Source organism: Manis javanica, chromosome 4 (genome assembly GCF_040802235.1).
Source record: "Manis javanica isolate MJ-LG chromosome 4, MJ_LKY, whole genome shotgun sequence".
NCBI lineage: Eukaryota > Metazoa > Chordata > Mammalia > Pholidota > Manidae > Manis > Manis javanica.
This window is the reverse complement of record NC_133159.1, coordinates 22708826-22780914: the sequence shown is the minus strand read 5'-3', so window position 1 is coordinate 22780914 and position 72089 is coordinate 22708826. Positions and strand designations below refer to the sequence as shown.

The 72089-nt window shown below is 48.4% G+C and overlaps 1 long non-coding RNA gene across 1 annotated transcript; it reads right to left on the bottom strand.

Moving 5' to 3' along the window:
• Window positions 1-39524: 39524 nt before the first annotated feature.
• Window positions 39525-70506, bottom strand: LOC140848661 (uncharacterized). The gene is made up of 4 exons (XR_012129755.1): window positions 70345-70506; window positions 65280-65338; window positions 45254-45392; window positions 39525-40210 (listed from the first exon to the last, which is right to left on the bottom strand). It is a non-coding gene; the product is annotated as an uncharacterized lncRNA (long non-coding RNA).
• Between the last annotated feature and the right edge of the window lie 1583 nt (window positions 70507-72089).

Sequence of the window (72089 nt, the reverse complement as noted above, 5' to 3'; positions counted from 1 at the left end):
CCGGCAGTGCTGCTTAGGGTCCCAGGTCGCCCAGAGTCAAGAACTGGGGTGTTCTGCCTGGCACTGCCACAGACCCAGCACTGCCTAGCCTTCTGGGGTCACTGCCTGTCTGAGCAGGGAGAGACCACAGCCCTCAGCAGAGGTGCAGATTCTCAGGGACCCCCCGACGTGGTGGAGGTGGGAAGCCCCATGCAGAGGGCAAAGCGGACAGCAGAGGGCAGATGAGCCCTGAGCATGTGTCCTGCCTACCGTGGATGCTCAGAGGTACCTGGGGAGACCCAAGCAGGAAAGGAGGATCTGTGGTCATCAGGTTGGTGCAGGACTGCTGTTTGATGTTGATGTGGCCCCTTTATTTCTTGCTCTGGGGCATTCTGATTACAAGGAGAATTCTCTACCCTTCCCAGAGCAGCAGGTTTCGACGGACATTGGTGTGCTGCGTGATGCTAACAGGTGCATTTAGGAAAAGGACTCCATTGTGAAATCTGCTTGGGTAACTGTCTTAGTTTTTTTTTTTTGCTTTGTTTTACCTTTTCCCCGGCTCTAACAACCTCACAACCTCAGGGTCTTATTGTGGCACACATTTCTCTCACTCACGGGTCTGTGGGTCGCCTGGTGGGCAGACCTGCTTCAGGCTTTGGATGGGCTTCAGGGCGGCTCCTCCGGCCTCTCCTGGAGCCGGTGGCTTGATGTCCTTCTCATGGCCCATGGCTGACAGGCGAGAAGGGTGAATGCATAAGCAGGAGAGGCCTCTTGAGGCCTCAGCTCAGAACTGGCAGCTGCCACTTCCACCCAGGCACCTGGTCAGGAGTCACAAGGCTGCACCCACAGCAGGGTCAGGGAAACTGCTCTGCCTACTCCAGCAGTCTGCAGGGTGCATGGCAGAAGGAGGGAGGGAGGAATGGGGGACAAATCCCACCTGCTGCCTTACCACTGCAGTCTCAGGCTCCCCCTAGAATCCTGGAGCACCCAGGCCCAGGTGTCTTTGGTGGGGTCCCCAAGTCCTCCTGACTCCTCGTCCTTCGTACTGTGTAAACTGGCTTGAGCCCTATCCACGTGCTCTGGGAGATCCAAGGGCTTCTCTGGGCATCTACGGCTCCGCAGGGCCTAGGGTCCTGTGATCCCTGTCTCCCCACTTCCGGATTCTGCTCAGTGCCATCCTTCACCCTCCTGTGCTGTTTGCCGTCCACCCCACCCTACACTAAGCTTAGGGCCCAGGCTTGATTGTCCTAAACTCTCTGTACTACTTGTCTAAACAAAGGGCTGTTTATTTTGTGTTTTTTTCCTTTAGTATTACAAAATACTGCTGAAGACTGACAATTATTATTGTTACTGTTGTTGTTCTGCCTCAAGATGTGGACTTACCTGTGTAAGCCCAAGGGAGCCCTACAGAGCCGGAAGCCCCACCAGCCCTCCTGCTCCTCCCAGAGAAGGCGCCAGGCCTGGAGCTCCTCCCATTCTGCTGAGCATTTAGTGCATGAAAGATGTGCTTGGCACAGAAAGTTATCTTTCCTGGAAAATCTGTTGCCAGTCACCTGGCAAGGGATGGTGCAGGAAGAGCCCTGTAGGACTTAGGGTGTGCTTGGGAGATGAAATGAAGGAAATTAATGTCAGGGCCCCTGGGCAGTGATAGGGACCTGGTTAGTGTCAGTTCTCCTGTTTTATAGAGAACACCCCACCTTAGGGGTCCGAGCCAGGACATCTGCGGCTACAGGAGGGCAGCTACTAATGACATCCAGACAATCGCATAAATTGGCCCTGTCCCAGGCCCTGTGGGACGTGCGGTTGCTTTGGCCACCCTGGACCTTATCATAGACTCTGGGTCTCCCACTCCCTCCCTCCCACCTGCATGGGGTTGGGGCCACAGCCACCCCCAGAGCACATGGCTGTCCCCTGGCCCTGGGTGGGGCCTTAGGTGGGCAGAGTCTGTGGAAGCCATTCACGACTCAGCCTCTCACAGACGATCACCATCTGGTCTTGCCTTACGCCTCTCTAGGGGAGTCTGCCCTGGGGGCTGCAACATGGGCATGCATCTGCCGGGCTCCAGCTGTCCACCTTTCCACCACAAGCTGAACCTGAAAGCAGTCTAGCTTGGCTGTTTGAAACAGTACGAGAAAGGCACCAGGAGAGGTCTGTGTCCTCAAGGGCTCCATCTACAGACCTCCCATCACCCCCCACCCCCACCACTGCACAGCGGCTGCCTCCTCCAGGCCAATGCAGAGAGGGGACCTGACTTCCCTGGATAAGCTGCGGTGAGGGTGGCTGTATTACCTCAGTCAGATCCTGGACCTGCCACTGTGTGACTTAGGATGATCACCCCACCTCTCTGAGCCTCTGTCCCCACATTTGAAGAATTAGTATAATTTCAGCTTTCTCACAGGATTGTAATGAGAACCTAGTGGGTCCTTTGGCATCATATCTAGTCTTATTTCTGGCCTCACAAAGTCAGTGCCTCTAGTCATTAGGCAAACACACACACATGCATGCATGCACATGTGCACACACCCGTACACCAGGCGTGTAGGCATGTGCCTCTAGAATACATCTAGAATGCATTCCCTCTGTTCCCAAATCCTCTCTGTCCTTCAGGGGCAAAGTTTAGAACCCCCTTCTGCAACGGATCTCCCTAATACTAGCTATAGGACAGGCTCTTCTGGAACATTCCACCCCAGCCCACCCTAGAGTGTGTGACCTCCCATCCCCCTTGCTGTGTGCTCTCAAGGCTTCATTTGGGCTTCCATGACCCATGCATCCCCTTATTCCTCTACTGGTTTGGTACATACAGTTTATCCAATCATGCAAGAAATATGTAAAAGTCCCTATAATGGCCAACACTTCACTAGGCCACAGGGATTCAATGTAAATGAGACTTGATACTTGCCTTCACTAAAGAGCTCTTAGAGAAAAAGGAGAGACTTCTGCACCACCTTGACATTTAATCCTCAATCAGTGAGCAAAGAGCAATGTAGAAGGGCCTGTTGGTGGGGTTCCTGGGCTGTAACAGAAAGGGCCCCATAGCACCTGGAAGTCTCACCTCACCTACACTGGTTCAAGCTTTCAGGCTGGAGTCCTAGGGAGATGGCAGAGACGAGGCCACTTCCTCCTTCAGCTGCGAGCACCAACCGTGACTCACCTGCTGCTCTGGGGAGTGAGTACATGTCAAGGTTCATTTGAGCCCTTGGCCTCCTGGAGGCCCCCCCCACCACCAGACAGTCATGACAGCTGAGGAGCTGCTCCCCTGGGGGTGAGGGGAGAGAAATTACTTCTCTCTCACGTCCTTGTTTGATCCAGCAGGTAGGCACAGTGACATCTCAGTCCTGCCAAACCTGATAACAGAGCTGTCATGGTCAGACTGGCCCTGGGAGGTGAGCACCGAGGAGTCCAGGAAATTGTGGGGATTGTCTGCTCTGTGGGCTGTCACAAATTAGGTTGGCTCAGTGAGCAATTTCAGACTCTGCAAATTGCATCCTGAGCTCTTCTTCCCCTGACCCTCAGCAGGGTCTGTCATTGTGCTTCTCTCAGACTCCAATTCCTAAAGCTGTCTCTCCAAAGCCAGCACTATTAGAGACAGCCAGATCTGGTTTGGATCCCTAGACAGCAACTGACCAGAGGACAACTACCAGTGGGGCACTTCATGGCAGTGTGGGAAAATGGGTCCATTTTTGTTTTAATTGGGTCCATTTTTGTTACAACAAATAGACATTCAAGTTGGCTTAAATCAGAAAAGAGAATTTACAGTTTATGTAAATGAGAAGTTCAAGGGAATTCAGGTATGGCTGGATCCAGGTGCTCAGATGAAGTTGTCAGGCATCCATTATACTCCGTCTCTTGGCTCTGCTTTCCTCTGAGTGGGCATTATTTCCAGGTAACCCTTCTTCTCCTGAAGAACCCCAGTAGATTCAGCAGAAAAAGAGTACTTTGCTAGCTTAATATTCCAACGGACTCCCAGGATGGAGTCTCATTGGTCAGGCCCGAGTCACGTGTCCACCCCTGAACCAAATATTGTGGCCTGGTTCCCATGTCACAGTATACTGGTATTGACTCGGCACGTTTGCATGTGCTGTTCCTGCCATCTGGAATGCCCCTTCCTCCATCATCTTGTGATCTGTGTCTCCTAATCATGAAAACTGAGTTCAGCCCCAGTCCTCACAGACACTCACCCTGACCCATCCCCAGTCTGCTTCAGGTTCCCCTGCTCCAAGTCCCTGTGCTTTCTGTCTCAGAATGAATCACGTTATGATCATGAATTTATGTGCTGATTTTCATCTCACTATCAGTGCAATGAAATTGAAGGTAGCGACTCCGTGGCGCGTACCACTGGCCTCTCAGTACCTCTCAGTACCTCTCAGTACATATAGGGGCTCGGTAAATGTTTGCTGAAGGAAGGAGTAGGGAGGGCTTAACTGGGCAGTGGCCGTGGGGAAAGGAGGCTGACATAACACACATTGAATGGAAACATGGTTATCCCAGCATTCCCTCCCTCAGTGTGCCCCAGGTTCTGCTCCTGGAATCCGAGGACTGTCAAGGTGTCTCCATCTTGCTCAGCCTTGAATTTTCAGTCACCCACCTGCCATCTACCCTTGAGGGGTCAATGAGACATCAGCCTTAAAACTGAGAATTTCCAGAAGGGGAAAACAGATCCATTGCTCACAGGGACGAGAGCACAGGCAAGGTCAGAGTAGGAGGAGCCCACACTCTGGCTGAGCAGCTCTGGAGGGAGGGCAACCTGAGCCCCGATTCCCCAGCCTCTGCTCTACTCACACCTGTGTGATCTTGGGCCAGGTATTGCCCTCTCTGGGGCCAGTTTGTCCTTCTGATAAGTGGGGACACTAGTTATACGAGTGTCTTAGGGCTGCTGTAACCAAGTATCACAAACTGGGTGACTTAAAACAACAGAAATTTATTGTCTCACAGTTCTGGAGGCTGTAAGTCTAAAATCAAGGTGTCAGCTGAGCATGTTCCCTCCGAATCCTCTGGAGGGGGAATGGTCCTTGCCTTTTCCAGCTTCTGCAGCCTGGGCTTTCCTTGACCTGTAGATGCATCACTCCAGCCTCTGCCCCCGTCGTCACATGCATTCTCCCATGTGTCTGTGCCCCAACTTCCCTCTTCTTACAAGGCCACCCGCCCTACTGGATTAGGGCCCACCCTACTGATCTCACCTTAATTTCATTACATCTGCAGAGACTTTATTTCCAAACAAAGTCTCGTTCACAGATCCTGGGGTTAGGGCGTCACTATATCTTTTTGAAAGACACAATTCAACCCCTACCAACCCCCACCTGGGTTTTTGAGATAATCAGGTACTGAGTGAGAGCCCAGGACAGTTGTGGGCCACTGTTCAGATAAGGAGCCTGTGCTGGCCCATGACTCTGTGCCTTTGGTTCCCCAGTCCCTGCATCCCCCTGGGAAGGTGTGCTGGTCACTCAGGAGGTGACACCCCCCAGGTGAGGGGCGGTGATGAATTGGTCGTGTCTCCTGGTTTGCTTGCTGTCACTTGTAATCAGGCCAAGCCTGGCCCCTTGGTCACTGTCATCTCACACCTCACTCAGCGCTCACACCTGGATCCTTCCCACTAATGAGGCCCTTCTCAGAGACTCCAGCCTCACCCCTATCTTGTTTCTCTTTCTCTTCTTGTCACATCCAGGAGGAAGGTGGTGTTGTCTGTCAGCGAGATGAAAAATGAAGCCTTGCTGAGGAGAAATCCTCTAAGGGGCACTCTTTCTGCTTTGACCCTAGATTCTGAGGGAATCTTGACTGGGGTCATTGTGTGGCACCTTCTCCATCTATACAGCTGTGCGTGGCATTACCTCAGTGGCTTCTTGACTCAGAGATTTAAAATATGAATCAAAGAATTCCTTGAGAAAGATGAAGTCAAGTCAGCCTATAAGAAGAAAATGTAGACAATTTGCCATATAAGTAATTTAGTGTAACAAACTTTGAATGATAGAAATTTTGCCCATGACAGGATACACCGAATATCCCCATATTTCCCATCATCCCTTGTAGTTAAGTTGTCACCAGGTGACTGGTTCTGGCCAATGGACTGAGGCAGTTAAGAGTGGGTATGACACCTTCATTCCTCTCTTCCTCTGCAGTGATGACCACAGGTACCACATGTCCAAGTAGGAGAGAGAGGTCTTGTCTACGTTGTCCATTTCTGGTCCCAGCACATAGAAAAATAGGAAACACATAGAAAGTATTCAATAAATACATGATGCAGAAACAAATGAATAAATGAATGAATGAAATAATGGTGCTTCTACATAGATTCCCAATGTTTCCTTATTAAGCAATTGAAAGAAAACCCTTTATCCAGGTATGGCTTGCTGTCTTCATCTGTCTTTCCTGGTTCAAGTTCAATGAACCCCTTCCTCGAGAGCCCTGCTTGACCGTGAGCACTCCTGTGTCTCCCAAGTTTGCTTCCTTGTGACAAAAGCCTTTTTCACACTGTGAGCAAAGCCTCGCCTCATGGACTTTCACAAAAGCCAAGTTTTTAATTCCAAAGAGGTCCAACTTCTCAATTTTTTCTCTTTATGGATAATACTTTTGGTTTCAAGTTTAAGAATTTTTGCCTCACCTTAGAGCATGAAGATTTTCTCCTTTATTTTCTTCTGAGAGTTTTATAGTTTAATGCTTTATAGTATATGATCCATGTTGAGTTCTGTATAAAATGTGTTGAGATTAATTTTTTTTTGCCTATGGACGTACAATTGCTCTAGCATTGTTTGTTGAATGGGCTGTCTTTCCTCCATTGAATTACTTTTGTACCTTTGTCAAAATCAATTGAGCGTATCTGTGTGGATCTATTTCTGAGTTCTCTCTTTTGTTCCATTGATCTTTGTGTCTTTCCCTCTCCCAATACCTCAGTGTCTTGATTAATGTAGCTGTATAGTAAGTCTTATGTCAGGTAGAGTGATTCTTCCCATTTTCTTCTTTGTCAAGATTGTTTTAGCTCTGCTAAGGTCTGTGTTTTTCCATATAAATTTTAGAAGGCTTGTCTACGTTTGCAAAAAACCTTGCCAGGATTTTGATGAGAATTGTGTTAAGCCTGTGTATCACTGTGGTGAGAATTGACATCTTTACTATGTTGAGTATTCAAATCTGTGAACACAGTCTGTTTCTCCATTTATTTAGGTTTTTAAAAGTTCCTTTTATCAGTGATTTATAATTTTCAGCATATGGATTCTGTACATTTTGTGAAGTATATGACTAAGTATTTCAGTTTCCTTGATACAATTGTAAATGGTATTGTGCTTTAAATTTTGGTTTCTGCAAGCTTTGGTTTTGCTAGCCCATAGAAATATGATTAGATTTTGTGCATTGATTTTCTATCTGGAGGCCTTGCTCAACATACTTAGATATTTTTATCTTCGAAAACCCCTTGGAATTTTCTACATAGATAACCATGTCATCTGCAAATAGAGATAGTTTTATTTCTTCTTTTCCAAACCATATGCCTTTTATTTCTTTTCTTGCCTTATTGCAGTGGGTATAAATTCAGTACTATGTTGAATAAGAGAGATCAGAGCAGACAGTTTTGCCTTATTCCTAATTTTGGGCAGAGAGTATTCAGTATTTCACCAGACTAAGTAAGGTATCTGAAGGTTTTGATGAAATGTTCTTTATTTTCTTGAAGAGATTGCATGAACTTGGTGTAAATTATTCTTTAAAGATTTGGTACAACTCGCCAGTGAAACCACATGAACCTGAAGATTGTTTTTTCAGGAATTTTTAAGATTTTGAATTTAATCTGTTTGATGACTATAGAGTTAATTACACCATTTACTTCACTTTGGCTTGGCTCTGGAAGTTTAGGATTTTTGAGGAATTGGTCCAATTCTTCTATTTTATGAAGTTACATATCTGGTGGCCCCATGGTCCTGATTGCTCTCTGCTGGGACCTCCTAAGGGAGCAGAAGACTCCTGCTAGGTGTCTTTCAGTGGGAATGGATGTGGTGGGACCCCCACCCCCCATGGGTGCCACTCACCCGTCCAGTTTGTCTGGGCCAAGGAGAAGAGTCTCAGGCCCCCAGGGACAGAGAAGCTTGACGTGAGATATGGACTAATTGGGATGTTGAGGATCATTAAAAACTCTGATGCAAGAGAAATGCAAATTAAAACCAGAATGAGATATCACCTCACACCAGTAAGGATCACCACCAACAAATGTTGGTGAGGATGTGGAGAAAGGGGAACCCTCCTACACTGCTGGTGGGAATGTAAACTAATTCAACCATTGTGGAAAGCAGTATGGAGGTTTCTCATAAAACTCAAAATAGAAATACCATTTGACCCAGGAATTCCACTCCTAGGAATTTACCCTAAGAATGCAGCAGCCCAGTTTGAAAAAGACAGATGCACCCCTATGTTTATTGCAGCACTATTTACAATAGCCAAGAAATGGAAGCAACCTAAGTGTCCATCAGTAGATGAATGGATAAAGAAGCTGTGGTACATATACACAATGGAATACTATTCAGCCATAAGAAAGAAACAAATCCTACCATTTGCAACAGCATGGATGGAGCTTGAGGGTATTATGCTCAGTGAAATAAGCCAGGTGGAGAAAGACGAGTATCAAATAAACTGAAGGAACAAAACAGCAGCAGAATCACAGAACCCAAGAATGGACTAACAGTTACCAAAGGGAAAGGGACTGGGGAGGATGGGTGGGAAGGGAGGGATAAGGAAGGGGTGGAAAAGAAAGGGGGCACCATGATTAGCATATATAATGTGGGGGTGGGGCACAGGGAGGGTTGTACAACACAGAGAAGACAAGTAGTGATTCTACAGCATCTTACTACGCTGATGGACAGTGACTGTAATGGGGTATGTTGGGGGGACTTGGTGATGGGGGGAGTCTAGTAAACATGATGTTTCTCATGTAATTGTAGATTAATGATACCAAAATTTAAAAAATTTAATTTAATTTAAAAAAAACAATAAAAAACCTCTCGTGTAGGAGGGACTGCCACTCTGAGTTCTACAGTCAGTCTCCCCTGTCCCTCACAATAATGACTTGATTCTGAATGGCTAGATGGGCTCAGCTCTTCTGACTCTCAAATTAGATCCCCAGACCAGCTTTCAGAGGAACTGTGGCTGAAGACAGGGCTCATACCTCTGGGCATGTGGACCCCTATGAAGATCCCAGGTTAAATAGAGTGACCCCACCATCAGAGGCAGCACTGGACCTCCACAGACTCGCCCAAGTTCAGGTTGTTGGGGGCTGTTGCTGTAAACCTCTGGCAATGGGAGAACAGGGCAGGTAGTGAGCTCTCCAGGGGCAGGCAGGCTCCCAAAGAGATAGTGAGAAGGGCAGGGTTGAGTGTGCTGGCCCTTCTCCTCCTCAAAGTCACCCAACTCTATGGGAGAGAGAGGACAGGATGTCTGCTGGACATCCTTCCCTAGGGACACAAGAAGCCTCCCCACAACTCTAAATAATGAAATAACATTGCTCTGTGTTAGGCACGGCTGTCACCATCTTACAGAGGCTTGGCAAAGTTAACTCATTCTTCCAAACTCCTGAGAAGTGTGAGTCGGGACATAGACCCAGGTATGACCCTCAGTCCTTCATCTTCACTGTCGCCCAGAGGGACCACCCCAGCCTCTGGACCCTGCTAGCCTCAACCCCAGCTCTGATGTCAGAGATGTTTCTTCCCTTTGGATACCAACCTGCCTCCTGGAAGATTCTGCCAACTGGTCCTTGCTTTGCCCTCTGGAGCTGCATGGGGAGTTTAATCTCCTCAGTAACTGCAAAATAAATTTAATAAACTCCATTAAAGTGTGTAATCTCATAGAGAGGGAGCAGAATTTCCGTGCTTCAGACTTCTTTCATAATTACTAGCACCATGGAAATTGCAGGGATTAGAGACGGGGGTGGAGATTGTGTCACCAAGGAAGTACAAATGAATCGAAACTCCTGCACAATGAGGTGGGCTGGGATTTGCATTAAATTAGGAGGCAGGTCTGCACCCATTAACTACATGGGCACCAAGAGAGACCTTCTGGGGTTTGTTTAGCAATTTGAGGAGGTGACAGAGTGTGAAGGGTCGAGTGTGGTGATGTGGTGGCAGCCCGTCTTTCACAAATTGATTTTGTTAAATGTCTGAAAGGAACATTGGAGATCTAGGCTAATCCCATTTTCTAGATGGGATAGCATTCTTCTACCACAACCGTCCCTTCCGAGGGAAGGCAGGGACTTGCCCCAGAACACGCAGCTGGTCCACGGGAGACCTGGATCAGGATTTAGGCCTCCAGACACACTAATGAATTCTGGCTCCCCTCAGCTTTGATGATAAAAGTGGCCACTAGATGGTCATCACGTGAGTAAGAACATTCATGTCGGCCAAGAGAGGCATCTCTTCAGTTGAGTCTTGTCGCTGCGTATCTGCTGTGTGCCGTGTGCTACGTCAGCGGTTTTCCCAGGTAATGAGATATTAATCACCCCCATTTATAGATGGGAAAACTGAAACTCAGAGGGACAACAATGTTTGCCTCCGGCCACTCTGCTGGTCATTCATAGAGTTCAAACTCAGGACTCTCTGTGACTCTACCACCAACATCTGTGTAGCTGGAGAGGTTCTAATTTTGGTCAGGCAAATAGGTTCATCTCATAAAACAAAGCCAGTTGATTGATTGATTTTATCCTCTTGATATGCTACCTTAGAAAGGAATTTGGGGCTGAGTTTAAGTTCAGGCAGAAAGAGTGCTGTGATGGATTAGTGGTGCCTGCCACGGGGGTGCAGACAGAGGTAGAACAGGAGTGCCCTGCCTTTGTCGTCTGAGTGCCAAAACCTGCTGGTCACATGTCGGGGCTCGTCCCCGAGGCGGGCCAGGGTGCTCGTGAATGCTGCCTGCTTTCACCTCTGATGGCCACGCAGTCTTGCCCTACTCTCAGGCACTGGGTGCCCCCGTTCTCTGCTCTGCTCTGAGGGGACCCACCTTGCCGCTTGGCATGGGCACTGAACGAGATCATGGATTGAAAGCACTTGATGTCTGGGTGAAAATGGTGGGGGAGTGTCGTTTAATGCAACTCCTCACTCTCAAGACAAGTGGAAGACAGCACATAATGAAAAACAGATGTTTGTTTTCACTATATTTTAGACCAGAATGTGGCTAGAACTCCATCTATAAACTCTGAAGCATTTCTGCCAGTTCTGTGAAGTCTAGGCCAGAACAAATGAGGAAACAAAACCCACACAAACATCCTCAAGCCAGTTTCCTTGAACTTCAATATCCCAACATGAATGGTTTGCCTTGAAACGCTTGGCTTTTAAGTTTCGAGATCCAGAAGGATGCCCAGTGCAGTGGCAGCTGCCCCCAAGGAGACCGTCAGAGCCATCCCACGTGGGGGGTGAGGGTCTGCAGTATGCCTCAGTGGGGCAGAAGGCTGCTCCGGGGTCATTAGCGCCCTGGCACTGCCAGCCAGCCCTCCAGTGGAGAAGCACCTGCGCTTACTGTTGCCCAACTTACTGCTTGCGATGGCAAGTGCCGGAGGAAATGCATGAGGTCCCATGGGCAACTGCACAGAATGTGACTGACGGAGGGAGGGTCGGGGGACCCACCTCTTCCACCACCCTCCTGGCCATACCCATCCCACCGTGAAGAGATGTTCCTGATCAGGCCGAGTGGGTGGGGTCACTGGGACCAGGTCACACCCCCCCATCCACTTCCTGTCATTGCCTGAGATGCATCATGAGTGGAGAAGGGGCAGGAGGAGGGGCCCTCAAGTCAAGACGCAGACCAGAGGGCAACATGTTCTCTTTGGTGGATGTGGCAAAACAGTGTGGTACTGCCAAAGAATTGCCACTGTGATGGCCCTGTCGTGGGGAAGACTTGGTGGTCTTTGAGACTTTAGATACCTTCAAAATGGGCTGCTGAAAACTTCCACAGTGGCACAAACCCCAACACATGGAGAAGCAGCCCTTGGAGAGCCTTGACCTTGGAAGGGTGGGCAGCCACCCCTGTGCTCCCTGGACAGAGGGGGCTGGAGGGTCCTCAAGAGACCCTGCAAGCACCTCGTCCCATGCTGGGTGCCCTCCAGACAGCACATCACCCATTTCCTTCTCCATCCCCAGGTCCGGGCTTTGGCCCCACGGAGATGAGTGGAAACCTGGGGGGATGAGGGGAAGGGAAATTGCTGCTGTGCTTTTCTCTTCCTTCACTTCTGCTGCCTCCGTCATCTTGTCCCACCCACGTGCCGGGCCAGGGCTCTGGGTTCCTAATGTCAAAGTCCTTTTAACTTTTCTAGCTCAGAAGTTTGTTGCTTTTGGCCAAAGGCCACTTCAGCATTTGCAGAGCAAAGAGTAGGTACAGCACGATCTTTAGGATAAATTGTAGGGTTCATAGTGGAGCACGTGGGGCTGACAGAGTGGCTCCGTCTGAAATAACTTTTGCTCGAGTTCTTCCAGCAGCAGGACCTGAGTGGCAGACACGTCTGCGTGGGACATGATCTCTTTCCCAGGTGTGCCAGTGTGGGGCCCTGGCATAATCAAAGTCCAGGAGTTGGCGGTGGCTCCAAAGTCTCTGCAGGGTGGGAGGTGCCAGGGACAGTGCTGAGGGGCGGGAACTCAGAGCCCACTGCATGTGGTTGTGGGTCCAGAGCCAGACCTTTCTGTGCCTCAGTTTCCTCATCCCCAGTGTGGGGCGAGTAACAACACCCGGTGTGACTGTTGGGAGGGCTCATGAGGTGATGCAGATGAAGTCTGTGTCTGGCACAAAGCCAACTTTCAGAGACCTCAAACTAGGGGGTTCCAGAACTTTCCAGCAGACCCTAGTCTCCTGCAATAGAAAGTGGGGAGGCGCCTATCAGCATTAATTGTCTCCCACTGAACCACAGACCTGATCCCCGAGGGGAGGTCTGGGAACTGAAATGGAGGGAAGTGCAGTCACCAGGCCCCGCCCTGACTGACACGCTCTGACGGGTCTGCGGGGGGACTGGATCCTGTGGCCGGAGCAAGGCCTGGTGGGACGGGGCTGTGAACCACTGCCGGGGTCCGCTGAGCCGTAGGATTTCTTCCTACTAGCTGCAGGATGCTGAAACTGAAGGCCTAAGGCTGGGGGCTCCCAGCTTGGCCCCTCAGTCCCTCCTGGCGAGTTGAGGTGAGGGAGTTAGCAGGGCCCTCCCCACTCAGGACCCCCAGAGGCTGTGTCTGTCTGTGTTTTGGGAGCCCTGGGGCTGGGGTCCAGGGAGAGGGGCCATGAGTGTTGGGGCAGGGGCTGAGGGCAGAGACTGGACGAGCCATTCCTGCCCTGAGCCTCACCTGACCCTGCACAGAAGGGAGGTCTGGTCTGCAGAGTTGCCATGAGAATGGCGTGGGGCAGCGTGGGGCAGAGGTCAGCTGGGGCCTGGCACAGACAGGAAGGGTCTGGGGGGAGGTGGGAAAGGAGTGAACAAACATGGACAGTGGTTCCCCGATGTTGGAGAGCAGCAGACTCACCCAGGGCAGTGGGTGAATACAGATTCCCTGCTCCCAACCCTCAGAGGTTCTGGTTCCCGGGTCTGGGTAGGGTCCTGGGAATCGGCACATTAACAGGCCCCTCCCCATTCAGGAGGCTGTGACCACACCTTGGGGACCCTGAGGTGTCATCCCAGTTCTAGGGCTGGAACTGGGGGACACAGAGTGGCCAAGAGCCAAGGCAGGTGACAGATGAAGTTGGCACAGACAGGGGTGACCCAGGGCAAATCACTGTCCCTCTTAACTTTAGTTTCCTGATCGGAGAAGTCAGACCTAATGCTAACCCTCCCTCAGTGGGTGACATGAGGATTAAATGAATGCCCTTAGACCCACTCCTGAATAAACATCAGCAATTCCTGCTCTCCACAAATGAGCAACGCCCTCCCCTCCCCTGTCAGCCAGGTCCCCAGCCCTGATGTCAGCCTCAAGGATGATACAGCTCTGGTGCCCTCCAAGACCCTCCAGGGAGGAGCCTGTAAGGCCACGCCAGCCCACCCAGCCGGTGTCCTCAAAAATAAACTCTGTTTCTTGGTAGGCCAAAGGAAAAACCTATTGCCTGGGAAGTGCTGTTCAAGCAGAATTTCCTGAGCCTTTTATCATTAGAAAAGGCCGCACAGGTAGACATCTGGCAAAGGTGTCAATTATCATAACTAATTAGACCTTCACTGGATTCCCACAGGACAGTCTGTCTGCAGGAGCCACCTGCGTGGTCTGCAAGGATGGGGGACGGGGGAGGGATTGACCGCCAACCTGGGGCACCCCTGCCAGTGGGGGGTTCAGGGGCTGCCATCAGCACCAGCTCCCTGGAGGTGGGGGAACACTGCTCACCCCAGGCAGCCCTGTGGCGGTTTCTGATCAGAACAGGAGGGGAATGGGAAGTGCTTGTGCATTTAGCCACCAACAGCCACAGGCAGCAGAAGGGTGATAATGACATCATGGCTGCCGGTGATGAGCACCTACTGTGTGCCATACTGTGAGCTCGTCTGACCCTATTGGCACAGGCGACCACCTGACTGTCCCCACTGGGATGCTTGGAAGAGCGAAGGGAGCTCTCTGTGAATAATGACCCTGCATCCTGTCCTGTGTCCCAGTTCCGTCTGCAGACTCTGCCCTCCTCCTGTCTGAGTTGTCTTCACACGTGCCCCCTATGGCCACCTGCCTGTCAGGGGGTAGGTCTTCGGTGTGTCTGTCACCTCTCAGTATTACCTCCTGGGACCCCAGGGAGGCCTGGGTCTCTGTCATCGCTGCACCCCTGCACCTGAGCAGTGTGGGGGCCAGAGCAGCTGCTCATCAAATGAGGGGAGGATGGGGGCATGGGGGTGGGGGTGAGAGAAATAATGAAGTTGTGGAATAGAGGATCTGGGGTGTGAGGGCAACGGCTCTCCTGGGGGAACCTCAGTCACTCAGCAGCCCTTGGGAGGAGGAGCTGGGGCCTGCGGGGAGCTGCTCTGCATGGAGCCTCTCACTCGAGTCCCCTGATGTGTCAGACACAGTCTGCAGAGACTTGACTGTCTTCCACAAAATGACACACTGGCCCACGACATGGATGGCATCATGTGACTGGCACCGAGGAGCAGGAAATAGCAAATACTTTAGAAGCCCTAGTAAGACAATCCAAGTGAGAATGTAGACAATAAACCCCACAGTCACTCAGGGGCCTACCACCTCAGTGACAAATCCGCCAGTTTGGAGCAGACGCCAGAGCAGGAGAAGGCTCTGCAACAAGGCCAGACTGCAGTGCCGGCTGCTCTGCCACGTGGGACTTACCACCCAGCACACTAGTGATTCCCAAGTATCTGGGGCCCATAGGGTGCAGTGTGGAGCCTCTGGGCGGCAGGCATGTGGGACCACAGTGCAGACCTCTAGGACTGGGAGCAAGTCTATACCGTCTTCTGCAGATAGCTGCACTCCTTTTGAGAAATGGTTCCTGGCTTGACACTGAGCCTTGGTAGAAACTAAATGCCTAGCAAGGGGGCATCAGATGACCACACAGCCTGAGCACAATCTATCCAATGGAAGAGTATACAGGAGGTGGGCTTGGGCTCGTCTGGAGGGTTGCATGGTCGGGTTGCTCAGACTCTTTCAAACCAGCTCCTGGTGAGTCACTTTTTCTCCTTCAAAACCCATGCATATGGCCTGCTGGGGCATTCCTCATGGTCAGCTGCCTGGAGAAGAAAGGACTGCCCCTGGTTCACAGGTGTATCTGCACAGCATGCAGACCACGGAAAGTGGGCAGCTGCCCCACTGTGGCCCCACACAGGGGTGAACCTGAAGGACAGTGGTGGATGGAAGTCCTCCTAGGAGGCAGGATTTTGAGTTCACATTTGGTAGCCACTGTGCCTAGAGTGAGAGAAAGCCGCAGAGTCACGTGCATTTCCACTGGTTTGGTGATGGTCAGGGACATGGAAGGAACAGGGTTGAAGACAGGTGAGAAAATCTGGGGAAGAGGTTTATGGCTGGGCCTCTCAGATGGTTACAGTTGGTGAAGATATTTGTGTCCCATGTGAATGCTCTCCAAAGAGAACCCACTGTGGATGAGATCCCAAATAATCAACTGGGAAAAATGACACTTTCCACACAGCCACTTTTCCCATGGCCACCCCAGTGTTTGCTCAATGGGCCTATGAACAAAGTGGTCATGGGGCAGAGTTGGAGGCTGTGCATGGGTTCATCAGCCTGGGCCGCCCCTCATCAAAGCCAACCTGGTTGAGGCTACTGATCAGAGTCTAATTCACCAGCAGTGAGACCAACACTGAGACCCCGACTTGGCCCCATTTCCCAGTGGGACCTGCCAGCTACCTGGTGGCAGGTTGGTAATCAACCTGGACCTCTATCATAGAGGGGACAGAGAATCATCTGTTGGAATAGACACATGTCCTGGGTATGGATATGTCTCCTGCCCATAATTCCTCTTGGAGCATTTCATCTGCAAACTCCTGAGTGCTTTACACACCATCATGACACTCCTCACAGCACTGCTTCTGATCAGGGCACCCATGTCACAGCAAGGGAAGTGCAGCCATTTACTCGTGCCTGTGGAATTAACTGGACTTACCACATACCTGAAGTGGCTGGACTCATTGAAAGGTGGAATGGCTACTGAGGACTCAGTTGTGGTGCCAGTTGGGAGATAACACTCTGAAAAGACAGTGTTCCCTCTTAAAGGATGCAGACCATGTTTTGAATTTGAGACCATTATCTGATGCTGTTCCCTGCACAGCTGGGACACCTGGGTTCAGGGGACAAGGGGTGGAAGTGGGAGCAGCTCCTCTCCCTGTGTTCACCTAATGACTCACTCGCAGAGTTTGCTCTCGTTCTGGCAATTTTGGATACTGCTGGCTTGGAGGGCTTAGTTCCCAAGGAAATAAAGCTTCCATCAGGAGGGACAACCATAGTTCCACTGAACTGGATGAGGAGATGGCCACCTGGCCATTGTGCGCTTACGCTGTTGAACCAACAGTCACAGAAAAGGCTAATGTACTATCTGGAATGATCAATCTTGATTGATTATCAAAGGAAAACTGGGTGGCTGCTCCCATGTGAGGGAAAGAGGGGAGGGGAATTCTGTTTGGGTCAGGGGATTCTGTGAGGTGCTCCTCACAGCTTCCATGCCCCTATGTGGGCTTAATGGAAAACTGCAGCAGCCACTTCTCTCAAAATAAAGGCAGGGTGATTGAGGACTCAGACTCTTCAGCAGTGAGGGTTCGGATCAATCCACCAGGTAGAAATTCCCAAACATCGGAGAATTTGCCTGAGCAGGGGATACGGCATGGGTGACGCAAGAGGGAAGCCGTAGATACTGATTTATAGCTTCATGACCATTTGGAAAACTGAGGATCACAGTTGCGTTGCATATTTTCAATTTGCTTACTACATTTCCATGTTTACTTATGTATGCTAGCCACTTTCTTCTTTCTCTTTTTTCTCATTTTAATTTTACATATAAGGGGTTGCAAGTTAATTTGGCAATTTAGTCTTTGGTAACAGCCTCGTCAATGAACTGTGACTGAATTTGAGGAGTAAATTACAGCTAGCAATGGATGCAATGAGTCTTGGGATTGTGAGCCTCCTCATTTTAGAGAACAATCTCATTCACTTGTAGGACACATAGCTGCCTCTGGTTGGGTGCAGACATGGAGTTCTTGGGCCGTCGTATGGGAATTCAGAGATATGTGCAAGTGTAAGTATGGAAGCAGAGTAGCGGAAGGGGTGGATCACGCTGTTACCAAGTTATTGCCTCTCAGCTCTGATTTACCCCTTGTGCCCTGATCTTGGAAATGGAATATGGGCATCCCTCTTATTTTCCCTTTTCCAGCTGGCATGATGTTAAACTTGGTCAGTAGGGGGCAGTGGAGAGACACTGCAGGAGGACGACGGTTTCCTTCCCAGTTCTGGCTACTCCCTCGCCCAGCAGACTGTTGCATCCTAAGGTGCATGTGGATGATGTGGTAGCAGGCAGCTGCTGGGACCCCTGAGGCATCCCCAGCACTCACATGCTGCAGCACCAGCTTCCTTAGCACCCACTCCTGCTGTGCAGGGGCTTCTCCAGGACCCGACCCTGCAGTGCGCAGTGCTCAGCAGCACCCAGCGGCTGGCAGTTTCCCCCGGCAACCCCCTGAAGTGGTTTCATGGCAGAGTGCATCCAGTGAGTCACGTCTCTACAAACAGCTTTCCCTGGCATCCTGAAAATTGGATTTCTGGCAAGTTCTGAAGGGAAAATTCCAGCAAGTTCTGTTTGTGTAACATCACAGTGACTTCCCTGCCACTCAGTGAAGCATGGCTGTGTCCTCTCCATTGGGGGCGGGCTGCATCTCAGCCCTGGGCCTCCTCCTTGGGTTCCCTCTCTGATCCCTAACGGTAGCGGCTGCCCCTTATGTTTGCTTTTCTGGATTCTTAATATTCTCTCCACTTCTTACTAGCTAATCCCCTGTTACTCTGATCCACACTTGCAGCCAAAATTCTCTTTGTCAAACCTTCCCTGTTCACATCCCTGTGTGCTTTCTGTCTCCTGGCGGGAGCCTCATGGCTGCACCTGGGCCGGTGGGCAGGCAGAGAGCCCTGCAGGGTGGCAACTCCGGGACATTGAAACCAGAGCCTGTTCAGCCTCCCGCAGAGCTGGGGAGGAAGGTGAAGGAGGGTCAGGGCTCAGAGGAGGGGACGCAGGGCCTGTTGCATCCCCTCCCAGGCCTGTTCTTCCTGTGGAAACAGCAGCAGCTCCAGGGCCACTTTGAGGATTGAGGGAGGCAGGCATGTGTGGGGATCCGGGAGGGGAAGGGGCTCCTGTTGGCCCTCCCGGGGGGCACGGCTTCCTGAGAGACCACTCAGCCACCATGCTCTCCACCCCCTCCCCTGCACATGGCTTACTACTGGGCTATTCCAACCAGGTGGTTCTGCAGCAGCCCGTGACATGGGCTCTTAACTCCCTCTGGGGCAGCGGGTCTTGGCGCTGCCAGCTGTGGGTGACTGCCCCCCTTCCGCATCTGTTCCAGCCACTGTGCCTTCTACGGTGTCTTCTCAACCCATGGCCCAGGCCCCTTCTAGGCCCTGGCCACACTGGCCACACGGTCTGCCTGGCCTCAGGGAGAATTCTAGATGAAAGGCTCTGGGCTGGCTGGGGATACCCTTGAATCATCCAGGTGAGCCCTCACTTCACAGAGGAGGAAACTGAGGCCAGTGTCTGGATATGCTCGCCACGGTGCCCTCGCCCGTTCTGTGAAGCACAGCACGCAATAGATGCCTAGTAAAGATCTATAGAATGGGTCTGTGAATTAATGAGTGACTGAGGATGGATCTGACTCAGCTGCTACGAGACAGAGCTGGGACTGGAACTGGGTCTCTCAACTCCCACCCGTCAGACGTCCCCGATATCCTGATGTGGGTATAGCGCCCAACAGTTTGCAAATCCTTTGTATCCTTTGCATCATTTTAAACCTTCATTTTATCTCAACCCTGAAAAAGTATCACTGAGCCCATTTTACAGACGAAGACAGGGAGGCTCAGAGAGGAAAGGGACTGACCCACTCAGCAGGGCCAAGGGGCACTGAGCCTATGAGAGGCACCCCCTTGAGCCCAGGGTGACATCCAGGCCAGCGGCCTCCCCTGACCCCACCACCGTTCAGGGAGTGGGGAGGGGCAGTTCCTGCAGCAGCCCCTGCTGTGTAAGAGCAGACTCAAACCTTGTAGGAGGCCCCCCTTAATCTCCTGCTCCAGCGTTTCCTCCCCACTGCACACGTTGCCTGCCCTAGGCTGTGTGTGTGTGTGTGTGTGTGTGTGTGTTTGGAGAGCTGTAGCAGCAGGCATCTGGCCCCACGAGCTGCAGATTGGAGGAACGTGGCTCTGGGAGGTGTGTGCGAGAGGGAACATTTAGCAGGGGCTCCATGGAACTGCTTGCAGCAGCAAAGTGCTGAGTCTCTCAGGAATATTACAGCAGAGAGACTGAGGTGAGGAAATGGGAAGAGCAGGGACTTGGAGAGAAGGAGAGCAAGAGGAGGAGGAACACACACCCAGAGTCATGGGAGTGAGCTACAGGGAGCTCTGTCTGGTTGCCTCCTCCAGCAAGTCCTCCCAGACCTCCCCTTTGGCTGGGCTCCTGGAGCCTTTATTCTACCCTCCCTTCTGACACCTTTGCTCTGTGCTCCGGTGGCTGTCTGGGCCCAGGTGTGTCTTCCCCACAGAGATGGGAGGCACTGTGGCATGTCTCCCTCCTAGTGGATGGGACTTCGAGTGGGCACCAAATGTCAGGGACATCTCTTCAGAGTGGAAGGTGGAGGGTCAGAGAGTCTGAGTGACCTGCTCATGGTCACACAGTGTCAAGAGCAGAATCCAGATTCAACCCAGGTTGGGCTGATCCTGAGGGCTCTGACCTATTCATAGTAACACCCATTGAACTGAATTAATCACTTTCAAAAGGGCAAGGGCTTCCTCTCACGGTGGCTGGGAAGGGGTCCTCCAGAGACAGGTGGGCTTCTTAGGATCCCAGCATATATACCCTGATTCAAAGCCAGGCCAACTCCTACTCATCCATTATAGCCCAGCTAGCTGAGGCCATGCCAGCTTCACCACTGCAGCTCCCAGGCCCAGCCTCGGCCTGGCACAGGGTGGCCTCCTGAGGGGTTTGTTATTCCTTCACCTACCCATTCATTCATTAATCAGAAGTTCTCACTGAGCACCTACTACATGCCAGCCCACATTCTAGGGGCTGCAGCATGGAGCCAGTCAGAGAAAGTCCCTTCCCTGAGGATTCTATTAAACAAACTCACAAATTAGTGTGTAATTATAACTTGTGTTAAGTGCTCTGAAAGAGAGGAAATGGATTTGATAGAGAATCTTAGGAGGAGAAGCCAATTTAGAATGGGGGATTGGTGATCAGAGAAGATTCTCTGAGGAGGGAGCTAAAGCAGAAAAAGCGTGAAGCGCGAGAAGGAGCCAAGCCAGCCAGGTAGGGGCCCAGAGGGCCGGTGGAGGCCAGGCCACCCCAGTCTTCGCAGTCATGAAGGGGAAGCGCTGAAGGCTCTGAGCCAGGAAGCGATGGGGCAACACTGCGTTTGAGGGCGTGACTCTGTGGATGACAGGAGGGGTGGGGTGGGGGGTAGGCATGGAAGTGGGGAGACCAGCAGGGCAGCTGTGGGAGTCACACAGACCTAAGGGGTGCTGGGCTGTGGTGGGAATCTGGGAGATGGAGGGGGTGAGACCGATGTCCAGGGCAGTGCTGGTTTGATTGACACGTGGCCATGGCAGAGGGGGTGATGGTGATGGTAGTGGGCGAGGGCTGCCCCCACCCCATCCCCCAGGACTGCTATCAGCCCAGCTCTGTGATCATCGGGGTCCCCACCCTCACGCCTGCAGGAGCCCAGCCCCATGTGTGGCCTGCATGATCCCCAACCCCGGATACTCCCCACATCACGTCTTCTCTCAGTTGCAGAAGGCCTGCCCTGGGGGTCTGGGGCTGGCCAGGAAGAGCCAGGTGTGGGGGGCAGGAGGCTGGTGTCCCCTGACTCTGCCCTGCTGGGCAAGACTCTCCTCCCTGACTCCCCTCAGGAGAACGGCTGCAAGAGGCAGAGGGTCTGGGTTGGGGACCCCCAGTGAGGCTCTGAGTGGGGGCTTCCAGGGGGGGCCCAGAGCCACCACCCTCCCTGCGGCCTTGATGAGGACAGAGGGTTAATGCCAGGGCTGCTCTGATTCTTCTGTGGGAGCCTGTCTGCCCCTCCTCACCCGTGATTAATTCAGTTTGGTAAGGCAGTATTTATGCTGGAAATTTAATCATCATTTCTGATGATAAAGGAATTGAAAAATAAATTGAAAGTGTCAGACGATGCATCAGGGTGGGTGATGGAGAGGGACTGGGGGCTGCCCACCTGGCCTCCCCATTGCATGATTTATGGACCCAAGAAATTAGCCAGATTGTGATCCCCCCACAACTGCAGGATCAAGAAGCATGGGCGATGGGGTAAGAAGGGGGACAGGGATACGGGGAGAGGAGGGAGATTCCAGCCTGCAGGTGGCCATGGCATTAGGTGTCACCTGGCCCAGCCCCAAGTTACAGATAAGGTCTGGAGGGGCAGGGACCTACCTGTCCATGATGACACAGGCTGTCGGCACACGATGAGGTGAGGGTGCAGACTCTCCCTCCCACCACCAGGCTGGGGGAGGATACTGCCGGGGCCTGTGTTCCTAGGGTGTGTCCCTAGCTCTGCTGGGGTGCCAGCACCTGGGCGGGTTGGCATTCTGCCTGCAATGTGCCCTGTGCCTTAAGCCTGGAGTTCAGGGTAAGAATGCCCACCTATGAGAGGGGCATAGGTGGCATCCTGTCATCCACTGATGGCCTCTGGTGGGACAGTGTGAGCCCATGCCTCTGTGAGTTTGCAGGGTCCCTCAGCAGCTCCTGGTCTCTCCCAGAGGGCTCTTGACCCCAGAGAGGATGAGGACTCCCCGAGACTGGAGGTTTCCAGCGGTAGGACCATCTCCTCCAGCACACTGGCATCTGCTTAGGACAGGCCTCTGACTCCCCATGAGACCGGGGGCTCCTTAGTGTAGGCCTGTGGACAAGTACCCCCTTCGGTCCTCGCCTCCCTTTCTCTGCCCGTGTTGCCTGGAACCCAGGGTGGATACCTTGGGGAAGTCCCAGGTGTTAGGTCAGCTGTATCCAGGCCTGGGAGACCTAGAGGAGGCACAGTGACACATGCATAGGTCTGTGCTGGGAGGACCAGGACCCAGGCGGTTCCTAGAAGACAGGCCCCACAGTGTCCTCCAGCCTGGGAGGGGGTAGGCAAGGTCAGGCCCAGTCCCAACCTGGCTTAAAACTCCTTCTTCCCCATAACTGTGGAAAAGGCAGAGCCCAGCACAGGGTGGGGGTGCAGAGCAGGAAGTCTGGGCTCCTGCCCATTCATTCATTCATCCATCTATTCATTCATTCACACATGTCTCTGTAGCACCTACTATATGCCTCATACCCTGCAGGGTCTGGGGCTCCAGGACGGCACAAACCAGACACAGCCCCTGCCCCGTGGAGCTTGCAACCTTGTTGGGAGACTGATATTAAACGTAGTCATGAACAAATAATCGAGATAATTCCCGGAGGTGCCAAATGCAGTGAAGGAAAAAAAGCAGGATGATAATAGTGGTGAAGGGTGCCTGGGGAGTGGGGGCCTTTCCCCAGGGAGTCTGGGAAGGCTTTGGTTTTAGGCTCATATCTGTGGATGTGATGGGCATCCCAAGCTCTAGGGACAATGAATACAGAAACCTCATCATCATTCAGGAGCGACCTGAAGGCCCGGGCAAACTTGCTGTGTAGCGTGAGGGACTATGAGACATGATGAGGGTGTAGAAGTGGCTGGAGAGAGCTTTCATTTCATGCACAACCTCATGGCTGTGGGGAGAACTCTGAAGGTGATTCTGGGAACAGCAGCAGCCCCTGGAGGGTTTTAAGCAAAAGAGTGGCACAGCTGGTGAAAAATATGTACTCCTAAGAAACTGTTTTGGCCTTTAAGCTTGGTTTAACCCAAACAAAGACCTAATGTATGGTCTGTGGGGCAAACATCGTGCATCTGCTTCATAGCTGGATGACGTCAAGAAATCATCTTATGCCTAGATAACGATCAAAGAAACTAAAATGCATATCCTGTAACATCAGCATAACCCGTGATTCCTGTATGTGCTAAACTGTAATCTAAAGGATGTAGGCCTGGCATAATGATAGATGTTCTTTGTTAGGAAATGTATACCTATCATCATGTAAATATATCATCATGTGAGAAAGCCTGTCTCACCAGAACATTCTTCTTCAGGAGCACCCCCACCCCGTGCTGGGCTCTGCCTTTTCCACAGTTATGGGGAAGGAGGAGTTTTAACGTGTTTTCTTTGCAGCTGTCCTAAACCCCTGCTCAAAGAGAACTCTAATAATTTCTCTCTGAAGTCTCTCCTCTTCTCCAGGCTTTTCTTTTACTCTTCTTTCGGTGTGGTCAGCAGAATATCAGAGTGACCACCTCAATTTGCCCAGGACTTGACTGCACCTGATGCTCGGTGCCAGCACAGGTGTTTTGGGTTGAGTTTGTTCTCCTTGGCTCTTGTCCCACTTGCAACAAAGAATTAAAAGACAGTAGCTAAGCTGAGGGAAAGTTTTATTTGTGTATATTCCAAGGGAGGGTGTTTTTATCATGACCTAGCCAGGAGACACTTCTTTGATGGACAGGGTGAGGTTATTTAATTGACAGTTCTAGTTATACGCCCATTCCTCTTGGTGCGCATGTCTTTTCCCAAAACGAACTCGGAAAAGACCCTGGGTTTTTTTTTTTTGGTGGGGAGAGCAAAACTGCAATTTTCTTTTAGTGAGATTATGATGAGGTGTAGTTTGGGAAGTTCTTAGTTTTGTTCGATTGTGCCTGTGTTGGGACCTGGTTGGGATGGTTTGGCCTGGTCCCAACAGGCAAGAAGTTACCTCCCTGCAAAGCCTTTGTTGTCTTGGCGCGGGACTCCCTGCCTGGGCAGTTTGGGCCATTTTTTCTTAGAGCCTTATCTTTCCCTTCCACAGCTGCTCATCTCTCTCTTTCAGCCTAACTCCTGCCCCTTGTGCCTTTCTGGCTTCTCAATGCCTTTCAGTGCACCAGGGAGTCCTCCTGATATCTGGACCTCCTTAATTTAAGTTGATGGTTCTGACTTGAGCTGGTAACATTTATACTTGTATGTTCTGGGCAGGTTGACCTAGGGAAAATGGAGACTGATGGGATTGGGTAAAATGTATTTGGTTAAATTGGATACTACTATTAAAGCCTGAGCAATATGGATAATCAAGTATATGAGACTGACAATTTCAGCTCTGAAGACAAGGGACACTTGCTCCTTCCTATTGTAAGGCAAGCTGTGTCAAAGGGCATCCCTTTGGTTGTGAAGTGGTCCCATAGGATTATCCTTAAATTATATATGAAATATAACTGACTTGTCTGGGAGTGCACGCGTAAGGGCTGATCATCCAGTGCTCTGAGTCACCCTACTAGGCTTATGTTATTAGGGGAAAAACTGAAATACGTAGAAGAGTGACTCACGGCCATTTGGAAGTGACAGTCCTACGCAGCACACTTCTATCCACTACACTTTTTCACTGGTCAGTTGTTTAGACTTTATTGCAAACTTAACTAAAGAAAACAGGAACCTCTCTTGTAAGACAGAACAAGTTCTGAATGCTCAACAGCCACGCACCAGCACGCTGGCACGATTTATGTATAATACTTAGAGTTTCTAGTTTCAAGTACTTAACAAATTGGGAGAAATTTAACTAAAGAAAACTGAAGTCTCACATGGCCAAAATGGGGATCACTGGTAATACCGAAACTGCTATTGTTGCGTGCACAATTAGAAAAAGCTGGCTATGGAACAAAACAACTTGAAGGGGATGCATATTTCAGTGGGTAAAAAGCCAAGTGAGAAAGGATGGAAGTTTGTTCAGGACTTAAAAGCTATTAACAACATTGTAATACTTGACATCCCATGGTCCCTATGCCTCAGACTTTATTCTCAATTACATCAGAGGACAATTGTTTTTCTGTAACAGATTTATGAGTGCCTTTTTTTAGCATCCTAATGGAAAAGGATAGTTAATATTTATTTGCTTTCACCTGGAGAATCGACAAGGATATACTGAAAGCCCAACTTATTTCGCCCAAATTCTTAAGGTCAGTTGAGCACATATAAAATTTCCTAATAATTCTACCCTAATTTTACATTGATGATCTTTCATGTTACACTTCTGAACTGAACCGTCAAATGTTGCCATCTACTTAGTGTCACAATCAGCCTCTAGGGGTTACAAAGTTTCTAAAGATAAACTACAATTCTAGTCCCCAACAGTCAAACATTTAGGCCACAGAATATCTAAGGATGGATTACATAACAGACCCTGAGAGACTTAAAGGAATCCTAGCTTTTCCATTTCCAAAAACAAAAATTATGTGGATTTCAGGGACTGGATACTATAGGAATTGGGCACCAAACTTTTCACTTATTGCCCAACCTTGTATATGTTGCTTAATTATTAAATGGAGCCAAGAAGCTAAGAAAGCTATTGAAATTTAAAATCTCTGTTAACCCAGGGGCCTGCCTTAGGGCATTCTAGCTATAAACTGCCCTCTTCCCTCCATATGCAAACATAATATAGGTAACGTTTTAGGAGTTTAAATCCCAAAATGTGGTGGTCGACCCTGGCCCACTGGAGATTCTAGTCAACAGCTTGATTCAGTAGCTAAAGGCCTCCCCTTGTGTGAGGGGCAATTTCTGCTTCTGCAATTTTTATGCAAAACCATTGAAGAGATCTCTTTTAGCTGTTTACGTTCCCCATTCTATAGAAAGTCTTCTAAATTCTCACCATACTCAACATTATTCTGCAAGCGGACTGGCATCTCCTGGGATACTTTGTTCTCTGTGTCTAATATAACTTTGGCTGGATGTAACCGTCTTATAACCCTGCTGCTTTACTTCCCACAGAACAAGATGATTCTGAACATGATTGCATTACTTTAACCGATTTTCTTCTTACTCCTAGAAATGATTTACAAGAAACTCCTATTGATAATGCTGATTTAATTTGGTTTACAGATGGCTCATATCTTAAGGATGCCAAAGGACATTACTGAGCTGGATATGCTCATTAACAGATGTCACTGAAAGTTCTTATTTACCTACTGTCAAATTCAGCACAAGCCAAATTGATTGCTTTAATTCAGGCCTGCCGATTAGTTAAAGATCAAGTAGCTTAACGTTTATACTGATAGTCGCTATGCTTTCGTGGTAGCCCATGATTTTAGTTACGGAAACAACAAGGATTTTTCACCTCCTCTGAGCAGCCCATAAAAAATGGCCAACAAGTAGCAGAATTGCTCTTTGCAGGTTAGCAACTGCACAGCTTGCCTTTGTTGAAATCCCTGGACATTCTAACTTCAATACCTTAGAAGCTGATGGGAACCATTCAGCCGCCTGGGGAACTAAATACGCAGTTCTATAGGGTCTTGAGAATGCCCTTTACTTTCCACAACTGACTCCCTAGAAGACCTTCTTTTACAGGCTCAAAGGGTGGCCACTGAAGAGGAGAAACAGATTTAGCAACAAACAGGGAATCTTTGATTCAATTACAAAATTTTGGTGTGGGCTTCAGACCAACCAATTGGGGCTCGAATGCCTATGCTCACTTATACCCACCAAATAAATCCCTGGGGACCAAAAAAAATGGTCCTATGGGGAAAACAATATTTTTGGAAACCTTCTTCTACTGTTACACATAAGGTTTATTCTTGTATTATTTGCCCTCAGATATAATCCTTGAATACCCCTCTATAGTCTTCAGGTGGCTTTCCTTTGCTCACAGGGCCTTTTGAGGTATAGCAACTGGATTTTATCCAGATGCCATCATCTCAAGGCTACAAATATGCTTTAGTGATGATTTACATGTTTGCACTTGGGTTGAAGCCTTTCCCTGTGGAAGAGCAATGGTTCTTACTGTAGGAAAATTGTCACTAGAAAAAATAATTCTCACTGGGGGAGTTCCATTTAAGATACACAGTGACCGAGGTTTTCATTTTACCAGCAAATAGTTAAATCTATTTGCAGGATTTGGCCACTAACGCAACAGTTCTGTTGTGCTTATCATCCCCAGTATTCTGGATTAGTAGAAAGAACTAATGGCATAATAAAAACCCAGTTGGCAGAATTTATAGATGCTTTTAATCTTTCTTGGCTAAAAGCTCTTCCACTAATATTATTAATCTGAGATCTATACTCTTTGGAAGATATCAACTTTCACTTTTTGAAATTGTAACTAGAAGACCTATGCAATTAGATGAAGGATTATATGAACTCCCACTATTAAAGGGGGGGTATAAACCATAGTTGTTCCGGTCTCATTAAGATACTTCAACAGAATGAAAAATTGGCTCCTAATTCCTTTTGTACCAGCCTCAAAGGGGATGAAAATTTCAAAGATCACGATTATAACCCTACTCTGTCTATTGGAAAAGACCCCCTCAAAAAAGCTTCCTTACAGTCTCACTGGAAAGGACCATATCAAGTATTACTAACTAAATTAGAAGGAGTGACCTCATGGATTCACGTTGCTCATACGAAAAGTTCCTGTACCTGAATGGACTTCAACTCCTGTTACTGATACATGACTTTAATTGACTAAGAAATTTCCACCTGACAAGGATGAGAAGCAGATGGTATCAGATTGGACTGCTTTCCCCAAGATTCCAGACCAGGCCTGTATACCTAAGTCCTCCTCTTTGGGTATTCCTGATTTTTCCTTTCCTTCTTTAACTATTGGAAATCAAAATACTGACACATTTTTATAGTGGGCACATTTGTTTGCATTAAGTACTTATCAATTCAATTGCTGGGTTTGCAGACAATTGCCTAAATCTGGTACTTCTGGGTTGCCATGGTGGGTTCTCCACTTCAAGGAAAGGATTGGTTAAATTTAAGATCTTATATATCCAAATATATTTACATACTGGTGTCACATTACAATCTGAAATAACCAACTGGAACCCTAATAAGTGGCCTTTCAATTTGTCATCCCTAGGTCATAGATTTAATTTTTCTTATAATGTCACCACTAAAGAGAGCCCCCCAAAATGGGCACTACTCCTTAAAAGTAAGCCAGTTAGAATAACCAGAGATGGAATCTTTCCACTATAGGATGGATTTGTATGGCTCACCCCTGTTTATGGGAAACTGAATAAACGTGTTCCTCTTTGCTGGGAGCAAAGAAATCACTCCAAGGACAATTTTCCAAATAGTATGAGAGAAATGAGTTGGATAACTTCCCAGACTGCAACTATACCATGAATTTGTTCACCATATCACTGATTGGTTTGCTGCCGATTTGGTAAGGAGGCCCAGTATCTATTGGGTATCGCCTAATGGAACCCAGTGGCTTTGTGGAAATAATCTTTAGCCCTAGCTCCCAATGGATGGCTAGAAAGGGTCACTTTAGGATTCTCCTGGTCTCAAGGAAAAATTAGACTTGCTATTTCTACTGTTACAAATTTGCCACTTTAAAAGCCTGATGGACCCGTGCTGTCTTTCAATGGTTTGATCATCTAGCAGCTATATTCGCTCCTTCTACAGGAACTGAAGATGCCATTATCCATACTGAGGCACTTACCAAATTTACTCAACAAACTGTTAATGAGAGTCAACAAAGTTTCTCTCTCCTTAATACAGAGGTAGTTTTAATGAGGAAAGCAGTTTTACAAAATCAGATGGATTTAGATATTTTAACAGCCTCCTAAAGGGGTACTTGTGCTATAATCCACACCAAATGCTGTGTTTTTATACCAGATAATTCTGAAAATATTATTCACTTTTAAAATCATATGAAAACCCAAATCACTGCATCAGGTAACCCATCCCTACTATTGATCTTTTTCTCAATGGTTTGGACCTTGGGGTTCTTGGATAAAAACCATATTTGTCATCATCTGTATTATAATAATGGTAATAATCGGCTGTCTTTTCCTCTGTAATTGTTATCCACACTATATAGTTCCTCTTGGTCCACAAAAATCTCAATGAAAGGATACATACAATCTTTGCACCACAATGTGATCCTATTGAAAATGCTTATCAATTTTAAATATTATACCAGCAATAGCCTTATTTAAACATTAAAGAGGCAAATAAGAAAAAGAATTTTAACCCCCATTCCCTGCTACTGACAATTTAACTTAAACATAATATGATATTGAGGGGCCGGGTGGACCCAAAGCAGATCAACTATCAACCTAGCATCAAGGGACTAATTTTTGACCACCAGTGTTTTCTACAGGAAGATTATTGATGAAAAGGGGGAAATGATGAAAAATATGTACTCCTAAGAAAATGTTTTGGTCTTTAAGCTTGGTTTAATTTAAACGAAGAGCTAATGTATGGTCTGTGGGGCACACATTGTGCCTCTGCTTCATAGTTGGATAACCTCAAGAAAACATTGTACACCTAGATAATGATCAAAGAAACTAAAATGGACATCCTATAACGTCAGCATAACCCGTGATTCCAGTATGTGCTAAACTGTAATCTAAAGGATGTGTACATACCCATCCTGTATGCGCATGATGTTCTTTGTTAGAAAATGTATATAGTCGTGAAAGAACCTTTTTCACTGGAATACTCTTCTTTGGGAGGACTGTGTTTTCCTCGCACCTGTCCTAAACCCTGGCTCAAATAAAACTCTGATTATTTCTTCTGTAGGTTTTTCATCAACACAGTCGTGTGGTTTTGCAAGGCCACACTGGCTGCTGTGGGTAATGGACTGTGGAGGGACAAGAAGGAGCAGGGGGCCTGGCAGGAGCTGCTGTGGGTGTCTAGGGAGCTGGTGGTCTGGACCAGGGTACAGACAGTGGAGATAGAAGCAGTGGAGGGAAACCAGATACATCCATGGCTCCCAGTTACCTGCATAATAAAGTCCGAAAGCATCAATCTGGAACTACAAGTTTTTATTGCCACTTCCCTCCCCACCACCCCCTCCTCATGTAGCAGGCAACTCATTAGCTTATCTCCTTTAGATAAATCTTCTCATTTCTCTGCTCAGGGTGGAATGAATGAAATGGGGGTGTGGACTCGATCATATAAATGCTGCCTTCTGATGCAATCCCCTCTTCTTAGAGTTGAGCTGCTGCCCCACTGTGAGCCTGGCTGGCTTGTCCCAGTCCACCTCCTCCCATCCTTACTGCTGTCTCTGCCCCTGAGGCACCGGCCCGCGTGGGGAAGCTGCAGCCTCACAGCCTCTGGAGTGATGAGCACAGAGGTCCTGCCCACAGAGGTGAGAACTAATTAGCGCTTAGGCTGGAAGGGAGATCAGACTGACAGTTGTCCCTCATTTCTAGAATTTAGGGTGTGGGGCTAAGGAAGGGGCAGGCAGGGCTCTGAGCCCTGGGTGGGGAAGGACTGTGCTGAGAGGGAGGTGGGGTTGGTGGGCAGTGCACAGGTCTGGGGAGAGCCAGCTCTGGGAGCGGTGGGGACAGTGACATTCCCTGAGCTTGTCCTGAACAAACTCACACGTACTACACTTTATTTCAACTGCTAGAGAAGTGCCATGTCTCATTAGCAGGTTTGCTTTTCATCAGACTCCCTCCTCATAATGAACTAGGACCATTCACTCTTGCACCAGGCCCTGATCTGTGTCTAACAACTGACCCTTGGCACCTCTAGAGATCTGGGACAACTTCATGACCATCTTCTCCATCTGACAGATGAGAACCCCAGAAGGCGAACCAACAGCTCGAGGCCATGCAGCTCGGGCCCACTAAGGGTGGAACTGGAACCCAGGCCCTAGGGCTCAGTGCCCCGTGCTTAACTACTACAGTGCACCTTCTCCGTGTAGCCCCTGTAGCCCCCCAGGGCGGGGATCCTTGTCCTCATCGGAAAGGTGAGTAAACCAAGACTAAGAGGTCACACTGCAAAGTCCCCGGTGGAATCCACACTCTGGATGGGGGGGGGGCCTCCCTTCCTCCTGCTTTCTCCCCACCCCCACCTTTAGAGGGAGCGGGCTCATGGGCTGCCCACAGGACCCAAGCAAATGGTCAAGGGAGGGACCCTGGGAGAGGAGCTGACCCTGTTCTCTAACAGACCCAGGCTCAGTCCCCATCCTGCCAGTGGCATGTGGCCCTGGGCCAGTCACTCAACTGCTCTGAGCATCAGTTTTCTTCTCTGTAAAATGGGGCAGCAGCAGCTTGTTGGGAGGATGGGGGTCTGAGGCAGGCACAGATGTTTAGCACATAGTGGGTGCTCAGGAATGGCCACGCCTTCTCATTCCTCTTGGGGCTGGAGCTCTGACATTGGGTCTGATGGTCCCCTCTATGGGGTGCTAAGCTCCTGCTGCTGGGGGGCACTAGGGGCAGGAAAAGAGGCTGGGCTGGTTTGGGCACAGCCTCCCTGTGGCCTTGGGGGAGCTCCATTACTGCCCACCCATGGCACAAGAGGGCGGCCCCGCAGCTGACTCAGAACTGATTGAGGTGTCTGGGGCCTAGCTGCCTTGGGAACCTTCCGCAGTGAGTTCCCACCCCATATGGGCGGACTCATGGTGGCCCCACTTGGGATGGATGGGGACTGCCTGGCCAGGCTGTAGCCTATAAACCGCTCCCTGGAGGATGGCAGCCAGCCCCCTGCCAAGTCAACTACCAGGGGGATAAAGGCTGTGCCCTGCTGCTGGACTCAGGACCTAAGTCATCATCACTCATGGTCACGCCTGTCCCCTGTGTGGGCATCACACTGTCCCTTGTTTTTCTATGCTTAGTAGATGAATACTGATAACTAACCCTGTCTGAACATTCACTCTGAGTACACAGCCCATTGCACTTAATTCTGACAGCTAATGGTCCTGTAAAGGAGGGACAGCCACCGTGCCCAGTTTGTGGTGAGAAAAAAGAGGCTTGGAGAAGGGAAATTAACAGCAAGAAAGTGGGGAACCTGCCGGCCTCCAGGGCCCCAGCTGCTCCCCCCAGGGACAGAACTGCACCTATACCCTGCCACCCTCCTCTCTCCGAACAGTAAACATTCCCACAAGGACATGTTCATACATGCACACACCTGCCCTCATGCACCAAGTCATGCGCCCTGATGCTCACATGCACACAGGCGTGGCCCTCACCCCCACATGTGTGTCTGCAGTCACACTCACCCCACAGACTCCTTGCTGCAACAATGTTCCCTGCCTAGTAACTCTTGTTTCCAGGTGTGCTATGAAATTCACCATCAGATTTAAAGCCAAGAGGAGAGATAGGCAAGGGGAAGCCAAATCTCATTTTAATTATCTGTGGCAGGAACCAATTTTTCAGGTGATAATTATAATAATTAAAAACTCTGTTATCAGCTCTGGTGCTGGAAGGCAGCGCCTACGCAGCCAGCTTCAGGATCGTGAGCACGCAGAGCTCTGATAACGGGCCCCAGCTCCAACCTCCCGGCTCTAGTCCTGTCCCAGGGTAATTCTGCTGGGTGTTCTGGAACTAGAGGGGGAGAACTGTGAGCTCAAAAAGAGGAAGCAGAGGGCTATTCTTCCAGGGGGCTGCACATGACCAGGCGCCCATCACCTATATGGCCTGAGCACCCTCGGCTGCGCCCGGTGTGACAAGGGAGCTTCCAGTCTCCACCGTGAGATGATGCTTGCCATGGGACCTGGCCTGGACATCCCTGCGCTAGGGGGTCACCTCCCTGGGTTATGCGTCAGGAAATCCACATGGTGTGTCTCATCACAGGGGTGTGTTAGGGGTCTGCTCTGCAACCAGCCTGGCCTGGGCTCTGTCACTGATCTACCCTGTGACTTTGGGTGAGTCACCCACTGCATCGCCTCTGCTCTTGGCCACTTACAAACGCCTTACTGGCCAGCTTCTCACTGCGGCCACCCAACAACCCACCGCGAGGGAATCTCAGAGAGCAGGGCCTCATCTCCACTGCCCGTCTCCGTGACCTCGGTGTCCAGACCCCACCTGGTCCAGGAAGCTCCCAATAAATACTGTTGAAGGACACAAGAATGTGTAAATACACAGGATAAGGCCATGAGGTGGGCGTTCTTATCCCCATTTAACAGTGGAGGAGACTGAGGCTCAGAGAGGTGAAGGGCTTGCTGGTGAGGGGCAGGGATTGGGAGGGGAGGGTCAGGGGTAGGGCTGGGGGAGCAGCACGGGTCCTGGGGAGAGTCAGCCCGAGCTGTCCTGCATTCAGGCAATAAATCAAATGTCTCACCAGGCTGCAGACATTCCCAGGGAAACTCACACGCCAGCATGTGTGAGACCCCAGTGATGGTGGCCTTAGGGGGAGGAGGACATGAGGGAGGGAGGGAGCAGCCTCGTTTGCATAAAGACCCCACCTCCTCCAGTCAGCTGGGGGCTCAGGGGCGGGAACACCAGGGCCTAGCCAATCACCAGGAGGCTGGGAGCAGAGGCAAGAGGAGCAGGGCCAGGCCCCTCCCGCAAGCTCATCTAGCCGGCTTTTTTCCCTCCTTAACCTTCTCCAGTCCTTCCAACAGTCCCGCATCCAGAGCAGGAATGACCATCTTCACTATGCAGATGAGGTAGCCGAGGCCCAGAGAGGCCATGTGACTTGCCCAAGGTCACACAGCCTGTCAGAGGCAGAACCAGAACTGACACAGGCGCTGACCCCCAGCCCAGGGTGCAGAGTCCTGCCCCTCTGGCTTCCTTCCTCCTGGCTGCCGTGGCCCAGGGCCCCAGCTGGGCACCCGCATCCCAGGCCTGTCCTCTGTGACCATCAGCCCCTCTTCCCACCAAACACCCCCACCCAGGGCTTAGCTCAGAGCTGCCGCTGACTCCCGAGCGCCCTCCCAGCCTCCATCCCTGAGCCCAGACCCTTTGCTCCAGCTGCCCCCAGACATGAGGTCAGGGACCCACAGAATATCAGGGCTGGCAGGGGCCCCAGGATCATCTGGTCTGTCTTCGGGGCACAGGTGGGAGCCGTGGTCCCTCAGCACCATGCTGTGCCTCTCCCTCCATCCCAGGAGACCCCCAGGGCTGACTTGGGGGCTGCTCTTCCCCCAGCCTTTCTCCCCCTGCTTCCTGCCTCACTTACCCGCTCCAGCAGATTCTGCAAACCCAGGTGTAGGGTTTGCTTTACAAATGTCCTGGGGAAAGAGGGGGAGCCTGCACCTGCAGGTGCTCAGAGACCCAGGATTTACTCTGCTGGGGAATGTTTGCTTCTCAGGAGGGACGTCTCAGCTGCTCCCCCTTAAAGGCTGGCTTTCCTGAGGCTTCCCTTTCCCAGGGAGCTGCCTGGTGGCTTTGGGGCAATAGAGGTGGAGGAGCCACGGGGACCCCCATGTGGTGAAGAGCAAATCTACACAGTGCAGTTGGGAGGGAGAAGATGGACTTGGGGCCACCAGGCGCCTGGGTTTGAATCCCTGCCCCACATGGCCAAGCTGTGTGGCCTTGGGCAGGCCACTTAATCTCTCTGGGCCCTGATTTCCTCATCTGCAAAATGGGTATAATCACAGTGGGGTTAGTGAACACATCTGCCTCCGAGGTAATGAGGCTCAGATGAGGGGGGGGGGTCTCACAGGTTCCACCTCCCTGCAGCTCAGGAACTAGGAGGATGAGGCCCCATTGACAGGACTGGCCCGGCTGTGTGCCAGGACACCAGATGCAGATAGTTCATCAGCCGAGAGATTGTCAGAGAGTCGCTGCTTCCCTGCTAATGAGTTCACCCATCTTCCCTCTGGAAAAGGCCCCTGGCAGTGAAAGGAACCTTTGGGGCCCAAAGTTCTGCTGTAGTCCAAAAGTTCAGCAGAATTCTTTAATGCATCTAACTTCTAATAAAACAAGGACAGATCAGGGCATGGGGGACACTGACCTAGTTAGCTCAGATGACCTGGGTCTGACTGGCTGGGTCAGGGCTGGGCCTGACCACCAGGGCAGACTGAGTGGGAGGTACTGTGATAGGCCCCAGGGACTCCAGCTGGCTCCAGTCTCTCCTGAAGGCATCTCCCCCAAATCTAATCAGAAATTTAAAAAAAAATCCTACTCTATTCTCAAAGTACAGTGTAAGGAAGGGAAGCTTTGTCGTCAGACCTGACAGACCACAGAAGACACCAGAGACCAGGGCTGGCCCTTGAGAAACGCCAGCAACCCTTGTGTCCCTCTGAGCCTCCATCTTCTCACTCGTAAAGTGGGAATGGTGATCTCTCTCTTACTCGGTTGTTATGAGGGTCAAGTGAACAGGGTTATGCCCTGCAAGGGTCCCAATACCTAGTAGGTACCCCCAAAAGACAGCTATGATTGCATTGAGGTAGACAGAATAATGACCCCCAAAGATGTCCGTGTCCTAATCCCTAGAACCTGTAGAGGTACGTGACTATATAGCAAAAGGGAATTAAGGTTGCAAATGGAATTAAAGTTGCTAATAACTGGCTTTAAATTTGGAGATTCTCCTGGATTATCCAAGTGGGTTCACTGTAGTCACCAGGGTCCTTCAAGTGGAAGGAGGCAGAAGAGGAGGTCAGAGCAACGTGATGTGAGAAGGATTTGACCTGCTGTTGTCAGCTTTGGAGATGGAGGGAGGGACCGCAGCCAAGGAACAGGTGGCCTCTGGATGCCAGAAAAGGCAGGGAAATGAATTTTCCCATGAAACCTTCAGAAAAGAACTCAGCTCTGTGGACATATTAATTTTAGCCCATGGAGATCCATTTTGGACTTTTGATCTTCAGAACTGTAAGATAATACATCTGCATTGTTTAAGTCACTATATTTGTGGTAATTTGTCACAGCGGCAATAGGAAACTAATACATAGGTGGAATCATGTCCTGCCTCCAGGAGGGGTACAGTTGGCACTTGTGCGGACTTGGGAGCCTGACTGCCGGTTCAATCCCTGCTTGGCCCATACCAGTGCTGTGGATTAAGGAAGGCAGCAAGCCTTTCTGTGCCTCAGTTTTCTCCTCTGTAAAATGGAATAGTACTAGTACTTCCCACATAGGGTCTTTGTGAGGATATAAAGTTCTAAAATACAGCTGGACACACAGAGGTCCTTTAATAAAAATCAGAATATTTGGAATGTGAGGACAGATTTTTTAAAACATCAGTACAAGTATTGGGACCCCTGCATGCTGTCCATTTGACTCAGAAGTGGTAGAGAGCAGCTTGAGGTTGAGGAGGTGGACCCAAGAGCAGAGCCTTAGTGCACCACATTCTGCCTTGTGGCTTTGGACATGGTACTAAATTCTCTGAGTCTCAGTCCTCATCTATAAAATGGGGGTAATAATGGTACCTACTCCAGAGAGGATTAAATGAGATAATCCAGGTAAATCACTAAGCCTGGTGCCCAGCACGCAGATGGTAGATTCTCATATCGTGGCCCCAGCCTTGCTTACTAGCTCCCAGCAGCACAGTGGTCAGTGGCTACCAGGAATGCTGAAACACTTCTCAGTCAGTTTCCCCCTTGTGATCACAGAAGCACACACAGAATCAAACAGACCTCTGGGATGTGCCAGGCCGATTCTCCCATGGACAGAGTGCTTGGTGTGCAGGTAAATTCAGGGGCCCCTTGCCAAAGCACTTGCAGGAGTTCTGGAGGCCTAGGCTGGGAACCTGGGCTGCAGCTCTGGCCCAAGCCCCTGGGGATTCCTGCCATTCACAGGCCTGGTGATGGCACAGTAACAGCCAGACTCCCCTCTGCCCTCCTGCACCTGCCAGAGCCACGGCGCAGGGCAGCCTCGGACCTTCCCCAAGTGGGGCCTCCTCCCCCTATGCACCCCTCCAACCCAGGCGCTTGGGTTTGCAGTTGTCTTTCTTCCTGTTGAATACATAATTGCCTCACAGGATGAGCCACAGTGCCAACTGTAATAAACCCAGTTCATTACATCTGTCTGCACAGAGCTGCTTAATGAGCAGGCACCGGTGCTCTGTGGCCCTTCTGCACTAACTGCAAATGAAGTGCATTCCATGGCATCATTTCATTAGCTTCTGAGGGTGGAGAGAGATGGGTGTTGGGGGGTGATGTTATGGGATAGAGGCAGAGAAAGAGAAGAGGATGAGGGAGAGGAAAGAGACAGTGAACAAGGAAGGGGGAAGAAGAGAGACAGGGTTATTTTTTTTGTATTTGACTCTTCAAATTACCCTTGAAGGGAGAGAAGGGCTCTGCAGCCTCATTCTTCCCATTGGAAAAGTATGGACACCAAGTCTACTCTTGATGGGTGCTGGGAATACCATAATGGATGAGACAGACAGGGTCCTGCCTCCAAGGGGTTCACAATCGAGTGTAGAAGGTGGGCATTGGGCAACTATTTACTCAAATGAGTCCTGTGAGTGATTGTGTGGGTACACATATGTGACCTTGCATATATGTAAGTGTGTGAAGACTGGGATATAAGCATGTTTATAAGAATGCATGCATGTGCTGTGTGAATGCATGTGTGAGCATATGTGTTTATGTGACAATATATATGACTGCTATGTGTGCATTTGTCATGCAAGAATGTGTGTACAGGTATAAGTGTCTGTATAAGAATATTATGCATGTGCAAGTATATGTGTGTGAATGCATGAGTTTTTATTTGAGTGCATGTGTGCACAGGTGAATGAAGGAATATGTGTCTGATTGTATTTCCATGAGTGCATACAAATGTGTATTTGTATGTATGTTTTCATGTACCTGCAACAGTGTGTGACAGTGTGCATATGCAAGTGAACGCACATATGTGTACATGTGAATGTGTTGATGTATGTGTGTATATGTGAGTATGTCTGAATGCATTTATGAGCATGTGTTAGTGTGTGTTTATATAAGTGTGCATGTCTAAGTGAGTGTAAAGTCATGACTGTGCATGTAATATGCTTAGAAAGAAAGTGGTTTAGAGAAAAGTGTGGGCTGAAAAGTGAGTGACCACATGAATTAGAATACTACCTCTGCCATCTCCTGGCTGTGCACCCTTGGGAAAGTTGCTTAACCTCTCTAGACCTCCATTTACTTGTCTATATAATTGATATTAAAACATACCTACCTTATAGGGATGTTAGGAGAATTATATTCACTAATAGGTCTAAGACACTTAATAGATACTTAGTACTCATTTAGTGCATATTTAGCACTACATTTTAGCTGTGAGAATAGTAACAGCTGAAAAGCAAAGGAAAAGGATTGGTGGGTCCTGACATGTCAAGAGTCAGGGGAGTCGTTTCTGAAGAAGAGCCACTTATGCTGAGATCAAGAATGAGTCAAGAAGAGTGTGTAGTGGGTTTCTACGCCCTTCCGGCCCCACATCCATCCCTCCTTTTCTGGTAAGACTACCCTCAATTTCCCTTTGAAAACAACTCCCTGACCACTCTCAGTCCATCCAGCTGGGCTGACCCGTCCTGGCTCTTGCCACCCAGGGATGGCCATTCAGTTAACTTCACCCCTTGGCTACAGTAGTTGTTTCAGGAGTGGGCCATGACTCAATCCAGGCCAATGAGAATCATACCAGAGACTGTTAAAACTATCAGAAACGAGGAGTATGTAGCCAGTGTGACAAAGCCTGACACTACCAGTATTCATTATATAAGGGGAAATATACCAGTATTCTTTCACCTGAAGGGGAAAGAGAGTCTGTAAATGATGGCAATAAAGAGATGATATTCTGACCAAAATGGTATCGTTTGCATCTCTGGATCCAGCCATGCCTGTAGCTATCAACTCCTGGATTTGTCGGGTGACTGAACCAACTAATCCCTCTTTTTATTCTTTTTATTTATTGTGTTTCAAAAAACTGGCTTCAGTTGTTTTTTTTTTCACTTCAGTTGTAAGACTGAATGATATGGCATATCCTGGCAAAGGGTGCAGCGTGTGAGAAGGTTCTGTGGAGAGAAGGGCTGTGGTCAAGTCAAGAAGCTGAAACAATGCCAGCACGGCCAAAGCAATGTGAAAGGGTGGGGAGCGCCTGCGTATCAGGGCTCAGAGGGGCCAAAGCGAGAGCCTGAGCATAAGTCGGGCAGGTGTGGGGGCTGCATAATATAAGAGCTACAAGTCTTGAGATGCTCAATGCATTCCTTTTGACCATTCTTTAGAGTTGGGGCTCTCTCCCAGCCCATCCGTGATGCCATCCTCACTTTCTCCACTCATTTAACCTCCACGCCTGACTCTGTCTATCCCTAAGTCCTGAATCCAAGACCCAGAACAGAGATAGGGCTTATAGGAACCATAAATGTCATGTAGCCCAATATCTTTTAAAATCTAACTTATTGTTTTATTGTCTCATTTATTTCACCAAGTGATGTATGAATACATTCTTTTAGTAAAGAGATAAAATCCAATACTGTGGGAAAAGCAAATAGCTTCATTTTACAGAATGGGAATGGAGGCTAGTAAATTATATAGCTTATCTAAAGTCATACAACAAGTTTGTCAAGACATCTGGGGTCATGGAAGCCTTCTGGATCCTTTCCAACTTACGTAAAAATAAAGCCTTTAGGGATAATAATGCTAATGAGACAATTATACTAGCTAACATTTTAGTACTTACCATGTGTCAGTCATTACATTAAACTCTTTATCTTCCTTATTTTGATCCAGTCTTCACTATAATCCTATGAGGTCACTACCATCATTTCCCTCATTTGACAGACAAGGCAGCCATGGCACAGAGGTTAGATGAATTGTGACTTCCCCGAAGTCACACAGCTTGTGGGATGCAGCCAGGACTTGAACTCAGGTAGTCTGGTTCCAGAGCCCATGCCCTTGCTTCTGGCAACAATGTACAGTTTCCAAGAGTGAGTTTCCTTTAATAAGTAGATAATTCCACCTAGAAGACAGAGGAGTATATGAGTGGTCCCAGGATTCTGGAGAGGAGGGCCCTGCAGCTGTCATCAGAACTCTCCGAGGTGCTGAAAATCAGTCACATGCTATACTAGCTGATCCAGAATGTTGCTCTTTCCAGTCCATTTCTCAGCCTGAGTTCCCTAGCCCAGCTCCTCACCACTTGGTCCCATGACAATCTCATCTCCATCCCACCTGAGCGAAACCTGAATGAGGCTGCAAGTTATTCTCCATCTATACACAGACACAGACACAGACACACAGACACAGACATAGACACAGATACAGATACAGATACACACACACATACACACACACACATATCTTGTAACACCCTTATCTTTACAGAATTTTGATTCTATTTAGGAAGAAGTTAGTTGGAATGGAATACAGGGAAGTCTATAAGGAATATTGGGGCCAAAACTACCTTTGGTAATAATCTGCTCCAGCCCTTATATCTTTTTTCGTTTATCATATTAAAATATAACTTGCATTTTGTAAAATGCACAAATCTTAACTGTACATTTGGTAGATTGTAAAAATAACCATAAATTATTTCCCTCTCTGTATCCACACTCTTGTGATGTAGCGTTTCAGATTCTCCCATCAAGAATGGAAGTCTGTTTCTTCATCTCTTCAACCTGCATTGGTCAATGGATTCGTTTTGGCCAATGGGAGCACCAGCAGGCAGTAAACAGAGGCCTAAAAATATTTGCTCATAGGGGCATTCGCTCTCTTCCTGTACTTGGAGACATGGGAATGAATCTGAGTTAGCCTTCTGGAATATAAGAGCCTAGATAGAGGAGAATGGAGGACTCCATCTGATAGCTTGCCCTCCACCAGATGTAGATGTATGAGCGAAGCCATTCTAGATCAGTTAGCTGCTATCCACAATACTAGCCAACCTCAGACCCGTGAGAGTCAGAATCAGAGAAAAGTTGAGCTAGCTTAGACCTGATCAATTGCACAGAGAACCAATAAAACTGTGAGCTAGATACATGGTTGTTAGATACATACCACCTAATTTGTAATTTTCTGCACAGCAAAAGTTGGTAGAGATAATCTCTATGAATTTTTGTAAGTGTATACACCCATGGAACCACCACCCAGACTGAGATGTGGAACTTCAATGGTACCCAGAAAGTTTCTTTGTTCCTTTTTCTAGTTAATGTCCCAACCCCAAGAGATATCTCTTGTTTTGACTTCTATACTATAGATTAATTCATATTAATGATATCATGAGGTTTTTTGTCTGTTTTTCCTGACCATGTCTGTAATACTGTGTATATTAGTAGTTTGTTCATTTTTTAAAAATGCTGCCAAGTTCTATTTTTATTAGTCTACCGCATTTCTCTGTCATGCTCTCACAGATGGACATTTGGGTTATTTTCTTTTTTGATTATTACAAATAGAGTTTCTATGAACACTTACAGATAAGTGATTTGCAGATATATGCACTAAATTCTCTTGGATACATACTGTTATGGGTTGAATTGCATCTTCTTTTGACCCTGCCAATTCATATGTTGAGGTCCTAACCCCCAGTCCTCAGAATATGACTGTATTTGGCGATAGGATCTTTAAAGAGATAACTAGGTTAAAATGAGGTCATAAAGGTGGGCCCTGATCTGATATGACTGGTGTCCTTATGAGAAGAGGAGATTAGGACACACACATGCAGGTGAAAGACTATATGGAGACACCAAGGGAAGGTGACTGCTTATAAGCCAAGCAAGGAAAGAAGCCTCAGAAGAAATAAAATCTGTTGAATTTTGATCTTGGAGTTCTAGCCTCCAGAAAGGTGTGAAAATAAATTTCTATTGTTTAAGCCATCCAGCCATCCGGGCTGTGGTAGTTTGCTATGGCAGCCCTAGCAGAGGAATATGGCCCTTAATGCATATTAAATACCCATCAAGTCCTAGGGTTTAGGCTAAGGGCTTTATATATCTTCCTGGATCCACACAGCACTCCATGAGAAAGAAGCCACGAGGGTCTCCGTGGCACAGGTGAGGAAGCTGAGGCTCCAGGAGGTTCATCAAGTTACCAGGGTGGCCTAGTTAGTGGTATTAGACTTCTGCACGATCACCTTATCACAATTCATCACTTGGGTGATGACTTGTTTAAAGTCGGCCTCTTGCTTGTATGGTGGGCCCCATGGGGGTGAGAACTGCCACCCCCTCCCATCCCTCTGCTTGTCCCTGCACCCCCAGGCATATGTTGACAGCTGACTTGTATTCTGAGGTCCCAACCCCTCCCACATCCTGCCACCTTCTGTAATTTCAGGGTTTTGTGATGGAGGGTGGGGAAGGGGGCTGCTAGGCAGGCTGAATGCCTCTCTACAGACAATTTGGGGAAGATGGTTTCCAGAAAGAGCAGCTGTGATTAACTCAAATGAACTGTAAAATTGTTTCTGGTTTAAAGGCTTTGCTACTGAGGAATGGGGTGGAAGGAGGGGAGGGCGTGAGAAGGAGGAGTCCCCAGCAGCCAGTGGGGCTGTTGCCCTCCACTCCTTGAGCAGCAGGCCCTGGCCAAGCATCTACCACATACTGGTCCCAGGCTGGGTCTGGGGATCAGCTGAGACCCTGGGTGGCCACTGGGAGCTCATAGCCAAGACCCAGTGGGAAATGGGGAAGCAGGCAAGTGCTTGTACAGGGGATCACAAAGTGTGAGGAGGGGCCCCTAGCCTGGGGACAGCGTGGGTGGGACTGGGGGAGTGGACATGGTGCAAATTACCAGGCAATTACTCAATCCCCATTCTACCATTTTCCAGTCTGGTGACATTGACCAGGTGCTGCATGTCTCTGAGCCTCAATTTCCTCTTCTGCAAAATGGGTGTAAGAATTATCCCCACAGGGCTGTTGGGAGATTAAATGAGATTCTCATATAGCACCTATAGTCTGGAACAAATGAATGCTCAGAACCCACCAGCCGTGTGTAGTGACCACTGAGCAAAGCTGTGAAGAAAGCATGTGTCAGCAGCAGGAGAGCTGGAAAGGGCCTTCCGGTAAGATGCACCAACTCCAGAAGGGCCTGCACACAGCTGGGTCTGGGGGTCTGTGTGATCGGGAGAGACGGGCTGTGGGGCTGGGGAGGTCCCTGTGGCCAGTTCTCGGGGGCCCTGTAGTCTATTGAATTTTGGGATTTTAGTCCTCAGAGCCATGGGGAGCCATGGAAGGTCTTTGAGAGGGGGCCTGGGATGTTCATATGAGCTGTGGCCTTTGCACTGGAGGGGGCCTGGGTCTAGGACACCAGGGAGGCTGTACAGTGTTTGAGGAGGGATGGTGCTATGGATCAGGTGGGGACACTGTGGACAGGGGACAGAGGCAGGGGAGTGACAGCAAGGGGGGCAGGGGTGGGAGACCCCCAGGACAGGGGCTGCAGGGAGGCAGCAGCCCAGGGCTGGCCCAGCTTTCCAGCTCAGGCAACAGAAGGGAGTGGGGTCCTGACCTGGGGCCAGGACTCGGGGAAGGAGCAGGGCCCAGGGCCAGAGAATCTCTGCCACAGGCCCCAGAGGGTGCAGTGCCCTGCCTGGGCCCTGGGAGAAGGGGACGGCCAGACCCTGCAGCCACCCTCTGCCCCAACACACTGGCCCTGCCGCCCCAGAATTGCCCAGACCCTGTTCTTCCAGCCAGAGCCTCCCTGAGCCCCGCAGACCACCCTCTGTGGGCGCTCAGGCTGACAACCAGCTACAGGAGCCCCACACCTCAACCCCCAGCTGCCCTGGAGGGCGACCTTGAGCAAATCACATCATGCCTCTCTCCCCCTCTTCCCAGGGAAGGAAGCTCACTTCCCAGTGACGTGGGGGAAGCCCAGCTCATCTGCTGGCAGAGAGAAGGGGGCCCGGGAGGCTGGTCCCCACAGTCAGAACACATCTGGGACCACAGAAGCCCAAACCGGGAGAGAGCTGTGGACAGAAGTGGAGACGGAGACACTGAGAGGGGCTGGGTGACAGAAAGGGCCAGTGACAAGGAGAGGGACACAGAGAGTGGGGGCCAGAGGGAGGCTAGGACGGCCCCTCCTCCCAGGCACGGCCCTGGGAGGGATTGTTGGGGCCAGGGGGCCACTGGGCCCCCACTGGTGCCCCCTCTCTGTAGTTTGTATTCTCAGAGAAAAGAAATCACTCTCCAGTCAATTAATCGAATTAGATGCAATCAAGTAATAGAGATGTGTGCAGCAGGGTGAGTGATTAGGAAAAATTACCTCCCTGCAAACAGTTTAAATTTAATATTTGTTTCATAATCTAGAGACAAAATAGAAGCAATTGATGCCACCAGACAAGAACCAGAAATTCTGTGGGGTGGGTGGGGTGTGGGCATTGGCAGGGGCAAAGGGTCACACTTCAGCCAGGATGGGCTGGGCATACAGTGGACCTGAGACTGGCACCCATGTGATCTGTCCTCACTCTCAGTGAGAGCCACCATTCCCATCAGGCCTTGTCACACATAGGCACACATACTCAGGACAAAGGCACACATATGTCTTTGTGACCTTCACATGTGTGCCCTGAGACTGGTAAACACACAATGTAAGACAGTCACATACACACCTAATAAGGCCTACTGTACACATGGGTGGGCATGTGTGCACAACACACACACACACACACACACACACACACACACACACACACACACAGATATACTGATGGTCAGGAGTCCTAGTTAGTACCAACTCTTGCACTAACTTGCTGTATGAACACCAGACTCCTTCTCAGAGCCTCAGTTTCCCTGCCTATAACAGTAAGAGTTCTAACTGATCTGGGTGGGTGGGTGGGGGCACCTTTGTCTGTTGCAGCTTGGAATTTTCTCTCTCTCAGCCTCTCCCTCCTTTCAAATCTAGGCTGACTGAGAATAGGATGTCTGCGGAGGCAGCCCAGGGGAGGCCATGAGGTGCCGCTCCTCATCATGGAGGCCTCCCTCAGCAAACCGGGAACTCCCCCCAGCTGCCCTGCTCTGCCCCAGGGCGCAGGTCCAGGGCCCGGAGCACTGAGGGCTGTACCACCCCCATGCACTGACGCTCATGCACCCACCTTCCATGCTGGGCACGTCGTCACCAGCTCCACGGGAAGGGATTTACTGCCCAGCGCCAGTCCCAGGGCCGGGCTTCGCCCCCTCACTGCCCAGGACCAGCAGCCACCATCTGTTCCTTGAATATTACTCAGAATTTAGCTGGAGAGGGAAGCAGAGAGAAGAACATCTGGAGCCAGTAGCTAAAGGTGGGTTGATGCATGCCCTGAGGCTTCCCAGCTAGAGCTGGGCCCTGGGGACAGGGCAGGGAAGTGGGTGGCAGAGGGGCCTCTGTCCCTGGGGGGAGGTCAGCCTGGAGGCTGGGTTTAGAGTAAACAGAGGTGGTGAGCAGGTCATTGAGGGGTGACATAAGCATCTTGTGTGTCACTGAGGGGTGAGGGGTGGAGGGCCTCTGTGTCACTGATGGGTACAGAGCCCTCCATGTCCCTGGGGTGACCTAAGGACCCTGCCTGTCACTGAGGGGTGTCATCAGGGCATTGTGTGTCACACGTATAACCTAAGGGCCCTGCATGTTCCTGATGGGTGACACATGGTCCCTGTCTTGCTGTGCTCTGTCCCACCCCTCCCTGCACAGCTATGGTTACCTGAGCCCCTCTTGCATGACCACAAGGCTCCAGGCTAAAGGACCAGTCCCCAGCTGAGGGGCCTTGAGGAGTTCCCAGGCAGGGAGTGGGAAGGCGGGTGGATTTGGAGTCTGGCCCAACTTGAGTCCCAGCCACAGACTCACTGCGGGACCTGACAGCTTCCTCCTGTCTCTGGGCCTCAGGTTCCTTATCCTCCCAACAGGTGAGGAGCCTCTCAGGGACCCTACCTGGGCTCCCAGCAGACACAGGGAGGGGCATGGGCAGGTGCTCAGTGGGCATTTGTTCCCATCCTGTCTGTGGCCTCCACAGCGCCTGGCTCCCAGTCAGTGCCCAGTAAGTATTGATTAACCTGGTGAGATAATGAAATGAGCTCATGCTCATGGCAGCAAAATCTAAAACTGCGGTGGGAAATTGAACAACCAGAGGGCCAGCTGGGTGGAGCCACTGGGGGTCTGGCTGTCGGACATCAGGGACGACTTCCTGGAGGAGGCAGGGCTTGGACTGGGTAGGATTTGGATAGAGGAGGGGAGGGAAGGCATGGGAGGAAGGGGGACTGCATGTGCAAAAGCAGGGCAGTGGGAAGGGGTGGATCAGGTGAGCCCACACCCTTGTGCTGGGAGGCTGGCTCCAGTACTGTGCATGTGTGCGTGTATGCGTGCGTGCGTGTGTGTGCAGCCCCAGCACAGTGCTGGGCTCCCAGCGTTGCTCAGTAATAGGGTTCCTCTCTCTACAGCACCTTAATGAGAGCCTCAGGGATCTCTCTTCTCCTTTCTCCTCCCTCTGCCCTCAGGCTGAGGAGAGCCTGCAAAGGGGGCCCAGCACTCCCTCCCTGGAGTCCAGACCAGGGATCTGTAGACCCAGGCGGCTGAGGCCGGGCGGTGCTGGGAAGGGGAGGGTTAAGCCCTGAGCAGCTCTCCTGGTTAGTATTTAACTTGCAGTTTCTAAAGGCCATCAGGAGCTCCATGGAGCAAACATTTTGCCTCTTAATGACACTGCAGCAGATTAAGGAGTGGCCCAAATCTTAAGACAGCATTAAAGAGAAGCCATCCATTTCCAAGGATGGTCTGGCATGGCAGTTGGAATAACTTTCTCAGAGACATGCCTGGGGAGGCAGCGATTCTTCTGGCCCTGTTATCAGCAGACCTGGCCTGGTTCCTTTGGCCAGGGCTTTGAGTGGTGAGGGTGGATGCCCAGATACCAGGCTGAGAGGACACTGACACAGGCTGGGGGTTTAGCTCAACATGAGGAAGATCTCCCAGACCTAGTGGACCACAAACTGATAGCCATTCACCTTTACTAGCTGTATTATTCTTAAAGTTGGTTCAGATGGGGGACCCTGTAGCCTTTGGGTTCATAGCAGGGCACGCTTCTAGGGACCCAGCAATGATAACCCCATGCACAGACTAATTCCAAACCTCCCTCCTCAGTTCAGGCAAGTGGTTCAAATGCAGGCGGTGCCCAGAATATGCATTTGACTTGTGGTCAGGTGATGAGCATTCAATTCTGGCTCTGTGAGCTTGACAAGTGACTTTCCTTAGAGTGACCACAAATACTGTTTAGGTAACAACTGTGTGTCTACATCATACCAGACACTTTCCAATTGCCCTCCTGTTTCATCCTATCCTCTGAGGCAGGTGTCTCTATCCCATATCGCCATAGAAGAAGATTGAGGCTCATGAGATGGTCAAGCTTACCCAGCACCAGCTGTGTCTGCTCATGTCCTTTTACTATACAACATATGCCCTCTGAGCCTCAGTTTCTTCATCTGTAAAATTGGAATGACAATACACACCCTGGGTAGCTTGCAAGACAGTTTGAGTGAAATGGTAGCTGAGAAATGTGCCATGCACATGGGTGAGGTGTTGTACACATATGTGCATTCTATGCACACACACACACACACACACACGCACACACACCACTACTGTCCACCCAAGAAGCACTAGTCAGTTATTATCCAGGGATGAGAAGCTGTACAAAGGCCTTTTCTATAATGAGCTTATTTCTTTATCCACCACACTGATTAAATTAGCAGTTCAAAGGCCCTGATACCCAGCTTGTAAGTATACAGTGTAAATTTCACAACATGTGTGAAAAGAAATCTTCAAATGACCACACGTTCAAGCCAGCAATTCTACCATCAGGAAACATAATCAGGGCTTAGCATTCAGCTCACATGCAAGGATGCTGACTCCAGTGTTTGGAAATGGATTGTCCAGTAGGGGATAGTGATGTGAAATAGTTTGTCCACATGATGGAATATTATGCAGCCAGCAAAGCCATGCTTGTGAAGCACACTTTGTGACACAGGAATTTCATGACACAGGACCAACCCTTGCATGTACCACATGACCCCAAGGAGGCACCTCTCTGAGTGAGAGGAGGGATGATTTCTATTTCTTCTGCTTACTTCCCTGCAGGGAAGCAATCTATTTTTAAAATAAATGAATAAAATGTGCCTTGCATTCCCCTATTTCTAGAATGGGAACCATGGAGCATAATTTAAACTCTGCTCTGTGCCTCACCATCACCCTACACAGCCTAGCCTCAGGGGGTCCCCTGAAATCTTTCACCCCACACTCAGGGCTCAGCTTTTGCATCTATTTGCTTTCTAGTGTTTTCATCTCCTGGCTGCCAGATGTTTTTTCTTGTGGTGTCAGCGTTTTTGCTTCCAACAGTCTCCGCACCCCTCCCAGTGTCCTGCCTGGGACCCGCAGTGCATAAGGAATCAGATGAGCGGGCACGTTAGAACCATGTCTGGGACAGGAGTCCTGGTCTTTGAGTGAGGGCACAGAGGGAATGCCTTCTAAAAGACAGAGAGCGTGTGCTTTCCGATGTGGCCCGGGTAACTTGTTTTTGGTAATTCCAGGGCTTTTTGAGTTTCTGGTTTCATTCCAGAGAGCTGAAGCTACCAGATGCTGGACTCCTGGACAAGGGAGGTGTGGCTGAGCATGAATATGCTGCTTTTGCATATTTGCTTATTCCATCAGCTAATACTTATTGGAGCCCTGTACCAGGAGTTCCTGTGGCAGGAAGAGGTCCTGGAGATACAGAGTGGAAATGACTGACTGAGACCTGCGTGAGGAAAGACAATAAATGAGTGAACAGATGAAACAATCAGATGTTTCAGGTGGTGATAATGATTCTGAAGGAACGGAACAGTGATGTAGCAGAGAAGGGCCAGCACTGTTGGAGGCAGGCAGGCTCCAGAAGGCCAGTCCCGTTGCGTTAGCATTCCCAGCCTGCCCGGTGGCATGCTCCGTGCCTGTGCAGGCAGCTGGCAGTGGCGGCGGCACGGGCTCTGGGTACAGCCGCAGCTGGGTCTGCTCCCTGTGAGGTCAGCCACTGCGGTGGGAAGAGCCTCCCATTCGCAGGTACTGTAGTGCAAGTCCCAGGGCTGATGCTCGTTCGCTCGGATTGGTCCAGCTTGGGTCACATGACCCCCCTAAACTGATCCCAGAAACCAGGGAGTGAGTGGGACGACCTCATGCGGACCATTTGAACTGAGGGTGGGGGAGGGCTGGCTCCCCAGTAGGAAATTGGCGTTCTGGGACAGAAGCCTCAGACAGGTGAGGTGACTCAAGAATGTAGTTCCAGCAGCTCCCTCTCTGCGCTATCAGATACTCCCTTTTATATTTAATCAGCCATTGGCGTACAAAGAAGCACAAACATTCCTGCCAACATTCCTGCCATTTAAAAGAGGAAGAAACCTCTCTAATCCTCCTCCTTTTCCAGTCATTCCAGTTGCCCCCCTCTCCTCTCTTGAACTTGATTTGGCTTGTGTCCACACTTGTTCACTTAAACTGGCTCTTGTTATGGTCACAGTGACCTGCTTCTCAGCAAGACCGCCACAGTCCCTTCTGCATTAAGTGTGGCTGCTCTGGCCTCTGGCCTTCCAGAACCTTCCAGGATACCGCACTCTTTCAGGTTTCCTCCTACCTCAGTGGCCTCTACTTCTGTTTCCTGTGCCTGCTGATTCCTCCTCTCCTCCCAGGTTCTAAATGTTGTATGTGTTGTGGGGGGGGGGGGGGGGGTCTTAAAACCCACAAGCTCTGAGCCTCCTGAGCCCATTAGCCCAGTCCTCCCACTCTCAGGCTGTGCTCCAGCCACTCTGTGCTGCTCACGTTCTTCCCCTAACAGGCCAGGCACACTCCCACCTCAGGGCTTTTGCGTTTGTTGTTCCCTTTGACTAGACTATTTCCCCCCAAATACCTACGTGGTTCAGTCTTTTCAATCTGGGTTCACAATGTCCCCTTCCCTGAACTCACGATCTTAAACTGAGGGCTCCTCATGCTATCTTTCCTCCTTGCTTTTTGTCCTCATATTATCACCATTTTGCATATTATGTATTTGGTCTGTTGGTATAATGTCTGCCGCCCCCCCACACCCCCCGGATGTAATCAGAGGAGGGGTATCCTCTGTTCGCTGCGGACTCTCAGCACTGCTCCGTGCTCAGAACATAGTAGGTGTCCAGTAGTATTAGTCGAATGAAGACAAGAATAGTTATCTTCCTTTTCAAGGAGTTAGAAATGCGGAACTGAGGACAAGCAGGGCTACAAGCAGGTCTGATTCCCAGAGGGGCGGCCTGGGGATGGGATAGTCTGGGTGTAGAGACCAGAAGCCAGGAAGAACCAGACATGACTGGGAGAGGCAGGCAGGGGAGCGACGGAGCTGCGCTACATTCCCTGCGCAAGGTGTGGTGTGCAGGTGATGGCTCCGAGGGGGAAGGAAGAGAGTCACATTTGCTGAGCACCTACTGTGTGTCATGCTCCTTAGCTTTCACCACAAACCTGTGAGGTGGGTGAGTAGATGGAGGCTCAGAGATAGAAAGCAACAAAATGGGCAGACAACCTCTTGGTTTAAACCTTTACATTAATTTATTCTTACCTTGTCTTAATTCAGACAGGTTTAAGTTGGTTATCAAAATTACATATTAAGTTTATGAATATTGACATGGGCAGAATAGCTTCTATTGGACAAATTATAAACTCTAGACAAAATTTTTAAAAAATGCAAAGTCTACTGTTTGAAGGAAATGGAGAACAACCAAAACTTGGCAGAAACTGACCCTTGCTGGAAGAGACCCACACTGGGTAAGATGCACAGTTAAATTTTTTTACCCCCTGAGGGCACTCCATTGTCCATGAAAGAAAGTTGTATTCTCAGTGGTTTAAAGAGTTAGAAGACAGAGTTTGGGACTGCTAAGTGGCTGGGAATTGAGAAGAAAATTCCAGAAAGGAAGGGCCACAGAGGGGGATCTCCAAACTCTATGTATAATCTCCCTTCAAATCCTTAGGTAACTCCAGAACTGGCATGTGCAGGCAAGACCTCTAAGAACCCAAAGGGAAACCAACAGCTAGAAAGACGGAATTGCTAAATTTCAGAATCCACTCAATGCAGGGGAAACAGAATTTGGGGTCTGAGTTCTACATGAGTGAGGACATCCCCCCAAAATCCCCAGAATGGCCACACTTTAGGAACAAAGAGATTCATGATAGAGGGATTCATCCTTAGATCAGGAACAAAACTGAACTAGACCTGCCCAGAAAAAAAGCATAAAACCAAGAAGCCACAAGTTAAAGATTATGCAACAATAATTTAACTGCTGGCCAAACCAAACTTATTATTCTATGTGGAGATAAGAACACCAAATCTCTAGAAAGTGTTATCAAAGTGTCTAGTATACAATAAAAAATGACTAGGCACGTGAATAAAAGAGGAAAAAGTAACCCATAGTCAAGAGAAAAATCTGCCGGTGATAAAGATCCATAGATGACTTAGTGTTGGAATTAATGGACAAGGACTTTGTAGTAACTATAATAAATATGCTAGCCTATATAGATGGCTAGTTTAAAAAGATGGCCAAAGCTTGAAAAATTAGAACAAAATAAATAAAGTCATGTTGGATTATAACCCAAGGTATAAGATAAATATCCATGAATCCATACTTATACAAATAAATGATTGAACAAATTAATAAATTTTAGAGAAGAGGCAAATCTCTCGGGCAGAAGAATTCCACATAATTTATGTATATACTCTCCAACCTCACGGAGGTGGCACATAGCTCCTCACTTCTAAAGTGTGGGCTGCTCACAGTGGCTTCCTCCCAAAGAGGATAGTATGGAAAGGGAGGGGGTGAGTAAATTCATAGTGGAGAAACCTAGCAAACACTACCTCAGCGAGGTGATGAAGGTTAACATCAATACTCACAAATAAATGTTGATAGTTATAACCCTTGATATAATATGAGTGGCACTTTACCTCTGTGATCTTCCTCTCCCAAACTGACACCCCCAACTTTAATCATTAGAAAAAAGCAGCAGACAAATTCTGATAGAAAGCCGTACAACAATATAAGCTGGCCAATACTCCTCAAATTGTCAAGGTTGTTAAAAACAAGGAAAGTCTGAGAAACTGACATAATCAAGTAGAGACCGATGACAATGTCATTTTAATGACAGCTCTGTGTAATGTATTCTGGATGGGGTCTTGGAACAGCAAAGGAACATTACATAAAAGCTAAGGAAATCTGAATAAGCCATGGACCTTACTTAATAATTATGTATCATTACTAGATTATTAGTTATAACAAATGTACCGTGTTAATGTAAGATGTTAATAATAGGGGAGGCTGTGTGTGTGAGAAAAACACACAAAGTCTCATTGACTTTTGGGAGGTCAGAAAGAATGGGACAGAAAAGCAAATATTTGAGGAAATATTAAAAAAATCATTTCAAAAGTTCATAAAAGACAATGACCATTAAGATCAGGAAGCTCAGTGAATCCCCAGCAGGATAGTTACAAAGAAAATCGTTAAGTCGACACATCATAGTCAAGTTGTGCAATCCATCCAAAGATTAAGAAAAGATTATAAAGGTAGGCAGAGGGGAGGGGAGGAATAATATTAATACAGGGGAAAAGGATGACAATGAAAGCTTTTATATTTTATACCAGATGAATTTTATAATTTCATATCACATAAATGGAATCCTCAAGACAATGTAACATTTTTAAAGTTCTGGAAGAAAAAAATGAACTTTTAATCTACCATTTTTGTTTTTATCTAACCAAAACTTGAAAAAAAAAAGACTAAAGTGAATTAAAAGCACTCTTGGGTAAATGAAAGTTGGTAATGGTAATATTTGTGGCCAGTAGACCCACACTATAAAAAATCCTAAATGAAATTCTTCAGTCTAAAGGGAAAAAACATCAGATGAAGTTTCAGATCTGCAGAAAATAAGGAGAAACCCTGGGAATAGTAAATATAAAAATAATATTTATTCAATTCTGTACAAGTTAGCTAATGTCTTAGAGAATAAATAATAATAATGTAGAGTTTACAGCACAGGCAGAAATAAAATATATGACAATAACAGTTAATGAATGACAGTGAGTGTAAGCAGAGTTATATTGTTTATAAATTTCTTATAAATAAAGCAATATAGTATTAATTTAAGTTAGACTGAGATAAGTTAAGGATGCATACTGACAGCAGAACCGGTATGGGGAAATAAAACTTCAATGAACCCAAAGAGAAAACAATATTGTAATTACTAGAGAAAATACTAGGAATAACATAACGAAGAATAATTAAAACACCAATAAAAGAGTTAGATTAGAATAGTAAAAAATATTCAGTTAACCCAAAAGAAGACGGGAAAGGAGAAACAAAAAAACTAAGAACAAATGGGGCCCATACATGGCAGATAGAAAGGTGATATAGTCAGCACAGACAGGGTACTTGAAATAAAAGTCAGAAATTCTCAGATTACCTTAAAGAGCAAGACCCAACTGTATGATCATGATAAAACAGACACGCCAAGCACAAATATACATATAGGTTGATAGCAAAAAATGGAAAGAAGGTATGTTAAGCATAAGAAAGCTAATGTGGCTATAATAATGTCAGAGAAAGTAGACTTCAAGACTATGAGCCTGTAGGAGACAAAGAAGAATGTATCCAAAGGGTAAATTTATCAAGAAGACATGTGCTGTGGACTGTGTTGTGTCCCTCCAAATATATATGTTGAAACCCTGACCCCTGATTGGAGATAGGGCCTCAACAGGGTAATTGGGGTTAAATGAGGCCACAAAGGTGGGGTCCTGAATCAAGGGTTCCTGTCCTTGTAGGAGACACCAAAGAGCTCACTCTCTCTGCCTGTTGTGTGAGGACACAGTGAGCAGGTGGCCATCTGCGAGCAAGGACTAGAGCTTTCACTAGAGCCAACTTGGCCGATGCCCCGATCTCGGGCTTCCTAGGCTCCAGAACTGCGGGAACTAAATTTCTGTTGCTTAAACGACCCAGTATATGGGGTTTTGTTTTGGTATCCTGAGCTGGCTAAGGAAAAATAAGAAAAATGAAAGAAAACATGAAGTATCAGTATCAGGAATGGTAGAGGGGATAATACTATGGATTGTGCAGATATTAAAATGGTAATAAGGGAATAATATGAACTTTATGCCAATAAATTGAACAACTTAGACAAACTCATAAAGATGCTTTGAAATATACAGCTTGACAAAACTAACAGAAAAAGACCTAGAAACTCTGAATAGCCCTAAAGCTAATATTTAAACTGAATTCATAATTAAAAGTCTTTTCCACAAAGAAAGCTCCAAATGGTGGACTCTAACACTTATGAAATAAGTACTATTAATATTCCACAAATTCCTTCAGATAATAGAAGAGGAGGGGTGTTTCACAATTCATTTTGAGACCAGCATAACCTTGACGTCAAACACTAATGCGGATGTATGAAAGAAAATTAACTCAAGAAAACAGATGTAAAGCCAATAAAAAATATTAACACATAAAGTCCAGAAATACATAAAAAGGATAATACATTATGACCAAGGAGAAATTATTCCAAGAATGCAAGGTTGGTTCAGCTTCTGAAAATCAATCAAAGTAACTCAAAACAGTACCATAACAAAGTAGAAAAGCCATATGACTACCTTAATACATGCCATGAATGCATCTAACAAAATCAATATCCATTCATGACAAAACCTCTCAGTAAACTAGAGATTGAAGGAAATTGCATTACTCTTATAAAGGACTTATAATACCTACAGCTAACATTGGGTATAAAAGTGAAAAAGTAAAGACATTCCCCCCATCAGGAACAAGTCAAGTTTTATATTGTCATCATTTCTATTCAACATTGTACTAGAAGTTCTAGTTAGTTTAATAGAGCAAGAAAAAGAAATAACAGGCTTGAAGTTTGGAAAGGATGAATTAAAACTTTTATTATCCACAGATGACATGAGTATTTTATACAAAATCCTAAGGAATCTACAAAATACTAGTGAACTTAACAAATTGCAGGATGCAACCATAAACAAAAATAACAAACTATAAATGGATTTAACAAATTGCTGATAGGACTGAAAATATAAAAGTCAATTGATTTTTCTACACCAGAGGTTGGCATAGCTCAATCTGGTCTGCCATCTGTTTTTTATGAGTTAAGAATACTTCTTAAAATTTTTAAATAGTTGAAAACAGTTAAAAAAAATAGCAATATTTTGTGACATGTAAAATTATAAAAAAATCAAGTGTCAGTGTCCATAAATAAACTTTTATTGGAACACACCCAAAGCCCATTTGTTTCCATATTCTCTATGGCTACTTCCATGCTGCAATAGTGGAGTCAAATAGTTGTGACAGAAAGTTCCTGATTTGCAAAGCCTACCATATTTGTTCTCTGGATCTTTACAGAAAAAATTTACTGAATCCTGCTTTATACTTAAAATGAACACTTGTTTAAAAATATTAAAACACAATACTATTTCAATAACATCAAAAACATAATATTTAAGGATATTTTTTATGTGTGCAAGACCTCTATACTGAAGACTATAAATCATTTCACAGGAAAATTAGGGAAGACTTAAAATAATAAAAGATCATGTTCATGGATTAGAAGATTCAATATTTTTAAGATGTCAGTTTTTCCCCAGTTGCTTCTGAGATTTAACACACACACACACACACACACACACACACACACACACACACACACACAAAAGCAAGTTTGTTTGAGTCCCGTTTTGTAGAAATTAATAAGCTATTCGTAAAATTATAGACAAATACAACAAAACTGCACTGCACTGGTCAAAAATTTTAAAAGAACTTGAAGGGCATATGATATATTGATAAAGGTTTATCAATTTTGTTCATCTTTCAAAAGAACCAGCTCTTCCTTTCATTGACTTTTTTCTATTGTTTTCTAGTCTCTATTTCATTTGTTTCCACTCTGATCTTTATTATTGTAACAACATGGATGGACCTAGAGGATATTATGCTAAGTGAAATTAGAGAGAAAAATAAATACTTGTGATTTCACTTATATGTGGAATCTAAAAGACAAAACAAATAAATAAATAAAACAAAGCAGAAACAGACTTATATATAAAGAGAACAAACTGGTGGTTGCCAGAGGGGAGGAAGGTGGGGGAGTGAACAAAATAGGCTAGGGGATTAAAAGATATAAACTTCCAATTGTAAAGTAAAATCACGGGGATATAAAGTATGGCATAGAGAATATAGTCAATAATATTATAATAACTATGTATGGTAAAAGATTGTAACTAGACTTATTGTGGCAATCATTTCATAATGTATATAAATGTTGGATCACTACATTGTACACCCAAAGCTAGTACAATATTGTATGTCAACTCTAGTTAATTATAAAAAATATAAGAAAATGCAAACTACAAATTGGGAAAAATAACCACAATACACATATTTGACAAAGGACTTAGAATATATAAAGAACTCATATAAATCAATCATGAAAAGAAAAACCCAATAAAAATGGGCAAAAGACAGTGGAACAGAATAGAGACTCCAGATATTAACTCAAACATATATGGTCAATTAATATACAATAAAGGAGCCATGGATATACAATGGGGAAATGACAGCCTCTTCAACAGCTGGTGTTGGTAAAACTGGAGAGCTACATGTAAGAGAATGAAACTGGATCATTGTCTAACCTCATACACAAAAGTAAATTAGAAATGGATCAAAGACCTGAATGTAAGTCACAAAACCATAAAACTCTTAGGAAAAAACAGAGGCAAAAATCTCTTGGACATAAATATGAACGACTTCTTCATGAACATATCTCCCCAGGTAAGGGAAACAAAAGCAAAAATGAACAAGTGGGACTATATCAAGCTGAAAAGCTTCTGTACAGCAAAGAACACCATCAATAGAACAAAAAGTCATCCTACAGTATGGGAGAATATATTCATAAATGACAGATCTGATAAAGGGTTGACATCCAAAATATATAAAGAGCTCATGCACCTCAACAAACAAAAAGCCAATAATCCAATTAAAAAAATGGGCAGAGGAGCTGAACAGACAGTTCTCTAAAGAAGAAATTCAAATGGCCAACAGGCACATGAAAAGATGCTCCACATTGCTAATCATCAGAGAAATGCAAATTAAAACCACAATGAGATATCACTTCACACCAGTAAGGATCGCCACCATCCAAAAGACAACAACAAATGTTGGCGAGGATGTGGAGAAAGGGGAACCCTCCTACACTGCTGGTGGGAATGTAAATTAGTTCAGCCATTGTGAAAAGCAGTATGGAGGTTCCTCAAAAAGCTCAAAATAGAAATATCATTTGACCCAGGAATTCCACTTCTAGGAATTTACCCTAAGAATGCAGCAGCCCAGTTTGAAAAAGACAGATGCACCCCTATGTTTATCGTTGCACTATTTACAATAGCCAAGAAATGGAAGCAACCTAAGTGTCCATCAGTAGATGAATGGATAAAGAAGATGTGGTACATATACACAATGGAATATTATTCAGCCATAAGGAGAAAACAAATCCTACCATTTGCAACAACATGGATAAACCTAGAGGGTACTATGCTCAGTGAAATAAAACAGGTGGAGAAAGACAAATACCAAATGATTTCACTCATCTGTGGAGTATCAGAACAAAGAAAAAACTGAGGGAACAAAACAACAGCAGAATCACAGAACCCAAGAATGGACTAACAGTTACCAAAGGGAAAGGGACTGGGGAGGATGGGAGGGAAGTGAGGGATAAGGGGGAAAAAGGGGCATTATAACTATCAGACATAATGTAGAGGGGGTACACAGGGAGGGCTGTACAGCACAGAGAAGACAAGTAGTGACTCTATAGCATCTTACTACGCTGAAGGACAGTGACTGTAACGGGATATGTAGGGGGACTTGGTGATGGGGGGGTGTAATAACCATAATGTTGCTCATGTAATTGTAGATTAATGATACCAAAAAAAAGTAATAACTATAAAAAAATGGGCAACAGACTTACACATAGACTAAACTCGATAAAAATGGGCAAAAGACATAAATTTCACATTGGATGACTTACCCATGGCCAAAACACCTATGAAAAAAATGCTCTATGTTATTAGTTATCAAGAATCTGCATTCATCAGTAAGATTAAAAAGACTGACAATATCAAGTATTCATGAGGGATGTGGAACAAACAGAAATCCTATGCATTTCTGTAGGGGATGCACAATGATATGGTTAGTTTGGAAAATAGCTAGTCAGTTTGCTATAATGTAAATATACACCCACTCTATGACCCAGGAATTCTACTTTTCAGTGCCCAAAAGTAATGAAAACTTTGGTCTCTAAATAGGTGATGTATGTATCATAATACCACTTTTATTCATAATAGCCCAAACTGGAATTAACTCAATTGTCTATCCATGGGTTAAAGGGTAAACAAATTGTAATATAACAGATTAACATAAAGCAATATGGACAACTATGAACTGCTGATAAATGCAAGCAGATTAATCTCAAAAACATTATATTGAACAAAAGACCTTAGATACCTACCAGGAGAGTCCATTCATTTGAAGTTATAGAGCATGCAAAATTAATCGACATGGCAGAAAGGAGGTGGGTGGGGGAGGATTGACTGAAAGTGAGCCCAGGAGAGATTACTGAGATCAAGGAAATGGTGTATCTTAATGGAGTGTTAGATGGATGTTTGGGAAATATTTCTAAATTCAGACACACAAACACAAAACCACACACACACACACACACACACACACACACACACACACACACACACATTAGGGAAAGGTGTGCCATCACCTGCTGACCAGTCTAGCTCTAGCTGACCTCTCCCTCCTCCTGTCCACCACCATCCTGCCCTCCATCCTGAGTACCTCTCAGTCCCTCCCCTCTGTCCATCCTGCTGCTGCTCTGGAGTACCCAGTGCTGTCAGAGTTTGGGGTCCCCTAAGAGTGCAGGTGGTGTGTGTGGACGCTGACCCCAGGAGGCCCAGTGAGAAGGGATTGGGCCGGAGGGAGAAAAGCCCTAAAGGCTGAATCAGAGAGCAGGTCGCACTGTGGGCTCAGTCCTGCTGGGAACTCTCTGAGGAAGTGTGGGGATGTGACTCAGACTTGTTCCTCAGAGGGAAGCTGGGTATTTATTTATCCACCTCTCCCATTCCTCACTGAGGGGTATAAGATCCACGCACTTCTGGGGTGCCCTGCCCATGGCTGGTTAAGCCCCCAGAGCACTGGAGAACCACCCAGGTGGAGAAGCAGAGACAGCAGGGCCTGAAGGGCAGAGGGGCAGTGTGCTGGGAGCCACCGGCCCAGGTAAAGGAGAGCAGAGTACAGGAGAGCAGAGCTGGCTCAAGGGACATGGGGCAGGGTAGCCAGAGGTCCTGCCACAGCCATCATCCCTCACTTGGGAGACTACATCCGCACCCCTCATTTGCCTTTTATTCTCATCCATCCCCCAAAGGCAGTTAGAGGACTTCCCAGCAGGTAAGTCCGGCCTAAATCCCTTCAACAGCTCCTTTTGGGAGAAGAACCAAAATTCGTACCCCTGCCTTGGAGATTGGACCTGGTGTGACTTGTGCCCCAAGCCCATCTGTACAGCCACCTGTACAGCAGCCATATGCAAGCCTTTCAGTTCTGCAGATATGCCAGGATTCGTTCCCTGGTGTATCCAGTAAACCACACAGCCACTGACCTCCTCCTTCCCTCTCCCAGTCCTCTGGGACACCTGGCTGGGGCACTGGTGCAATTCCAGAGCTCCGAGACCCTGAGGCTGTCACCTGGTAGTAACACCTCCCTGAGAGGGGACCTGCAGCTGCCTGCTCAGCTTGCTGTTACTGCTGGCTCCATCATACACATCCAACCCCTATCTTCACTGCAACCAGTAGAGCAACCCCAACTTCAAGCTAAGTGCATACTTTATTGTTAATTAGATTTAATGGACTAGAGTAATTATGTTGAATTTTAAAAATACCTAGCAATAAATACTTGCTTATATATCTCAGAATATAAAGTTTTCCCATTGTTTTCCAAGGGAGACTGGAGAGGGGAGGCTCAGGCACAAGCAGAAGGTGTCAGAAACCTGTTAGAGGATGGTCTTAGACCCCATGTGTGGAGTAAAACCCAGGCTAGCCTTCCAGGAGGTCAACTTCAGAATGTATATAAAAAGCCTTAAAAATGTCCATGCCCTTTGACCCAATGAGGCCAGAAATCTCCCATAAGGAAATAATCAGAGATGGACACGAAGATCTATGTATGAGGTAAGTCATCCTTGTATCATTTATAATAGCCAAATTTAGATGGAAATTATCTAACTGCATAACAATGGCGGATTAGCTACATCGGTTACAGAACAGCCCACATGCTGGACTGTTGTGTGACCATTAAAAATAAGACCTTCAAAATGTAATTCATGATGGGAAACTGCTTATAAAAATACAGGCAGGAATACAGGCAGCATGTAAAACAGGATATAAAGAAAATTCCTAATTTGGCTAATAGAAGCATAGGAAAAATGGAACCTAGAAGGATATATGTGAAAATTCCAGCAGACGTTATCTCTGTGTGGGGGATTTTTATTAAGAGTTTTGATTTTCCTTATTTTTTCATGTTTAACATCTTTTTCTGATAAACATCTATTGATAAAATATTATTTTTAATTTGTTTTAAAAGGGATGCCAGTATGAAAGGATCTCTACATCCCATTTCCCACAAAGAGACTTCTTGTATTCAGCCCTGGGGTCAGAGCTCTAATCTCAGAATCTCTAGGTCCTTGTTTAAATCGTGTTGCTGGGTAGGGCCCAGGTTGCAGGTTGTCACTCAGAATCCTGTCTCCTCTTTTTTAGTAACAGAATACCAGTATTGCTAGGGATGGATATGTAACCTCCTACAAAGCTTTATTTACTATTCCTAATTCTTCCCCTTTCAGAGAAGGATGGCCAGTGGAATTTGGATAGAAGTGTTAAGTGTTGCTTCCAGAAAAGCTGGAACATAGCATCTGGTAGAACTCTCTTTTCTCCTTTGTTCTCTCCTTTCCTTTTTCTTCCTGTTTGGAAAGCTACAGTCATTTGCAGAACTCCAGCAGCCATCATATGACCAATAGTCAATCTTTTGGATGAGGTCACACACTATGAATGTTAAAGCAAAAATAAAGGAGACTGGGACATTGACAAAATATGTCGCATTAACAGAGCATGCTGGGACTTTCTATGTCCAAAATTCTCTTACATGAAAGAAAAAAAATCTTCAGTTTGTTTAAGCCACTGTTGTTCAGATGCCTGTTATTAATAGCTGGATGCAATTCCTAAAAGATACACTGGGGGACAGTCAAGGATGGCAAAGATAAGGCAAACTCTAGCCAATCCACAGAAATCCCGATGAAATTGTTAAGAAAACAGCAACTTCTGTTAGAGTAAGGGACTGTGGCCTGGGGTAAGATGAGCTGAGGAGAAAAGTCTCTAAGTAGAACTAATGCTTAGTGGGATCAAGTAGGCCTAGGTTTCCAGGCTATGTGCCTGTAAATGTGGGTCTGCCTCATGTGGCAAGAAGGGACCAAGAGGATTGGTGTTGATTCCTTATAAGAACATAGAGTAAATAATTATAGTGTGGTGAAGTAGACAGTCAAACTAGAAATCAGGAGACCTGATCTTCGCTTGTAATTTTAAGAAAGTCATTCTCCCTTTCTGGACTGTTTCTCCTCTGTTAATGGGGATGGCTGGATCAGAGCATCTAAGGTTTTTCACGACTCCAAGGATCTCTCACCATAACCTGAGCTGGACAATTGTAATATCTGGGAGGGTGGAAAACTCTAGACACAGTTCTTTGTTCCACCCATATAGGCCCCACCCCAACTTGCCATCAGTCTCCTTTCTGGCTTCCAGAGCTACCCAGGGTGTGGAAGGCACAGGGTTTAGCCTAGGTTGGGTCAGTCCAGAAGAATTCACCAACCCAGTGAATCTTCTACTGCTCCTTTTGGGCTAATGAATTCCCAGGGAGGAGTCACTAAAGGGAATGATGATGGCAATAGAGTGAGTCCTGCCTGACAATGATGAGCCACCTCATGGAGGATTTTCTAGAGCGTTTAGCATTGGAAGATACTTTGGTAATCTTCTAGTCCATCCCTTCCCTGATGCTTGAATTCCTTCTTCAACAAGCACTAGCAAAACCCATACATAATGTCTCATCACCATCATCAATACCATCATCACCATCATCACCCTCATCACCATCTCCGTCTCCATCACCACCAGCACCATCGTCACTATCACCATCGTCACTATCATCACCATCATTATCACCCTCATCACCCTCATCACCATTATCATCACCCTCATCACCCTCATCACTATCATCACCCTCATCACCCTCATCACCATTACCATCATCCTCATCCTCATCCCCCTCATCACCTTCATCATTCTCATCCCCATCATCCCCCCCCATCATCCCCATTACCATCATCCTCATCATCGCCATCACCATCGTCACTATCATTGCATTAATCAAATACCTCCTTTGTACAGGCATTGGGTATGTTATGTACCTGATTGCACTAAATTCTCACAATACATCTAGGTAGGAACTTAAAGGTGAGGAAACCAAACTCAGAAAAATGAAGTGGCTCAAGGCAGCACAGATAATAAGCAGAAGAAGGAGGACTGGGATTCAGATCTATCTGATCACAGAGGCTGATCTCAACTCTACCCCACAGCCTGAGAGCTGACCTCTGCTTTGTACAGTGGTACAAAGTGGTAGGATGTTGTCCCCACCAGAAAGCATGCTGTGTCTTGGGTGAGCATCCCTTATCCAAGGAAAAATCAGCTTTTCTCTGGCTTTACCCATTAGTCCTGGTTCTGACCTTCTGGGTATGTAGAAAGGGTCTGACCCATGGTCCATCTGACAGTCCTTCCGATATTTGAAGGCAGTTTTTATGCTCAGTTTTGCCTCTTCTTTCTTAGGATAAGCACTGGATTCCTTCAATACCTTGGTGAATGTCTACCTCTCAAAACTCTTCTCTGGCTCCCCTTGGTCTACCTGGACTTGTGCCATCTCTCCTCCCTGGTCTCTGCTTTCACTCTTGCCCCTTCTTCCTCTTCATCCAGAAGTCAAAGTGATCTTCTTAGGATAGATCAGATCATGTCACTCTCAAATTCAAAACTCTGCAATGAATCCTATCAATTTAAAAAATCAAATCCAAAATTTACTATGGCCTATAGACCCTAAATGATTTGCCTCCTACTGGCCCTTCACACCTCATCTCCTGCCCAGCTCCCCACTGCTCACTTTGTGCCAGACAAATTGGCCTTTGTGCTATTCCTTGAGTACATCACTCTCATTCCTACCTCAGGGCTTTTGCATCTGCTGTTCCCTGTGATCAGAGCATTCTTTTGGCAATTATCAATGAGCTTCACCCCTTCACTTTACTCAGGTCTCTGCTCGAATGTCACCACCTCTCATTCCTACTCCCTCTCCACTCACTATTTTTATACACCTATTTGTATATATATTGTGTGTGTGTGTGTATATATATATATATATATACCTATATTTAAATTGTAAATATAGTATAGTATAAATATACTGTATATATTTAAATATACTATTTGTATTTTTATATAGCCCTGACTCATCCCTTAGTCCCTTTCCATTCACTATTTTTCTTCATAGAACTTATCACTTCCTGGTACATACTTAACTTTTCTATCTGTCTTCTGACCTAGAATGTGAATTCCATGAGAACAAGGATGCTGTCAATATACTTCACTTCTCTATCTCCAGGGCACAGAATAGAGCCTAGAACACAGTAGGGTTCTAATAAAAATGTTGAATTAATGAACTGATTAATCCATGTGACCTAGTTCCCATGCCCCCCCTCAGGCTGGAGGCCTTGCTTATAGACAAGCTCCAGCTCATTTATGACCTTCTAATTTGTTCTTCTGAATGGCAGAATAGTCTGAGCCTCCTATTTGAATAGGATTCTCACTTCTCTTTTTCTAGACTCTATACCTCTATTAACCTGGGCTAAAATTTAGACAGCAAGATATGCATAAGAGTGGTTGCTTTGGAGTCAGATAGACTGAAGTTCACATCTCAGCTCTGCTACTTACTAGGTCATATTATTTAGCTTTCCTAAGCTTCAATTTCTTCTTGTGTAAAATGGTGCTAATAATACCAACCTTGCAAGCTTGTGAAGATTATGCGAGGACATAGTGCAGAGTGAGCATTCAGTAGGTGTTCAGAAGCAAGTGTTCAGAAGCAAATATAATTTTATCTGTTGATAAAATTATTTTCATTATGACCAGTATTACTGTTGTTGTTCTTATTAAGCTAGCCAGCTTTGGGGACTCTCCACCTCATCGGAAGAGCCTCTGGGAATGGACGGATGGGAGGTGGGAGGAGGAGTGAAGGGATAGGTGAGTTGAGAGACGTGTCACCTCATGGACTCACCCTGAGCTCCCTGCCAGCTCCCATGCCAAGGCCTGTCTCTCTTTGTACTGAGCTGTTGACTTATTTTCCTCAGCTCAGAACTTTGCGCTGCCTGAGGAAGCCGCCTTTCCCTGGGAGACCCCACCCTGTGCGCCTGCTCTGCTGGGGGCTCCAGCCTGTGGGGATTTTCTTCCTGCCCTGCTTCTGCATCCATCGCTCGCCCTTCCTCCAGGAACCTGTCCTCTGAGTCTGAAGAGCCCGTCTCCCCCGCAGAGTGAACTCTCATAAAGCTGTGGGCCTCTCTCCTCCCGGTGGATGGAAGATTCCGGGTGGCAGGAATTGTAGCTGACGTTTGGCAGAGCCCCTCCCAGAGCCTGAAGACATGCCAGGACTGTGGGCTGGTGGAAAGTGAGGGCAGCAAAGGAAGGGGCAGAGCGGGGAGGGCAGGGCTGGCTGAGGAGGAGCCCCCATCAGCCCGGCCTCAGGCACTGGCCTCACGTGGACTGGGGCCAAGTCCCAGCTCTGCATTTGCAGCAGCTGATGACTCAGGGCGAATGCCCTCTCCTCTCTGAGACTCGGTCTCCTCACCTGTCAAATGGAGATGATATTCCCCATCCCAGACGCTGTGGGCGGTGAAGGGGACAGTGCAGGTGGCTGTGCTGTGTAGGGGCTGGCAGGACTCACCATCTGTGAAGCCGGTGATGGTACAGGCGAGGTCTGGGTGGCCTGGAGGTCAGGCGGTGCTGTGGAGCAGGTCAGAGTACGGGCTCTGGAGCAGACCCAGTTTGAATCCTGGCTATACTACCTCTGGCTGTGTGATAGAGGCAAACTGCTCACCCTCTCTGAGCCTCCTCTGTGCCCTCATCTCCCTTTCAGAGGGCTGTTGAGAGCATTGCTTTACAATGACAATGTGCCTGCCCAGGTAGAGGCTCCGTCACTGTCAGCTGTCCGCTCCTGCCCCTTCCCTGGGAACATATCCCTGATGGGGCGGCCTGGGCAGGGGAGGTCAGGGGAGCAGAGGAGGCAGCAGGGATGTGCCCAGGTGCATGTGTGCATGGAGCCACAGGGGTGCCTGCTTCTCTGACAGGTGCCCATAGGTGCTGACTAGCAGACAGGCATCCCCCTGCCTCGTCGTGAACATTAAATTCTTTAGTGCTGGGATAGCATTTGCTCCTGAGCAGTCAAGACACCTGAACTCATTGACTCAGTGGAATGGCTGGCTTGAAATGTCATGCATTCTTGCCCCATTCCTGCCTCTGTTCTGTTTTCCTGAGCCATGGAAGGTCGTGGCAGAGGTCATGGCCTCCACTGCCCTGCCTGTGGGGAGGACTGTCACCCCAACCCACCCGGGACACGGATCCAGGGCTTACCCATCATTGCCCTTATGACCTGTACACTCTGGGTCCCTGCACAGGAACAGATTTGCACCAGACCCTCCACATTCTTGCTGGGACTGTGTCTGTGACACATGCCTGAGACATCAAAGGAGGCTTAGAGGTTGACAAGGGAGGGGAGGGGTTAGTCTGTGGCCTGGCCAGTGGGTTCAGACTGTTGAATAAATTCCTGACTCAGGTTAAGTGATACAGGCTTATAAGATTGTTTAGAATGGGTCTTATACTTTGGCCAAAGGAGAAACGTAGAGAGTCCTAGAGAGTCAGCCAGTGTGTGAATAGAACCAGAACATTACAGAGCTGGAAGATTGCTGCCAAACCAACTTCATGTGTGGAAACCAATGCTCAGAAGCAGGAAGTGCCTAACCCGGGATCAAATAGCAAGTCTGGGACAGAGCCAGGAGGGACTTGGCTCCCTGCCAGCCAGCCCCCTCCCTCTCCCACTCCACCTGACTGGGGAAGCCTGGGGCTGGGAGTGGGCTGGGCTGGGACACTGGACCATCCCAGCGGGGGTGTGTCCCATCTCTGCTGTGTGTTTATAAATGGAATCCTTTCAGCTTTGCCTCGCACAACACAAGGAACTTAATCACGACCTTATCTGATCCTAACAGGATCGTCTCTATTTTACAGATAGGAAATGGAGGCCCAGAGGGGGCAGCTGACTCTCCCAGGGTCTCCCAGCTGGTGGGGCCTGTCCGCCTGATACCAAAGCCTGAGCCTCCCATGCTCTCCCTGACCCAGGCTCCCAGGGGTGAGAGGCAGCTCAGTGGCCCTTCGGGCCTCAGGATAAAGCCCTGCCTGAGGAGGTGCATCTCGGAAGGTCTGGGGACTCTGCTGGGGTGTTCTTGTTCTTCCCCTACTTTCCCCCAGTGGCCTCAAAGCCAGCGCTCCCCCTCAGGTATTAGTGCATGGGTGGGGGTGGGGCTCTGGGTGGTGGGATTCAGGTAGAGGGCTCCAGGAGCAGGCCCAGCAGAGCCTGGGGTAGAATATGATTTTGGGTTTTGGCTGGGGAGGCCAGAATAACAGAGAGGGGTCAGGACTTGAGGCCTGATGCCTGGAGCTGGGGGAGCTCGTCCTGGGTCTGCTGAGGGGTCAGAGCCTGCTCCAGGACCAAACCTGGAACGGTGACTTGCTCCTTGGTCCCATCCTGACTATGGTCTGAAGGCACAAGAGTCATTTAAAAGCCCCTCTCCCTGCCCCCATCTTAGGAGGCTCTGCCACCTTTACTGGGTGTTGCAAGTAGAGCAGAGGGTGGTTGGCCTGGCTGCTGGCCACAGCCCTCTGGAGGTGCAGGTGGAGGAATATGGTGGTCCCCTAAAGAGGAAGACCTTGGCTTCCAGATAGGAGCTGGAGGTAGTAGGGGGGTGGGAAGGGCAGCCTCGGGCACTGAAGAGGGACGAGGAGAGGTGGTATGGAAGGGAGGGGAAGGAGCCACCCATCACTGTCCCTGGGTTTGGTAGGATGGGTATATGTGAGGGGCAAATTCTTATCTAGGCGCACCCAGGTCTGCTAAGGTCTCAGGGGTCCAGGAAAGGGGGCATGGGCTGCTGGGAAAAGTACTGGGCTGAAACTTGGGCATCTGTGACATTTCTCCCAGCCCATTTGTTGGCCTCCGTGTACACGGGGGCAACATGGGGGGCTAGGCAGGAGGCTCTCTGAGGGTCCTTCCAGCCCTGTGTGTCTCTGAGCTGGGTCACCCTGGGGCCTGGCGTGTGGCCTCAGAGACTTGTCTTGGAGTGGGAAGGGACTGGAGAGACCATTCACATACTCAAAAAATAGTGATTGGGTTGTTTCTAGGTTTTTGTTATTGCAAACGAACTGCTGTGAATTCTTGTACCGTTTCCAACGCACATGTACAGGAGATTCTCTAGGGCATATTCTCCAAGTAGAACTGCTGAATTAGAAGGTATGTGCATGCTCAACTCTACGAGACAGTGCCAAATTGATTTTCAAAGAGGCTGTATCATTTCCACTCCCAGCTGTGGAGTGGGAGAGGGTTCATTGTCCCCCACCTAGACTACAAGTTCATTTCTGCCCAACTAGCAGGTGTAAGATGGGACTTCTCAGTGTTTTATGATTTGCATTTCCCTGATTACTAATGAGATTGCTTATACTTTCAAGTGATCATTAGCCATTCAGGTTTCTTCTTGAAATACCTATTCATGTCTTAATTTTCTATTGGATTTTTTTATGGGTTCCTTTGTCTTTTTAGGAATCTTTGTATATTTCGGATAGGATTATATATCGCTTATGTGTTATAATGTGTGGTCCCATATGTGGCTTATCTTTTCAGTCTGTTTATAGTGACATTGGATGAACAGAAACTCCTTAATTAAATTGAATCAAATTTATTGATTATTTCCTTTATGCTTGATGTTTTTCATATGTTGGTAAATACCTCCTTTTCTACCCAACGTCATAAAAATAGTCTGTATTTTCTTCCAAAAGCATAAAACAAGAAAACATACAAGGCTGGACAGTGATTCTCTCTTGAGAAGCATGGGGGGTGCAGTTGGTGGGGGGCTTCTGTGCTATTGGTAATGTTCTAAATCTCACTGTGCTTGTGGGTGCCTGCTGGGCACTGACAGTTCACTGCATATATACATAGGGGGATAGGTAGACAGATGTGTAATACAGCTGTTGTACAGACAGAAAATTATATGATAAAAAAAGAGATTTAACAAAGTGATATATGAAAAGCTCCTAGCACAGTGCCCAGCACATACACATACGGCCACTTAGGAATGCCTACACTCTTTCTGGAGTCAGGCATAGCACTGGTTGATTTACGCACAGTCTCAATAAGTCTTCACAGTGGCCCTACAATATATACCTTATTTTACAGATGAGGAAGCAGACACCCAGAGAGGGTAAGTGACTGGCCCCAGGTCACACAGCTAAGGGAACCTGACAGGCGAGACAAGGTCTGTGTAACTCCTGGTCAGTCCCTGTTGGCCACTGATGGCCTGCCTCTCACACAGCCGCTGTTTAATAAATGATGAGGCTGCTCTGGCCTCCTCTGTTCACACAGCAGCACTTCCGCCTCCCCAGCCCCACCCACAGGCTCTGGGCAGGGCCCTCACTGAGGCCCAGGGAAGAGCCAGGGAGCCCTTAGGGGGCAGGAGAGGGATGTCTGTGGCTGCGACCTTGACCATCAACAGGAGACAAGGTGGAGGCTGAAGGAGGGGAGGAAAGGACGGTGTGGGGTGAGAGAGAGAACTAGGAGGGCATGGAGGAGGAGGGGGAGGGGAGGAGAGGGGAGGGGAGGGGTGGGAGAGAGAACTAGGAGGCGGAGGAGGGGGAGGGGAGGGGAGGAGAGGTGAGGGGAGGGGTGGGAGAGAGAACTTGGAGGAGGAGGAGGGGGGAGGAGAGAGGGCAAAGGACAATGACAAGGACAATGACAAGGACAAACGTGGGGAAGGGGACAGAGAGGGGATGGGGTCAGACACAGCACACCACAGGGAGGACGGACAGAGGGCCAGGGACAGAGGACAGCCGGGCAGGCTGGCTGCACAGTGCTGCCCAGCAGGGCCGCCACGAGGGGACGCTGGCCTAGAGGCAGTCCCAGCGGTGAGCCCCTGGGCTCTGTCCCCGCCCAGGCCTCTGGCCCACCTGGAAGGAGAACCAGACACTGGCCGACCAGACCCACAGGCCCCAGACCCGGAGGGACCCGCAACACCGCCGGCCTCCCGGACCTCGGGGGGAGGTGACGCAGGCGGCATGAGCCACGGGCCCCCGGAAGCTCCGCATTCAGGCTCAGAAGTTCCCTGCACAGGCAGAGGTGGGGGAGAAGCACCTTGCAGGCGATTCCTGTAAAAGCAGAGCTGGAGGCTCCGCGGGAGCTGACGGGGGTTTGGTTGCTGGAAAAGCCCGTGTGGCACTGGGTGACAGGGAAGACAGAGGCAGAAGACAGAGCAGCACCCGGAGGCCATGGGGTCAGGTGGGCCTGGGTGGTAACCCCAGCTCTGGCGCTTCTTATGACTCTAAGTCCCTTACCTCTCTGAGCCTCAGTTTCCCCACCAGCAGAAAGGGAGCCATCACAGACCCTGCTGCTCAGGGTTTGGGGGAGGACTCTGTGTGAAGGTCTGAGCCCAGAGGAAGTGCCCAGGAGACGGTGGGTCTGAAGAGCCTGGGGCTGCCCGGCTGCACATCGTGACCTGAGAGCCACGTGCACAGCGGGGAGAGCTGCCGGGTGGGGACAGGTGTGCCCCCCACATGCACACACGCACACCCTAGACCCCAGAGCCGGAGGAGTGGGAGGGCCCTCCTGGGCGTGGACTGTGGTCTGAAGGCAGGAACACAAAGGGTGTCCTCAGGGACCAGGGGACAGGGAAGCTCAGGGAGGGTAAGTGACTTACGTGGGGCGACTCAGCAGAGCTGGGTCAAAGCCAGCGCTTGTGACCTCAGGTGAGGAGGGCGACACCATCCTTACGGGCAGAGCAGGATGGAGCGTCCATGCTGGCCTGTGCTCATTTCTGACAGTTCCCCAGCTTGGGTCTCTTCCTTCCTTCAACCCTGGCTTGAATGGGGAGCCTCCCTCTCCCAGTAGCTCATCAGTTGGTTTTGTCCAGGCTCAGCCAGTCCATCTGGCTAATCCGGATTCTCACTGCCACCCTGGGAGGTAGGAAGGGTGACCCCATTAGGCAGGTAAGGAAACTGGGGGCAGAGAGGTGGAGGGGAGGGTGTGAACAAGTCAGGGGCGGTTGATGGCAGCAGGGCAACATGCTTCCTCTCTGGGGCCACCCGGGAGCCCTGGCCTTCCTCCCTGCCTACCACGTAAGGGCTGTAAACCCCACCAGTGTGGGAAAAGGGGCCCCTTGGAGGGTCTCAGCTCCAGCAAGAACTAGCTGTGGGCCATGAACAAGTCCCTTCTCCAGGCGTCAGTTTCCTGCAGTGGAAGATAAGGGTAATGACACCCACCCCAGAAGGCTCCACGAGTTTGAAATAGCTCCACCCGTGAGCAACACTGGGTCACAGGGGCCTCAGTGACCTCTGTCCTTCACCCAGAGGGGCAATGACTCTTCATACTCAGCTGGGCTCATGGTGCAGGCGTGCTCAGGCTTGTATATATGAGCACACACATCCCGTATGCCCCCGTCGCCCCCAGCACACACACACAGGGCTGTCCTGAGTGATGAGGCCATTGGGCTCCTGGGGCCCCTGTCACTTGAGGAAGATCATGTCCTCCAGTGGCATGAAGGTCAGGGAACTGGCCGTGATCCCGCCAGGCACGGAGGAGGAGAGGCCGCATGGGGCAGGGAAAAGCGGGCTCTGGAGCCAGGTACCTGGTCCAAACGCCAGCCTTGCCATTTCCCAGCTGGTATGCTTGGACTGCTCAGCCTCTCTGAGCCTCGGTTTCCTCATCTGTGAAATGGGATGATAACCCCTCCTTCCAGTGGGTGGGGGTCCTCAGTGCTCTGGTGTATCTCAGGTGGGCAGTAAGTTCCCAGTTCAAATTCTCCCCAGCTGGAGAGGAGCAGAAGGGCTGTGGAGGGGTGGGAGGAAGATGTCATGGATGTGTGACAAATGGCATGACAGGGTGCCTGCTCCAGGGACAGAAGGGAGGGAGACTGGTCCTGCCTCCTCTCCTACCATGAGCTCAGTAAGAGCCCAGGCAGAGCGGCGCAGCACCCCAAGTTCTAGAAGCCTTTGAGATGAGGGTCCAGAGAGGGGAAATAGTTTCCCTATGTCACACAACAAATGACCAGCAGATCTAGGACTAGAATTCAGTCTGAGCTGGGTCTTGATCTCATCAGCCTGCTTGTTTCTTGTGGCCAGAAACCAGTCTCCTCCACACTATCAACTCAGCCTCAGCCCGCACTGACCCCAGGGCTCTAGGGGTGAGAGGAAAGGAGATTCAGCTTCTGGGGAGCCACGGACACACTCCTGGGAGGCCGGGGCTTCCCCAGAAGACCCTAATTCCATCCCAGTGTGGGAGGAGTGGGGTCTGTGGGTAAGGAAGACAGAGGAGTGTGACTTTGGGCAAGTACCTCGACCTCTCTATGCCTCAGTTTCTCTGTCTGTAAACTGGGGTAGTAATGGTCCTTCCCCTTAGGGTTGTTGGAAGCTCTGTACTGCAGGTAAGGGTGCTGGCACACAGGAG